Source organism: Hyla sarda, chromosome 6 (assembly GCF_029499605.1).
Source record: "Hyla sarda isolate aHylSar1 chromosome 6, aHylSar1.hap1, whole genome shotgun sequence".
In the NCBI taxonomy this organism is placed as follows: domain Eukaryota; kingdom Metazoa; phylum Chordata; class Amphibia; order Anura; family Hylidae; genus Hyla; species Hyla sarda.
Window position 1 is genome coordinate 277,453,731 of NC_079194.1, and position 72,089 is coordinate 277,525,819.

The 72,089-nt window shown below is 43.7% G+C and overlaps 1 protein-coding gene across 1 annotated transcript; it reads left to right on the top strand.

Moving 5' to 3' along the window:
• The first annotated feature begins 24,388 nt into the window (after positions 1-24,388).
• LOC130277773 (chymotrypsin B-like) lies at positions 24,389-58,882 on the top strand. Its single transcript, XM_056528522.1, has 7 exons — positions 24,389-24,440; positions 26,923-27,026; positions 45,581-45,660; positions 47,221-47,299; positions 47,613-47,793; positions 51,908-52,041; positions 58,696-58,882. Exons 1-7 carry the CDS (start codon positions 24,389-24,391, stop codon positions 58,855-58,857), a joined length of 792 nt encoding a protein of 263 aa, XP_056384497.1. The 3' UTR covers positions 58,858-58,882.
• Positions 58,883-72,089: the final 13,207 nt, after the last annotated feature.

Genomic DNA, 72,089 nt, shown 5'->3' on the forward strand with positions numbered 1-72,089 from the left:
AGACTGTCCAGGAGTTAGCGAATGCTTTAGTCCAGGTTTGGGAGGACATCCCTCAGGAGACCATCCGTCACCTAATCAGGAGCATGCCCAGGTGTTGTAGGGAGGTCATACGGGCATGTGGAGGCCACACACACTACTGAGCCTCATTTTAACTTGTTTTAAGGACATTACATCAAAGTTGGATCAGCCTGTAGTGTGGTTTTCCACTTTGATTTTGAGTGTGACTCCATATCCAGACCTCCATGGGTTGATAAATTTGAATTCCATTGATCATTTTTGTGTTATTTTGTTTTCAGCACATTTAACTATGTAAAGACGAAAGTATTTCATATTAGTTCATTCATTCAGATCTAGGATGTGTTATCTTAGTGTTCACTTTATTTTTTTGAGCAGTGTATATATATCATTAATATGCTCCCAGTCTGAGCACTGAGAGACTACCAGGAACAGGCCATTTGCAGTCTTATTAAATAGGCCTTGGCTGAGGGGGTGGGGCAGAGTGTTGACCAAGAAAAAAAAAATGAGGGGGATAGAACTCACAATGAAACATTAATGAAAAAAAAAAACAGACATGGTCACTACATCTTGCACAGCAAGTCTGTGCTTTTAGCATATATATTCATAACTAGAGTTGAGCGAGCTTTCCTAAAGTTTGTCTCACCGGGCTCACCGAAGTTTCGAAAAGTGTTCAGTTAAAGCAAAGAAGTTGCTGCACAGTGCAATGTGACTCTTTTGTCACAGTTAACCAGCAAATCCGCTGATTTACTGTAACATCCTGCTGGGGAAGAAGTTAATAAGTGCTGCTGAGCAGCACTAGTAAACTCATTTGGGGGGGGGGAGGGGGTGAATACATTATACAGTCATCTATATTGGTGTATAATGTATACAGTGAAGAGAGGGATACTTACTATCTTATCGCTGGTCTGGGCCTCTTTTTGGTGTAGCCCCGCCTCTAGCAATGATGTCACTAGGGAGCAGTAGTAAATCGGGATAATTGTATAGTAAAGTTTTTGTTATGCTTTATTGCTTTAAAAAAAAAACTTCCATATTCCATAATGCAATATTCTTACCCTGTAACTTTTTATTTTTCAAGTTATGGAAGGTGGGAGTGTTTATTTTTGAGCTGCAGCTTTTATTAGTTTTATTTTAAGGGTAGATAGGACTTTTGGAACACGTTTTAATCCATGTTTTCTGTGGTGCAAATTGCCCAGAAATCAGTAATCTTGGCAGGGGGTATTTTTTATTTATTTATGCAAACACAGCCTCAAATGGGCCATCCCTCACTTAAAGGGGTTTTCCCTCACTTAAAGACATCTTATCCTGTCATGTCATCTTAGCCGTCACGCCCCCTAACATAAACATGAAGGGAGGGGGCGTGGTGACATAACAACCACAGCCGCCTTAACCCAGCATTCTGAACATAATGTTTAGAACACCGGGGTGGCGGCACGGAGATTGCGGGGTCCCAGCGATCAGACATCTTATCCCTCTATCCTATGGATAAGGGATACAATGTCTAGGGGAAGAGTATCCCTTTAAGAACTTATTTCTTACCCTGTGAATCGGGGAAAACCCCTTTAAAGGGGTTCTCCGGTGCTTAGACATCTTATCCCTTATCCAAAGGATAGGGGATAAGATGCCTGATCGCGGGAGTCCTGCCGCTGGGGACCCCCATGATCTTGCACGCGGCACCCCGTTTACAATCAGTCCTCGGAGCGTGTTCTCTCCGGGTCTGAATACCGGTGACCACAGGGCCGACGGCGCGTGATGTCACGCCTCCGCCCCCATGTGACATCACGCTCCCCCCCTCAATGCAAGCCTATGGATAGGGGATAAGATGTCTAAGCACCGGAGAACCCCTTTAACCCCCTAAGGTCATGCACCGTAAATGCATGATGCTTCTAAAAGTGTCCCGGGATCTTCTCGTCTCCAGACGTGGTGATTGGGCCTGAATGGCTGCTGTTATCTAACATCAGACATCCCAGCATATTGCCCAGGGGGTACTGAGACCGTGATTCGCTGATGAATTCTGACCGGTCATGTTACTGGTTACTAGTGTTGCTCGCGAATATTCGCAATGCGAATTTTATTCGCGAATATCGCATATTCGCGAATATCGCATATTCGCGAATATCGCATATTCGCGAATATAGCACTATATATTCATAATTACGAATATTCGTTTTTATTTTGTTTTTTTTTATCACAGTACACATCACAGTGATCATCCCTCTCTGCTTCCAGCTTGTGTGGTGTAAAGAAGACTCTAATACTACTGTGTGAAACTGGCGTGCGAATTTTCGCACATGCGAAAATTTGCATATGCTAATTTTCGCATAAGCAAATGTTCGCATATGCGAATTTTCACTTATGTAAATTTTTGTATATGCTAATTTTCGCATACGCAAATGTTTCGCATATGCGAAAATAAAACGCAAATATTACGAATATGCAAATTTAGCAAATATATGACGAATATTCATCCATATATTCGCGAATATTCGCGAATATTCGCAAATTCGAATATGGCCTATGCTGCTCAACACTACTGGTTACCCAGTGACCAGGAAAATAAGGGTGATTGGTGCTGGCCATTATGCGCTATGCTTACAACAGCGCATATCATTAGCTCCCACTTTTCCACATGCAGTGATGTTAATTATTAGGGATGTCACAATAATGATATTGGTTTGGGTATTGGCAACGATACAGGACATTTGCAAGAGTACTCATGCAGATGTAAAACACAGTAGAAAAGGATAAAGTCCGGCTACTACTACTACTCATGCAAATGTCCCTGATACCTGCAGATCACCAGCAATAAGTGCTCTTCATCGTTTCTTCCATGACCCAAAGTGGTGTAGGATCTGAAAGGATGTAATCTCATAGAGCCACCTCTTTCCAGTCTGACCACAGTGCTCTCTACTGAGACTCTGTTCGTGTCAGGAACTGTCAGGAGCAGGAGAGATTTGCTATGGGGATTTGCTCTTACTCTAGACATGGACACGGACAGTGGTGCCAGCAGAGAGCACTGTGGTCAGACTGGAAAAAACTCCACTTCCTCTGTAGTATACAGTAGCCAATAAGTATTTTTCAGATTTTTAAATAGAAAATAATTAACAAATATGTATAGCTTTCTGGCACCAGCTGATTTGAAAATATTTTTTTTCCACTTAAGTATCCTTTTAATTACTTAAATGTACACTGTGGGGTATTAAGAGGACGAAAAATTGTTAATAGACTTATGACAAAGTTTTTTGGCTCACATTATAAACTGAATACACAAAGCTGAAGTGAACCTAAGCAATAGTTTCATGCCTGAGTCAATGTTGTCCTCTGGTCCCTTACTCTGTTGCTTGCACCTCTTTATATATTCAGGCTTTCAAGTTTTGTCATGAAATAAAGTTCCTAGACCAATCTCAAATGTCAGAAATTGGTGTAACTAACCTTGCCAACTTACAGTACTCCCTTCTTTGAAAACTAACAAGGAAGATCCTTTTTAAAACTAGAATTGGAGGAAAGTGTGTCCTTCAATACTGGGGTTCAGTAATTACCCCTTAAAGGTTTAATTATTAGAAAACATGTTTTAGAGTAAGTGAGCTATTTTTTTTTGAGCTTTTGAACATTCCCTTTAATACCTATATCTTGTATTTGGCTTGACACATGTTTTTTCCACTCATTGACTGATGTAACCTTGGCAGTGTTACCTGTGTACTGAATTTTCACCTGCTAGCTTACTAATCGTTCTCACAAATTTCCCACTGCGCCAAATACAAGATAATGACAACCATTGGCACTAGTACCATGAAACATCTACCTCACCGTAACATCCTGGATCATAAATTCTCACCAGGATATATGTATAGCATTTTCCGCCAGCAAGAAAACAAGTGCCACAACCCAGTGCCTGTCATGTCCACAAAGACTATTTATTCCGAGTTTGTACATGCGCGAACCCTAGTAATCCAGCAGTTTATTCTTTCTTTAAAAATATCTGTACTCAGGTAATGCCAATATTATCAACATCAATATCCCATCATTGCTACAAACACCCCACCATAGTTACCCTATCATGAGAAAAACACCAATCGAGACCTATGTATGACAATACCCGGCAGAAAATACGAGCGCCACAACCCGATGCTTGTCATGTCCATGGAAACCTTTTACCCCGAGTTTGCGCATGCGCGAACTCCAGTAACCACATAGCTCATTCATTCAGAAAAGCTTGTGCCCAGAAACATTATAGGCGCATCAGTCATATATAATGTGTACCAGGAACATCTATTCCACCGGCCCCTGCTCATAAATGAACAGGGATAGCCCCGAGGTCTTTTCTACAGGACTCGCGCGTTATCGTCCATATAGCCAAATCGGCTTATGAGACAGATGCACACGGACAGCACGGATTTCACCGTGCAAATAGTACAACAGACAAACCTCTACAAACCCAGTGTTGTAATACAAATAATAACACATGGTCTATGCATTATACTGCACAAGCAATGCAATTTTTTATCACTATGAATGCTGTATGAACTGTCAACTGTCATATGATACTATTTACACTGTACGTCATCAAGGTGCGTTTCCTCCTGAGGGAAGTGATGACATCAGACCAACCCTAATTGATGATGTGGGCGTCTATCTGTTATAAATACCCTGCTATCTCAACTGAATGTACACAAGCCATTTTTTAACATTGAGAAAGGAGCCGTTCAAGCTTCGAAACGCGTCTGTTTTACTTTGGCACTGAAAATAAATGACTTTTTTTTAAGTACCTTGCCACACGCAACTTTATTTTGCACGGATTGCGCCAAGGAACCCCGGCCTTTTTTTTACCCTGTGACATACCCCCATTCAGCAGGAGACGATCTGCTGCTGGAAATCTGGGTGGCTGCACCGTGACATCACTAAGGCTATAATAGGTGGTTGTGTCTGGCACACAACCCCACCAGGTGAGCAGTTTTGCTGTTGTTTTATCAGAAACATTTACTGCTCCTATCACGAGATATTGCCCCATGAGAAGCTCTGCGGTCTTGTTTCAGATTCATTTGCCTACCACTGTGCAGTGCAGGAGCTCATAATATGTGTTTACTGTAACTATTTTTTTTAATAAAAGGGTCAACAGTCGCTAACTCATCGCTGAACTGTAAGGTAGAAATATACTCACTAACATGCAGTATTGATGTCCATGTGAATGATTTACATTAAAACATTTTAAAATTTTAAACACAAATACTTGTTCTGTTTGTCTTTTAACAGGCAAAATGAGGAAACAGCCGTCACGCTTGACCACAGCCGTCACACCTCCTCCCATAGACATGAGTGGAGGGGGTTTGATGTCATGACCACGGCTGCCCAAAACTGGCGCTCTGAACATAAATGCTCAGAACGCCGGGTGCCAGGCTGGAGATTGCATGGGGGGGGTCCAAGAGGCCTGACATCCCTCCCCCCCGCGCGATCAGACATCTTATCCCCAATCGTTTGGATAGGCGATAAGATGTACCTCTTTAACCCCTTAAGGACCAAGGACGTACCGGTACGTCCTTGGTCCTGCTCTCCTGATATAACGCGGGGTTACACAGTAACGCCGCGTCATATCACGGTGAGCCCGGCGTCATAGTGAAGCCGGGACCCGCCTCTAATAGCTATTAACCCTTTAGCCGTGGGCTCAGAGCTGAGCCGCGCGGCTAAAAGCGAAAGTGAAAGTTGCCGGCTAGCTCAGTCGGGCTGTTCGGGATAGCCACGGCTAATCGCGGCATCCCGAACAGCTGACAGGACAGTGGGAGGGCCCCTACCTGCCTCCTCACTGTCCGATCGCCGAATGACTGCTCAGTGCCTGAGATCCAGGCATGAGCAGTCATGCGGCAGAATCATTGATCACTGGTTTCTTATGAGAAACCAGTGATCAATGATGAAGATCAGTGTGTGCAGTGTTATAGGTCCCTATGGGACCTATAACACTGCAAAAAAAAGTGAAAAAAAAAAGTGAATAAAGATCATTTAACTCCTCCCCTATTAAAAGTTTGAATCACCCCCCTTTTCCAATAAAAAACAAACACAGTGTAAATAAAAATAAACATATATGGTATCACCGCGTGCGGAAATGTCCGAATTATAAAAATATATCATTAATTAAACCACTCGGTCAATGGCGTGCGCGCAAAAAAATTCCAAAGTCCAAAATAGTGCATTTTTGGTCACTTTTTATATCATTTAAAAATGATCAATAAGTCCTATCAATGCAAAAATGGTACCGTTAAAAACTTCAGATCACGGCGCAAAAAATGAGCCCTCATACCGCCCCATACACAGAAAAATAAAAAAGTTATAGGGGTCAGAAGATGACAATTTTAAACGTATTAATTTTCCTGCATGTAGTTATGATTTTTTCCAGAAGTCCGACAAAATAAAACCTATATAATTAGGCTATCATTTTAATTGTATTGACCTACAGAATAAATATAAGGTGTCATTTTTACCTAAAAATGTACTACGTAGAAACGGAAGCCCTCAAAAGTTACAAAACAGCGTTTTTTTTTTCAATTTTGTCGCACAATGATTTTTTTTCTGTTTCACCGTAGATTTTTGGCCAAAATGACTGACGTCATTACAAAGTAGAATTGGTGGCGCAAAAAATAAGCCATCATATGGATTTTTAGGTGCAAAATTGAAAGAGTTATGATTTTTTAAAGGCAAGGAGCAAAAAACGAAAATGCAAAAATGGAAAAAACCCCGGTCCTTAAGGGGTTAAGGCTGCTTAGCCTGTTTTGGGCCTGAGCAATAATGTAGTTAAGATGTAAAGATGTCTGTTCTTGTTCCTGTCATGTGATCCTTTGCCTAGCTCAAGCTTGGTACCTGCCTAATCCTGCTGTACATTGATGACTTCCTGTGCCTGACCTGGACTGTTGACCATGCCTGTGCTGTCATCTGAGCTTCTCAGCTCTGCTTTTCTGTGCTGGTGCTATAACACCAACTTAACTCTGCTACATTAAACTCTTCTTTGCTATCCTACTTCCACCAACAGCATCACCTCAGCCCTCCTTCCTATATCCCGAGGTGTTCTGGCCTTCCTTACAGCTGTCAACTGACAGAGACCATTCTAGTAGGAAGCAAGCTAACATCTCTGCTGCAGCTGAAGTCCAGCTTCCGTATCCTGGAGCGGATATAGGGTGAAAACCTAGGGAATACTTAGACTCCACTCCAAAGTTTGGTCCAAAGCTGGTCCATACCTGTTTATTTACAGATAGCCTACGTGGTTCCTAAATTACTAAACTTACTAAACATGAATCCTTACGCCAGAAAAAAAAGCTCTAAAGTCATGAATAGTAGGAGTCTATGCAATCTGCTGCCTATTGCTTGTTTTTATGGGAATCTGTAGGAAGTGGGGACAGGGCCTAGCTACTGCTATGTACAAGAGGGAGGAAGAGAAGGGCTGTGTACATGCAAGCTGTGAACCTGTCTGCCTTCTCCATATGACCTACACTGTCCACTCCAGGCAAATCAAGGCTTCACTTTTACATTAGCAGCAGCAGTTTAGTGTAACTCCATTCTTGTTGTGCTGCTGCTGTTTCTTTCATCTCTGCTCACATTACACCTTACAGTGCATTACAGTGCAGCACATTGATAATTCTTTCTCCCTCCACATGCCATCAATAGTAGTGTACTGTAACGCCTGTTCTGTCCAGCATATATTTGATGTCATATTAGTGAAAAGTAGGTGCAGTGCTGTGATTGGCCAGACAAGTTAGGAAAAGAAAGAACCTGTGTGTATACTTTTGGCAAACAGTCCAGTTCTGCTTCTGTCCCCTGAAAAAGTGAGATTGAAAAACAGATGTGCATCATGAAGGAGGCTTTTATGTGCTATATAACAGGTACATTTAGCACAATAATTAACTAAATAATATAATTTCAGCTGCTTCCCCTACATTCTCCTTTAAAATATTTTGATACAACTTTCACTTCATAGAAGTTGGCAAACAAAATATTGTGTCCTGTCTCAAGTTCACCTAAGAAATTTTGGATGTTACACCAGGTTTCTAGGAAAATGTTCTATGGGTAGATGACACAAAAGTGGAACTTTCTGCACGCATTCAATATTCTCTGCACAGAGAATCTTGGTGATGTCATTATTGATGCCAGTGGGTCTTCTCTATTATATTCCGAAATATTCAGAAACACAATACTCTATATGACAGCTTTGCTCTTAGTTTTTCTGTTTTTGTCACAGGGAACTGATTATTTCAGTTCCTTGTTACTGTCACGATGCCGGCTGGCAGGTAGTGGATCCTCTGTGCCAGAGAGGGATTGGCGTGGACCGTGCTAGTGGATCGGTTCTAAGTCACTACTGGTTTTCACCAGAGCCCGCCGCAAAGCGGGATGGTCTTGCTGCGGCGGTAGTGACCAGGTCGTATCCACTAGCAACGGCTCAACCTCTCTGACTGCTGAAGATAGGCGCGGTACAAGGGAGTAGACAGAAGCAAGGTCGGACGTAGCAGAAGGTCGGGGCAGGCAGCAAGGATCGTAGTCAGGGGCAACGGCAGGAGGTCTGGAACACAGGCTAGGAACACACAAGGAACGCTTTCACTGGCACAATGGCAACAAGATCCGGCAGGGAAGTGCAGGGGAAGTGAGGTGATATAGGGAAGTGCACAGGTGAAGACACTAATTGGAATCACTGCGCCAATCAGCGGCGCAGTGGCCCTTTAAATCGCAAAGACCCGGCGCGCGCGCGCCCTAGGGAGCGGGGCCGCGCGCGCCGGGACAGGACCGAGGGAGAGCGAGTCAGGTACGGGAGCCGGGGTGCGCATCGCGAGCGGGCGCTACCCGCATCGCGAATCGCATCCCGGCTGGAAGCAGAATCGCAGCGCCCCGGGTCAGTGGGTCTGACCGGAGCGCTGCAGCGGAGAGAGTGTAGCGAGCGCTCCGGGGAGGAGCGGGGACCCGGAGCGCTCGGCGTAACAGTACCCCCCCCCCCTTGGGTCTCCCCCTCTTCTTAGGGCCTGAGAACCTGAGGAGCAGACTTTTATCTAGGATGTTGTCCTCAGGTTCCCAGGATCTCTCTTCAGGGCCACAACCCTCCCAGTCCACTAAAAAAAAAGTTTTCCCTCTGACCTTTTTAGAGGCTAAGATCTCTTTGACAGAGAAGATGTCCGAGGAGCCAGAAACAGGAGTGGGAGGAACAGATTTGGGAGAAAAACGGTTGAGGATGAGTGGTTTAAGAAGAGAGACGTGAAAGGCATTAGGGATACGAAGAGAAGGAGGAAGAAGAAGTTTGTAAGAGACAGGATTAATTTGACACAAAATTTTGAAAGGACCAAGATAGCGTGGTCCCAACTTGTAGCTAGGGACACGGAAGCGGACATATTTAGCGGAGAGCCATACCTTGTCTCCAGGGGAAAAAACGGGAGGAGCTCTTCTTTTCTTATCCGCGAACCTCTTCATGCGTGATGAAGCCTGTAAGAGAGAATTTTGGGTCTCTCTCCATATAATGGAAAGGTCACGAGAAATTTCATCCACAGCGGGCAGACCAGAGGGCAAGGGAGTAGGGAGGGGGGGAAGAGGGTGACGGCCGTACACCACGAAAAATGGGGATTTGGAGGAAGATTCAGAGACTCTGAAGTTATACGAGAATTCGGCCCATGGAAGGAGATCTGCCCAGTCATCCTGGCGGGAGGAAACAAAATGTCGCAAATAATCACCCAAGACTTGGTTAATTCTTTCTACTTGTCCATTGGACTGGGGATGATATGCAGAAGAAAAATTTAATTTAATCTTGAGTTGTTTACAGAGAGCCCTCCAGAATTTAGACACGAATTGGACGCCTCTATCCGAGACGATCTGCGTAGGCAACCCGTGAAGACGAAAAATGTGTACAAAAAATTGTTTAGCCAACTGAGGCGCTGAAGGAAGACCAGGAAGAGGGATGAAATGTGCCATTTTGGAGAATCGATCAACGACCACCCAAATAACAGTGTTGCCACGGGAAGGGGGTAAATCAGTAATAAAATCCATACCAATCAGAGACCAAGGCTGTTCGGGGACAGGCAGGGGATGAAGAAAACCAGCGGGCTTCTGGCGAGGAGTCTTATCCCGGGCACAGATAGTGCAGGCTCGCACAAAGTCCACAACATCCGTCTCCAGAGTCGGCCACCAATAGAAGCGGGAGATGAGTTGCACAGATTTCTTGATGCCCACATGACCAGCGAGATGGGAGGAGTGACCCCATTTGAGGATTCCGAGGCGTTGGCGTGGAGAAACAAAGGTCTTTCCTGGAGGAGTTTGCCTGATGGAGGCTGGAGAAGTGGAGATCAGGCAGTCAGGTGGAATGATGTGTTGCGGAGAGAGTTCAACTTCTGAGGCATCCGAGGAACGAGAGAGAGCATCGGCCCTAATGTTCTTATCGGCAGGACGAAAGTGAATCTCAAAATTAAATCGGGCAAAGAACAGAGACCACCGGGCCTGGCGAGGATTCAGCCGTTGGGCAGACTGGAGGTAGGAGAGGTTCTTGTGGTCGGTGTAAATAATAACTGGAAATCTTGATCCCTCCAGCAGATGCCTCCATTCCTCAAGTGCTAATTTAATGGCTAGAAGCTCTCGATCCCCGATGGAGTAGTTCCTCTCCGCCGGAGAGAAGGTCCTAGAAAAAAAACCACAAGTGACAGCATGCCCGGAAGAATTTTTTTGTAAAAGAACAGCTCCAGCTCCCACTGAGGAGGCATCAACCTCCAATAGGAAGGGTTTGGAAGGGTCAGGTCTGGAGAGCACGGGAGCCGAAGAAAAGGCAGACTTGAGTCGTTTAAAGGCGTCTTCCGCTTGAGGAGGCCAAGACTTGGGATCGGCATTTTTTTTGGTTAAAGCCACGATAGGAGCCACAACGGTAGAAAAATGTGGAATAAATTGCCTGTAATAATTGGCGAACCCCAAAAAGCGTTGGATAGCACGGAGTCCGGAGGGGCGTGGCCAATCTAAGACGGCAGAGAGTTTGTCTGGATCCATTTGTAGTCCCTGGCCAGAGACCAAATATCCTAGAAAAGGAAGAGATTGGCATTCAAACAGACATTTCTCAATTTTGGCATAGAGTTGATTGTCACGAAGTCTCTGAAGAACCATACGGACATGCTGGCGGTGTTCTTCTAGATTGGCAGAAAAAATTAGGACATCGTCCAGATATACAACAACACAGGAGTATAACAGATCACGAAAAATCTCATTGACAAAGTCTTGGAAGACAGCAGGGGCGTTGCACAGGCCAAAGGGCATGACCAGATACTCAAAGTGTCCATCTCTGGTGTTAAACGCCGTTTTCCACTCATCCCCCTCTCTGATGCGGATGAGGTTATAGGCGCCTCTTAAGTCCAATTTAGTAAAGATGTGGGCACCTTGGAGGCGATCAAAGAGTTCAGAGATGAGGGGTAGTGGGTAGCGGTTCTTAACCGTGATTTTATTAAGACCGCGGTAGTCAATGCAAGGACGTAGGGAGCCATCTTTTTTGGACACAAAGAAAAATCCGGCTCTGGCAGGAGAGGAGGATTTACGGATAAAGCCCTTTTTTAAATTTTCCTGGACATACTCAGACATGGCAAGAGTCTCTGGGGCCGAGAGAGGATAAATTCTGCCCCGGGGTGGAGTAGTACCCGGGAGGAGGTCGATAGGGCAATCATAAGGCCTGTGAGGAGGTAGAGTCTCAGCTTGTTTTTTGCAGAAAACATCCGCGAAGTCCATATAGGCCTTAGGGAGACCGGTTACTGAGGGAACCACAGAGTCACGGCAAGGGTTACTGGGAACCGGTCTTAGACAGTCCTTGGAACAAGAGGGCCCCCAACTCTTGATCTCCCCAGTGGACCAATCCAGGGTTGGGGAATGAAGTTGAAGACAGGGAAGTCCAAGGAGAATTTCCGAGGTGCAATTGGGGAGGACCAAAAGTTCAATCCTCTCGTGATGAGATCCGATGCTCATTAGAAGGGGCTCCGTGCGGAAGCGTATGGTACAGTCCAATCTTTCATTGTTTACACAATTGATGTAAAGGGGTCTGGCGAGACTGGTCACTGGGATGTTGAACTTGTTGACGAGAGAGGCCAAAATAAAATTTCCTGCAGATCCAGAGTCCAAGAAGGCCACAGTAGAGAAGGAGAAGGCAGAGGCAGACATCCGCACAGGCACAGTAAGACGTGGAGAAGCAGAGTAGACATCAAGGACTGTCTCACCTTTGTGCGGAGTCAGCGGACGTCTTTCCAGGCGGGGAGGACGGATAGGACAATCCCTCAGGAAGTGTTCGGTACTAGCACAGTACAGGCAGAGGTTCTCCATACGGCGTCGTGTCCTCTCTTGAGGTGTCAGGCGAGACCGGTCGACCTGCATAGCCTCCACGGCGGGAGGCACAGGAACAGATTGCAGGGGACCAGAGGAGAGAGGAGCCGAGGAGAAGAAACGCCTCGTGCGAACAGAGTCCATATCTTGGCGGAGCTCCTGACGCCTTTCGGAAAAACGCATGTCAATGCGAGTGGCTAGGTGAATAAGTTCATGTAGATTAGCAGGAATTTCTCGTGCGGCCAGAACATCTTTAATGTTGCTGGATAGGCCTTTTTTAAAGGTCGCGCAGAGGGCCTCATTATTCCAGGATAATTCTGAAGCAAGAGTACGGAATTGTACGGCATACTCGCCAACGGAAGAATTACCCTGGACCAGGTTCAACAGGGCAGTCTCAGCAGAAGAGGCTCGGGCAGGTTCCTCAAAGACACTTCGGATTTCCGAGAAGAAGGAGTGTACAGAGGCAGTGACGGGGTCATTGCGGTCCCAGAGCGGTGTGGCCCATGACAGGGCTTTTCCGGACAGAAGGCTGACTACGAAAGCCACCTTAGACCTTTCAGTGGGAAACAGGTCCGACATCATCTCCAGATGCAGGGAACATTGGGAAAGAAAGCCACGGCAAAACTTAGAGTCCCCATCAAATTTATCCGGCAAGGATAGGCGTAGCCCAGGAGCGGCCACTCGCTGCGGAGGAGGTGCAGGAGCTGGCGGAGGAGATGACTGCTGAAGCTGTGGTAGTAACTGTTGTAGCATAACGGTCAGTTGAGACAGCTGTTGGCCTTGTTGCGCTATCTGTTGTGACTGCTGGGCGACCACCGTGGTGAGGTCAGCGACAACTGGCAGAGGAACTTCAGCGGGATCCATGGCCGGATCTACTGTCACGATGCCGGCTGGCAGGTAGTGGATCCTCTGTGCCAGAGAGGGATTGGCGTGGACCGTGCTAGTGGATCGGTTCTAAGTCACTACTGGTTTTCACCAGAGCCCGCCGCAAAGCGGGATGGTCTTGCTGCGGCGGTAGTGACCAGGTCGTATCCACTAGCAACGGCTCAACCTCTCTGACTGCTGAAGATAGGCGCGGTACAAGGGAGTAGACAGAAGCAAGGTCGGACGTAGCAGAAGGTCGGGGCATGCAGCAAGGATCGTAGTCAGGGGCAACGGCAGGAGGTCTGGAACACAGGCTAGGAACACACAAGGAACGCTTTCACTGGCACAATGGCAACAAGATCCGGCAGGGAAGTGCAGGGGAAGTGAGGTGATATAGGGAAGTGCACAGGTGAAGACACTAATTGGAATCACTGCGCCAATCAGCGGCGCAGTGGCCCTTTAAATCGCAAAGACCCGGCGCGCGCGCGCCCTAGGGAGCGGGGCCGCGCGCGCCGGGACAGGACCGAGGGAGAGCGAGTCAGGTACGGGAGCCGGGGTGCGCATCGCGAGCGGGCGCTACCCGCATCGCGAATCGCATCCCGGCTGGAAGCAGAATCGCAGCGCCCCGGGTCAGTGGGTCTGACCGGAGCGCTGCAGCGGAGAGAGTGTAGCGAGCGCTCCGGGGAGGAGCGGGGACCCGGAGCGCTCGGCGTAACAGTTACACCATAAATTCAGGCTGTGACTCCCTCTAAACTGCCAATGGAACTGAGTGCCAGTGTGCATGGTACTATTAAACTCAGCAAGAAAATTACATGGGCACTGTGAAAATAAAAAAACGTTTTACATGTTGTACATCTAGTCAAAATATTAACCTTTCTAATATACTGCGTAAAAAACTAATGTTTATCACATTTTTAAAGAAATCATGGCTTACAAAAAAGACCAGTAGGGGTCCACATACCATCCAGAACATAATCCTGTCCGGCTGCAGCATCATCTTTGCTCCATCAGAAGCACAGGCAGGGACAAAGTCCAGTAAGTGCTCACTCTGTGCTCCTCTGTGCTCACTCTTGTCCTGTCTATCAGACTCCTGTCTGTAAACAGAGAGGAGGGGGTTACAGAGCAGCCTGCAGTAATTGCATGAAGAGACCAAACACATCACAGCAGACTCAGTAAGAAAGTGAATGCCTGTTGAGTGAGGGCGGGCTCAGTGCTTGCCTGGGACACGCCGCTTTCACAGAAGTGGATGTCAGAATGAGCGAGCAGCAAACATATAAACATATAACATATAAAAAAAAATTATGAAATATGACAGGTACCCTTTAATGCACTTCTGGCTCAGGGATCAGTCCATCAGCCCATTCATGTAGATTGTGTTGGAAGGCAGAAGTTAAAATTTCATTTAAATTATTTGAAGTGTAGAAAGGTTAAACACACTCTCCATTATAGAGGTGTTGTTTAGAAGGGCTAATATATTATTATTGAGCATTATTCACTCATCAAACAGACTTCACAACTTTTTTTGAAGCCTCTCTTTCTTTTTTTTTTAAATGGGCACTGTCAGATACTAAAACTTTTTATATGTTATACATCTTGGCAAAACATTAACCTTTCAAATATACTTCATAAGAAAATTGTATTTCCTTTTTGTAGAAATCATAGCTTATAAAATCATGGCTTTGTCCAAGCTGGAGCACAGGAATGGACAAGTCCAGTAAGTGAAGGTTGGCTAGCATTCCTCTGTGCTCTCTCCTGTATGATAGTACTCCTTTGTGCTCTTTCCTGTCTGATAGTACTCCTCTGTGCTCTCTCTGGTCTGATAGCACTCATATGTGCTCTCTCCTGTCTGATAGGACTCCTCTGTGCTCTTTCCTTTCTGATAGTACTCCTTTCTGCTCTCTTCTGTCTGATAAGACTCCTCTGTGCTCTGTCCTGTATGATAGTACTCCTCTGTGCTCTCTCCTGTCTGATAATACTCCTCTGTGCTCTCTCCTGTCTGATAGTACTCCTCTGTGTTCTCTCCTGTCTGATAGTACATCTCTGTGTTCTCTCCTGTTTGATAGTACTCCTTTCTGCTCTCTTCTGTCTGATAGGACTCCTGTGTTCTCTCCTGTCTGACAGTACTCCTCTGTGCTCTCTCCTGTCTGATAGTACTCCTCTGTGCTCTCTCCAGTCTGATACTATTCATATGTGCTCTCTCCTGTCTGATTGTACTCCTCTGTGTTCTCTCTTGTCTGATAGTACATCTCTGTGCTCTGTCTTGTCTGATAGTACTCATCTGTCTCCAGTCTGCTAATATTCCTCTTTGCTCTCTTCTGTCTGATAGGACTCCTTTGAGCTCTCTCCTGTCTGATAGTACTCCTCTGTGCTCTCGCATGTCTGATAGGACTCCTCTGTTCTCTCTTCTCTCTGATAATACTCCTCTGTGCTCTCTCCTTTCTGATAGGACTCCTTTCTGCTAGCCCACACTCATTTACTGGACTTTGTCCATGTCTGTGCTTCAGCTTGGACAAAGCCATGATTTTATAAGCCATGATTCTATAAAAAGGAAATAACATTTTCTTATGACATATATTAGAAAGGTTAATGTTTTGCAAAGATGAACAACATATAAACAGTCCCCATTTAAATCTCTATTTTTGTATAAAAAGTAAAATTACAAATTTAGAAGTACTGAACAGGAATTAGACGTCATATATTTGCCAATATTGAAATTAATGGTCATGACCCAAACATACATCCCTCGGAAACATTCAAAAGACAATAATTTAAATTTTTCAACCCTTAATAAACCCTTACTTTCCCAAAAAGAAAAATCTATAATTTTATAAAATTCAATAATATTGCTATTATTCCAAATAGGTGTCAATAGAATGATACCCTTTAATAGTAAAATTATTTTAACTTTCTGTCAAACTTTTTATAAATTTTTTTGTAAATTTTTTTTAATGATTTTTGTGAAAATATTTCCTTCTCTAAGTATCTAACATATTATGTGAATAAATCCCAAAACATCAGTTTACACTATCATTCAAACAAATCACTGATGTGCTAAAAATAAACCCCATCTGGGCAGCCAAGTAGTATCTCCTAAAGTTTGGGACACATAGCCCCCTTAATTTTAGGCATGGTGAGGAAAGCCATGTTTTCTACCCCAAATCCACTTGTTGAGGATTTTATCTATCCTCTTAAACCACTATATTGGGGCAGCAGTCAGATGGCATAAAAGAGTTGTGAGAATTATCATTTTGATTAGAGAAATATGGTCCACCATGGATAGCTGGAGTTTCAACCAAATCGCGATTCTCCTTTCGATATCGGCAATAGCTGGCATCAGATTCAAAGTAATGTAGCCATTAATTTGAGGCAAAATTTGAGACAAAATTCTTCTTTATGGATGTCTATGGGTGTCATCAGTTCTTTTTCTAATGGGAGGAGATTTATTCCAGTTAATTTTTAATCCTTAAATCTTATCAAATTTCTTAATCCAAGAGATGAACTCACTATTTTCCTTTTCTGGGTTGTTGACAAACAATAGGATGTCATCAGCATAAAGTAATATTCCATTGGAGGCACCCAGAGGCCCAAAGCTTTCAAAATGGATACATTCTCTTACATACACTGCCAGCGGTTTAATAGAAAATATAATAGGAGAGAGAGGACATCCCTGTTGAGTTCCCTGAGAGGAATAATCAAAGGCGAATGACCAGGGAGTCAGGAGTTTGTCTGGCGCAGAGAGGTTCCTCTCTGCGCCAGACAAACTCCTGACTCCCTGGTCATTCGCCTTTGATTCTTCATCTATCCAGGAGGGCTGCAGTGGACCTGCCTTCATATCTCTTCTGCTCCTAACCTTGTTGTGTGTGGGCGCACAACCAACTTCGGTAAGCGGCTTGGGAATCACCTTCCCCTACCCCCACCTGCAAGATCTACTGATCCCGCACATGAGGCGCCTTCCTTCCTTTCCCTGAGAGGAATAAGTCAATATCCCGTTGATCCCAACTCTTGCTCTAGGTTCTGTGTATAATGTTTGAACAGTTTCAAAAATTGTGGACCAATGTTGAATTTAGCCCAAATCTTCCATAGGAAACCTCATTCCACACTGTCAAATGCCTTAGCAACATCTAATGACAAGCAAAGCCTCCTTTTTACAGTGAGGGGAAATATGACAGGGCAATGCTGCACATGACTATTATTGAGACCTCCATACCTGTACCACTATTTCCACTACTGCCCTCCCTTTTCTGGTGTGCATTATTTTGTGTTTTAATAATTTAAAACACTATAGAAGACAAGAGAGTTACATAATTCCACTTGAGTTAGCATAATAGATTTTATATTAGATCCTTAACTTTCTTAAGGTACTGTAGAGCTGAAAAACCAGATCTGAAGAATCCATCCCTCTTATGAACTGATAGATAAATGTGGAGCTTGGCACATATTGGTGCTTTAAGTGCCATTATCGTTGTTGGATACGGAAGATGCAGTGGTGAGTACAGAAAATGCACTTTCTAGATGGGGTTGCGTTGGAAGCGCAACACCCTTGCCAGCTTGTAGGTATTCTAGATGTGCTGACGATCCATTGGTCGCTAGTGTTGCTGCTGGCAGCCGGTATCCTTTCCATAGTTCCTGACCTGGTACGGGCAAATGTAATCCAAGGTTAAGTGTTCGGAATTATGCTCCCAGAAGGCACCCAAAAAAGTTGAAAACTTTGTCTGCACCGATTGGCAGATGGAAGGCAATTCAAAATTGGGTTGATCAAAAAAAAGATCTTTAATTCAGAGATAGGGAACACATTTTGAGTAGTAAAAATGCACTCTGTCAGGTTTTGGGATTATTAACATCAATTCCCATATACTGTTTTATTTACACATTTAAAAAACAACATGTACTGTATCTCATCAAACTGACACAACTGTACAGCCAAAGTTATTCTCAAGTTCTGGTAAGTATGTAGAATGTTATACACAACCTTAGTTGGAGCAATTTTCACATCCCCAAACCCGGAAGCACCAGACAGCAGGGAGGGGAGCTTGTTTATACCAGCAGCAGCAGGGAAATTGGAAAGGTAAGGGGGCAATATATATATATATATATATATATATATATATATGGGGGCAAGGGAAGGGTGTATTTCCCTAGCTAACCCTGGAGAAACCTCTATCTGTGGCCAAATTAATGAGGTAACAGAAAGGGCAAGTGTGTTTAAAACGAAGTCAGACAGAATATTTGGGGCTCTCCCCAGTAGACAGCAAGGTGGCTGTAGGGGAGGCAGAGGTCCTGGTGAGGAACACACAGCTCGAGCTGTGAGTGTCCCCAAGTGTGGACAAGACACGCAGCAAGACGTTGCAAACGCTTTGTGTGAACAGTGAGTAGAAGGTTGCAGGAGGCATATGTTTTAACTTGCAGGGAAAAGCCCACCAGTTGATAGACAGGACATGCTGGATTGTTTAGTTAGTGACTGGACGGCCAAGGGTTTTGTTTGTTCCTGTGTTATGTTTTTATTTATCCTGCAACCTGTCTAATAAAGCTGGCGAGGGGCTGGACTTGCATAAAGAACTGTTATTTGCTGCTGAATGAAATAGAAACGTGTCCTGTGGCAGTGTCAAGGATGATCCCAGAGCTATCCCCAGGGAGAAATCCTTACACTATATATATTAATTGGAAAGGTAAGGGGGCATTATATATATATATATATATATATATATATATATATATATATATATATATATATATACATATATATATATATATATATATATATATATATATTATTTATTTATTTATAATTTTTTTTTTACTTGCTCCTTCCCTGAGGACATTTTAAAAATAAGTTTATTTTTTTCTTTTTTCCTAAAGGCTGCCTGAGGTGAGACAGCACTGTGGCTAGTGATTAGCTAGAGTATTGACTACCAGCACCCAGAAGAGAGGAGAGCACCAGAGACTGGGAGCAGAATTATCAGAGGCAGAAGAGAAGCGCAGAAGGTATGTACAGGTTTGTTTTTCTAAAGCAGATAGCCTGGGCATCTCTGCTCTACAGCTGGCTCCCCCAGTTACTGTCTGTTTTCACTCGGCCGCAGGCAGAACCTTCATCCAGTTGGCGCTCCAGGCCAGCGCTGGCCCTGCATTTGGATAGCTGAGTACTGGAAGCTATAAGTGAAGCCAAGTTCTGTAGTTTAACAACCACCCACCATTGTTAAACAACAACAAAGATGTGTTCTCAACTGGCAGGCAGGAGGTGCTCAACCCCAAATGCGGTTGTGCATATATGCTGGGGGAGCAGATCCTGCCCTTGTGGTCTGTTGCTAAGAGGGATCCCCAGCTTAAAAATGCATACAATTGGGGATGCCTGCAACAGACTACAAGTGCCACAATGGTATCCTACACCAGATAAACGGTGTGGATGTGTAACAATTAGAATAATACAATACAGGAATTTAGGTGAACTACTGTGGTAGATGTGAACAATGATTCCCCCATCCCATTGTATGTGTGCCCAGCCACACTGGAGGTAACTGGGAACAGGCTGTGAGTAGGGCCTAATGCTGCTGTAATTGCCCACTGGCCCCTGGTTTTGCTTATCACGTACAGGTAGGTTAGTGTTTGGTCCCGTTCCACTTTAGAAACCTTGGCATTGGTGTGCGGGCTCAAGTATGTCCTTCATACAAGGATATACTGGCTAATGTCTCAATGTTAACATCAGTGTTGAGGGTTAACCAATGTCATTGTTCACATCTACCACAGTAGTGCACCTAAATTCCTGTATTGTATTACCCTCCATTGTTACACACACTTTGATAAGGCCCCTTCTGTGCCACTATCCTTTCTTATGTCCCCCTTCTTTGCCTCCAAATTACAAGTAGCCCTCCCATATAAATCGTGCTTAGGCCAGATTCACACAGCAATGTTTCATGGGTATTCAGGAGCAAAGACCATATGTATTTCAAAATACATTAGTAATATCCCTATGAGGGAACTACGAGTCATTTATATGGTGTGTCAGTTTCAGCATTTTCAGTATGAAAAAAAAAAAATAAGTAACATGGCCATGTATTTATCTGTTGGTACCTGGGGTACTATAAATATATCCCAAATGAATGCAATCTTATGATAATAGGCATATAAAATGCATCCACTGGAAGAAACACATAAAACGTATTAAAACTGCAGCATCTGCAGAAGGAATGAGATAAAAACATGGAACCATGATAAAATATAGTGTGATATATCAAGAGTCCTTCACACTAAAAAACTCAAAACATGGTGTATCCTCGAAAGGACCTACTGCAACAATAGTCTCTCCAAGAAGAAAAATATCTCTAGCAATGTAAACTCTGAATTGCAAACCACAATTGTTATATCAGCTATGTCACAACTGTATGAAACACTTAACAAACACTTTATAATAAATACTTCTAATAAATTGCAAAAAATAAACCCCTGATAATCAAATCTACATTTTATGAAATGTTCTCCAAAACTTCCAAAAACATTCAAAAATCTCCCACATTATTTGTCACCCCTATGATTTTTTGTAAAGCTCCTCCCTGTTTCCTCCCAAAATGTTCACACTGGCTTTACCCGATGCTCTGCATTCTTCCTGCGATATGATCTTTCATGTCTACCTGTAGGGCTTGGGGTAGTGTGGATAAAAATTGAGAGGTAAACAAAATAATAGCCTTGTGTGGTATAATTTTAAAACTCTGCAGGGTATATTTTTTTGCACTTTCAGAAACAATATCTTTTAGAAAAACATATTAATTACCACAGTGTCTTTGCCCAACCAGTTTTATTAGGTGTATCCTGGCTTCATCAGGGATGATCTTTGCAGTTGGAGGAGCTCAAAGTAGTTTTCAGAGGCTTGGAGACAGCAGGGAGAAACAGCAATGATCAGTGAGGGTCTCATCGCCTGGATAATCACTGGTTAAAACTTTTGACATGTTTTGTCAGTGCAAAACCTGTTTTAATTGAAATGTAAATATAATATTTAAATATGTTTTTTTTTTGTGGTGTAGTAATTGTGAAAAAGCAACGCATAGAGGTTTTTGTGTCACTTTTGCTTAAATTATGTTTAATATAAAATTCAAGAGTGGCCTTTTTTCTTCACTTTCTAGGACGCCAATCCTGTTGATACACCTCAAAATCGCCACACGTTGCTGTAACATTGATAGAACACTCCTAAGTGTCTTAACAGTGTTATTTAAGAGCTTTTGGGGCTCTTAGACAGTGTTAAGGCTTTTAGCAAAGTTTTTAGGCTATTAGTGAAGCTTAAATTTGGACCAAACTATTTGCCGCAGTCCAGTGAATATGCTGAACTTTAAAAAAAAAGGTTTATAGACCCCTCCTAATAGAGTGCACAGGAAAGGATAGTCAGCAGCCAGAATCTAGGTCAGAGTCAGGAAGGAATATAAGGGACTAAGTCAATAACTATACCGGAACCAAAACCAGGAAGCCAGGGAAGCATGCTAGGGGTCAGGATACCATAGAAACACTAGAGCAGAAAAAAGTGAGTGTAGCACAGGAATAACCATTATAGGCAACTGTGGCCAGCAGTCGCCTGTTTAAACCTGGCTTTGTCAGACAGCACCAAATACTGACACATAGCTTAAATGTCCTGGCGTCCCTTCTCGTTGGGACTAACTTACTAACCCAGGGCTGGTGCAAGGATTTTTGCCCCCCTAGGCAAAATCTAATTTTGCCACCCAGTTGTAATGCTCCCTTGTAATTCTCCCTTAGAGCCTACAGCTGTAATGCTCCTTTAGTGCCCCCATCTAGTAATAATGCCCCTTAGGGCCCCTATACAGTTATGATGCCCCCTTAGCACTCCCATAGAGTTATAATACCCCTTAGTGGCCCATTCACTTGGAATGACTCTTAGTGCCCCTATACAGTTATAATGCCTCTTATTGCCCCTGTTCACTTAGAATATCCCTTAGTGCCCCCATTTTCCTATAATGTCCCTTAGTAACCATGTTCACTTAGAATGTCCCTTAGTGCCTCCATGCAATTATAATCATCCTTGGTAAACCCATTTAGTTATAATGCTCCTTAGTACTCCCATACAGTTATAATGAACCTTATTTACCTCTCAACCAATAATGCCCCTTAGTGACCACTTCACTTTTAATGCCACTTAGTGCCCCCATACTGTTATAATGGTCCCATAGTGCCCCCATATAGATATAATACCCCATAGTGGACCCATTTAGTTATAATGCTCCCTAGTACCCCCATACAATTTTAATGCCCCTTAGTGTCTCCATACAGTTAGAATGCCCCTTATTGTCTCTGTTCACTTAGAATACCCTTTAGTGCCCCGTTCACCTATAATGCCCCTTAGTGACCATGTGGACATATAATGCCCCTTAAAGCACTACATATAGTTGTAATGCCCCTTAGTTCCCAAATGCTTTTAACTCCATACAGTTATAATGCCCCATAGAGATCCCAATTCATTTATAATTCTCCCATTCATTTATAATGCCCCTCGGTGCCCCCATGCAATTATAATGCCCCCTTAGTGCCCCCATACAGCTATAATGCCCCTTAGTGTTCCCAGACAGTAATAATGCCCCCTTAGTGCCAACATACAGTTATAATGCCCCCTTAGAGCCCCCTTACAGTTATAATGTCCCATAGAGCTCCCAATTCATTACTAATTCTCCCATTCAGTTATAATGCTCCTTAACCCCCACAAGATTATAATGCCACTTAGTGACCACGTTCACTTATAATGCCCCTTTGTGCCCCCATACAGTTATAATGCCCACATAGTGGCCCCACACAGTTATAACCCCCCTTAGTGAACCCATTTAGATATAATGCTCCTTAGTATCCCTGTAAAATGATAATGCCCCTTAGTGTCTCCACACAGTTATAATGCCCCTTATTGTCCCTGTCCAATTAGAATGCCCTTTAGTGCCCATTCACCTATAATGCCCCTTAGTGACCATGTTCACTATAATGCCCCTTAGAGCCCCCATACAGTTATAATGCCCCTTAGTGCCCCCATTGTGCTATCCTCATACAGTTATAATGCCCCTTAGTACCCCAATACAATTATAATGCACCCTTAGTGCCCCCATATAGTAACAAACCAGTCTTGCTGGTAGTGAGGCTGGTAGCATTGACAACTGAGCGATGTTATCAGTGTCACATGGAGATGGAGGAGACCAGGACCACTGCTGTACCATGATGGGGTAAGTACATTACAACAGAGCGATAAATAAACTGCTATTGTAGCACAATTTCATTTGCATCATCTATGTGAATAACATGTATGCAGACACTGAATCAGATAATATCTATTATACTGTATGACAAACCTAAGGAAAGGGAACAAGGGGCAATCTTTGTAGATATGTACGGTACTCCCTTGGAAAGCGAACCTTTTAGGATGGTGAAGACTACGATAGTATAGTTACTTATAGATACTATAGTTACTTATTTGAATTTGTAATAAGAATTCAGAGCATTTTATAAATAGCATCTCTTGGTAGTGATTGATTCCGAAAACATGACGGTGTTTATGCATAAAAACCAGTAGGAACTTTGTGAGAGATTTCCCAATACCTGCATACCATATGAATTTCTCCCCAGTGCATCATGCATCACTGTTATCTACAATAAGCTATTATTAGCCTCCTCGTTACAAGCCAAGGACAGCTCTCCGGTGGGTTCTCTCTAACCCTCTGGGCTTGACTGGCAGGTGTCTCCTGATTTGCAGATAGGGGAAGACGTATTAATCAAGTCCATTGGGGGCACAGGTAGCTGGAAGAAATCCGACCTTCTTGACTTTTCACTCCATGCCGGTCTTGTTTTTAAACTGTCTCTGAAATAGTGCAGCGTTGAACACTAAATCATAACTCATTGTAATAAGGGAAACTAAAGAGAACCTGTTAGGTTCTTCATTCTTCCCAAATCACAGCTAAACTTAAAAACCTGACAGGTTCCCTTTAAGGTTTCTTGGACCATGAAATTCCAGATAACAGTCCTAGAGCCAGCAAATATTGGCTATTTTTGTACTAGCAGATGTAAAATTCAGAAAGAGCTCATTGTTAGATAAAAGTCAATGCAAGGACATTTAAGGTTGTAAATTATTTCTATTTGTTCACCTTGCTTTGTACTTTCTAACCAATCACGGAGTCCATCCATATCTTACACCTTGAGTTCTTTACTATATAAGTTTTCCACATGAGTAAAGAAAGTTCTCACCATGGCTTTCCTTTTACTTGTCTCCTGTTTGGCTTTGGCCAGCACAGCTTATGGTAAAGTCAGTTGTTATTCCGTTATTTCATGTAATTATATGGCTGGTAGACATGTGCACAACCCAAAATTTTGTTTAGTTTCTTTTCGGGTTTTTTCTGATTAAAAATTTTTCAGCTCTGTTAAACCTTCGGGATACAGTAATTCATTTTATTCTGTTTTCGGATGCATTCGTATATTTTTTTGATTCTATTAGGAAAGTGTTCGACGGCTTTCGGATAAATTCGTTATTTCGGATGTATTCGTTATACATATCGTTAGTTTTATTTTAGTTTTTGGCCGATTTTGATATTCGTTTTTTATGGTTAATGGAGATGGAGATTCATTTTTTAATAACATTTTGTAGGGTACCATTAAAAAACTAAAATAGATTCAATTTTTTCCTTCACTACAGAATTTTTTTTAACGAAATTTATCTTTTTTATAACAATTTTTTTTATAAATTTTTAAACAGGGATCAATTTATATGGGTGGGCAGGGCACTAAAAATGTAGCCGACAATAATAAAATTGTAGTGTGTGTGTTTTCCACTTTTTTTTCTTTATTTTTTAATTTTTTTTAGGTAATACTACTACTCCCAGCATAGAACACACTGTTCCATGATGGGAGTAGTAGTATCTGTACTAACTGACAGATCGCCAGGGTTCGTTCCTCCTGTATAATGTATAGATGCGGCTGGCTGCTCTCCTATGGTCCACTGCACTGACGTATATATACACCTATTCATATTTCTCGCAGAGAGCTGTGATTGGCCAGATGGTTCCAGTCAATCGCAACTCTCTGTGGGATATATGAATATGTGTATATATACGTCAGTGAAGGGAACCATAGAAGAGTGCCGGCCGCATCTATACATTATACAGGACGATCAAAGCGGATGTCAGTAGTGACATCTGCTGTGATCTTTCCTTAACTGCAGGTACTACTACTCCCAACATGGAGCACACTCTTCTCCATGCTGGGAGCTGTAGTACCTGCATTAATAGACAGATCGCAGCGAGTTTAACACTCGCTGCGATCTGTCTATTAATGCAGGTACTACAGCTCCCAGCATGGAGAAGAGTGTGCTCCATGTTGGGAGTAGTAGTACCTGCAGGTAAGAACAGATCACAGCGGGTATCACTACTGACACCGGCTGCAATCATCCTATTTAGAGCAGAGGCGGCGGTCAGCTTTGATCACCGCATCTGAAGGGTTGATACAGGGCATCACCGCGATTGGACCAACCAAGCGGCATATCGCGGGAGCCAGCGGAGGACGTAAATATACGTCCTTCGTCGTTAAGGAGTTAAATGGTCCCTTACTTCTAAAAGAAAACAAATTTTGTTTTAACAAAAATAACATTTGTTTTTCACAATTTTGTAGGCATGTACACTTCGTTTTGTTAGCAATTCGGACTCATTCGGATGTAAATATGTTGTGCATTCGGATGAGTCCGAATGTACGAAATATAAACTATTCGGACAAAAACTAATTACGTCCGAAACGAATTGCACAAGCCTAATGGCGGGATTTTACATCTGCTCACAAAAATATTATATTTGTATTATTGGTTTTCATATTTTATCAATTAGAAACATCCAGGGTATTTAACAATGGCGCTTGACAAATTTCTTTTGAACCTAGGAACCAACATAAAAAAAAGTTTGGTGTCAGGATTATTTAAAAACGACCAGCAAGATTTTACCATGAGCTGTAGTTCTTATTCATTTTGATTAATTTTTTTTCTGGGAGATGATGTGACCAAAAATCAGCCATTTTGTAATTTGTATCTTTTTGTGTTGATGCCATTGACCGCTTGGAATCAGGAATGGTATGATCTTATAGTCTGGACAATATTGCATATAGCGATATCAAATATGTTTATTTATTTGCTCATTTCATTAATTCATTATATATTTTAGTAATGGAAAAAAAGGGGTGATTTTTTATACATTTTATTGCCCCCCTATTTCCCTAGGGTCTATTATAACCAACTGTTTGATTTCTTACATTGATCAATGTAATGCATTAGAATTACATTTATTTATAAGGTCAGCGTTCTACTACTACAGCCTGCCTGGTCCACTGGATCACAATGTATGTGCACCATAACTGTTTAAATGCCACAAGCACAGATTTTAAAAAGTTAAATGATGGAGATCAGAGTGATCACCAATGTCCATCATTACTGGCAGATGTCAGGAACAGACAGCAGCTGATACCTGCCGCATATAATGTGGGCCCAGATCCAGATGGATCTTCATACCACCTCACCCAACTTATGACATAAATGTATCATGGGTCAGGAAGTCATCTACAAAAAAACACGCCATGTTGACTGCACCATGTTGACCTGGGGCTTTGGATTTGTCGTGCCCTGATTTACATGTCTAGTTACAAATAACATAGCGACTAAAAAGAGATTTCTAGGTTGGAAATATGTTAAATGTTGCTGTATAAACATTTTTCAACATTTTCTAATATCATATTCCTGCTTTTCAGGCTGTGGAACTCCCAGTATCTCCCCTGTTGTCACTGGCTATGCTAGGATAGTCAATGGTGAAGAGGCAGTTCCAGGATCATGGCCCTGGCAAGTCTCTCTTCAGGTAACAACATATATTAATGAATACAATGGCAATTTCAATTCTTTGCAACAAAAAAAAAGTGTTGGTCCTTTTTCCAGTTTCTCTTTCAAAACCAGCAAGAGATTGTAAATATAGTGTGGACAAAGATAGACAGCTAAGTCAGGGAGGGTGCCTAGTCCTGAATTCTGACCTTCTTGACTTTTTACTCCATTTCAATCTTGATTTTTAACAGTCTCTGACATACTGCAGCGCTTAAGACTAAATCATAGCTCATTGTAATGAGGGAACCTAAAGGGAACCTGTCTAGTTCTTCATTCTTCCCAAATCACAGATAAAATTGAAAACCTTTCAGGAGTTGCAAAAGACCTAGTAGTCCCAGTAAAATGTCTGAACGCGGGGAGTCTCACCTCTTTAGAATGGGGCCCTGACTCTCCCTACTGAATAGAGCAGATGTTCCAATAATTGTCAATAGGAGCACCAAATATACCTAACTACAATGCTCAGTATTCAGGCCCTGTTCCAGAGATTGTTGGGGGTTCTAGAGGTCAGACCTTCTGTTATCAGACACTTATACCAGACAGCTGCTGACAAGGCAAGTAAAATCATGGTATGCCACAAAAGTCGCATATATTCTTATATATTCTCATGAAAAGAACATAGTTTTGCTTGTATACTATTGCTGACCATGGATAGAATATTGTGTACAATTTTGAGCACTTGTAAATAAGCAGGACATAGCTGAACATAATAAACTTTTCTAAACTAACTCAGGCTATGTCCCCTAACTACTCCTAAAAAAAAATCTTGCTCCCATAGTGCAATCTCCCAGCAGGAGAAAGTGGGCATTTCCCAGCAGGCATGACATCACTGAAGCCTGCTGGGGGACAACTTCCACCCTCACATCATTGCAGCGCAGTGAGGGATAGAACTCAGGCTCTGTGCATCTTTCAGTAAGGCTCTATGCATGTTTCAGTGAGGCTCTTTGCAGCCTTTAATGAGGCTCTTTGCAGATTTCAGAGAGGCTCTCCTTCAGCTGTCAGTCTGTGCAGCTTTCTGTGAGAATCTGTGGAGCTTTCACTTTATGTACATCTGTCAATCAAGCTCAGTGCAGAGAAACACTTCCCGAATTTGGTCTCCTGCCAGGCCAGGAGGAGATCATACTCACTGTATTAATTGTGACAGGGAACAGAACAGAGCCACATAGTGGCCATTTTTTCTAATACAATTTAAACATATTTATAATGATAATTTTAGTAAGTGAATCGGAAAGTGTCTGCCAATTAGACAAGGAACACTATATTAAACGTTTTACTTGGTGACAGGTACTTTTTAAGCGTGTACAAAAAACGCAGCCAAGGTAAATAAAGTTTATTTTACATGGGCCGATTCTTGGAGAAATAAGCATTTGTAGAAACAATTGTTCCAGATAATTGGCCTTCATAATTGGTTTTCCAGCAATCAGCTGATTGAGAAAACGCTTTATCGTCAGATCATCCAATCTTTTGTATGGCCATTTAATCCCTTCATGACCCGGCAAATTTTGATTTCAGGCTCACATTTTTTTTCCTCTTCACACTCTAACACCCATAACTGTTTTTAGTTTTCCACTGACAAAATTGTAGTAGAGCTTTTTATTTATTTTTTTTTATTTTTTTTTATGGGACAAATAGTCCCATCTTTTTTTTTGTGGGACAAGCAGTACTTTTCATTAGTGTTTGCTCTTTATTTTAACAAACAATGTATTACAAAGCCAGCCAGAAAAAATTATATGTAGGCCAAAATTGTAAAAAATAAGGAATTGCACAATTTTGTTGGGCGATTTCCTAATACGTTGAATCTGACATGTTAATTTTATTCTATGGGTCAGTACGATTTCAATTATATCAAACTTGGATCATTTTTGTTCAGTCGTGTTTCATAAACCACATGTTTGAGGTCTCACCAGAGCGGCTCCATGAAATTATGGTCAGGAGATTGTGATGGCCACTACAGAACTTTTACCTTTTTTCAGCTGTTACCACTGGATGGTCAACTCGGCCTTGTGCTTAGGGCTATTGCTATGCTAGAAAGTCCAAGGGCATCCCATGGACAGGTTTCTTGCAGAGGAATGCAAATTGTCTACCAGTATTATTTGATAACATGATGCATTCATCTTGCTATCAATTTTCACAAGATTCCCTGTGCCTTTAGAGCTTACACCCCCATAACATCAATAAGGTAACCACCATGCCTCACTGTGAGGTTGTTATTCTTTTCGCTACATACCTTCTTGACCTCTCTCTTTAAGGTCGTGATTAGAGATGAGCGAATTTTTGGAAAATTCGATTCAGCCGATTCGCAACATTTCCCGAAAAGATTTGGTTTGGTCTGAATTCATTCGCGATGAATTGCTATAAAAAAAAAGCTATTTCTGGGCTACAGAGAGCCTCAATAGGGGTGTAGAACACTTTCACTTGCCATAAAACGCATAGGGTGTGTGCTGGGTTAGTGAACTAATACTGTTATTCAGTATGACATGCAGATTACAGGGATTGGTATTAGAATCACTGCCACAGAGCATTTGGATGTGGCAGCAAGGTCGGCAGACCATATGGCGTCACAATGGAAGAGATTAAAGAGATGTTTTTATTTAATTGTTATGTAATTTAATTTTAATTTATTAACATTTTTTAAATCCTTTTTTGAGAACCCATTCTGATGAGCATCGAGCTGGCGGAGCTGCCATCTGTTCCATCCCCTGCCTCTCAGCGCCCCCCTGCCCCCGACAGTCTTACTCTCTGTGGAACTGCGAATGTTTAATTTAATCCGTTGTAGTTCATTTTATCACTCCAACCTGTTTCATTGGATCCTTGTGGTAATTCCAGAGGTAAAATATAATGACGAACATAGGGTCTTAGTCTTGAAAAGATTACATAGATTTTTTTTTATTTAAATTTTGAATACATTCACAAGTTTATTGTGCCAGCAGTATCAGGAGATTACAAGGCTGAAAAATGACAGAGCCTGGTAATTGAAATGAGCAAACTTTAAATCCTTTTTGAGGACCCATTGGAAGGCAAGTCTGGTGCCAGCAGCTGTGGTAATTCCAGCTCCAATATATAATTGTATAATTGCTGCAGTGTAAACTATGGAAAAGCTCCTAGTTGTATCTTAAAATTGAGCTGGCAGTCCTCTGCAAGGCCAGCTACCACCTGTCCCAGCCCCTGCCTTTCAGCGCACCCCCATGCTCTGAGTGTCCACTTGAAAAGGGATGGACTGCAGTACCAACAACTTGGACAGGAGCACATTCAGCTTCTGTGCCGTTGGATAACTGGGCGGATATTGCTATAAGTTGCTGCAGTGAAAAAGCTCATACTTTATCATCAAATCAAGCTGGCGGTTCTCCGCGAGGTGAGCTACCACCTGTTCCAGCCCCTGTCTCTCAACGCCCCCCCCCTCCCAACTGTGAAACTGTGAATGTTTCATTTAATCAGTTATGGTTCATTGTTATCGCTTTGAACTAATACTGTATACTAATATTACTTTGAACTAATACAGTATGACCACAAAACCCAATATAATAAGGAGATCACATGGCACAATGACAGAGCCTAGAGGTGGTAGCAGCCTGATGAGACCATAGGGCCTCACAATTGAAAAGATTATAGATATTTTTTTTTAAATTTAAATTGAAGATTTTAAATAGATTAAAATTTTAATTTAATGTGCCAACAGCCTGAGGAGACCGTATGGTGGCAGAATGACACAGCCTGGACGTGGCAGCAGCAGGAGGAGGCCATATAGTGGCAGAATGACCCAGCCTGGAGGTGGCAGCAGCCTGACGAGACCATAGGGCCTCAAAATTGAAAAGATTAAAGATATTTTTTTTTTTTATTTTAATTGAAGATTTCAAATAGATTAACATAAAAAGTTTTATTTAATGTGCCAGCAGCATGAGGAGACCACATGGCCACGGTGTGTCTGGGTCCACAGCCTGCTCCTGCTCCTCCTCTCCTGTTAGAGGACTAGAAAAATCGCCCATTTTGTGAAACCTTGAATGCCCTTCCACTGTCCCCTTTCCCCTCTTCCTCCTCTTCCAGTTCAGCCCCTACAGGGCTCACCTGGCCATGAGATGTAGGCACCACGTCTCCAGTGCCCTGACCAGCCATAGTTTCCAACACATGTTGTAGGAAATGAAGCAGTGGAATGACATTGCTCATCCCGTAATCTTCGCGACTAACTAATAATGTGGCTTCCTCAAAGGGCCTGAGAAAACAGCAGGTGCCACTTATGAGCTGCTACTGGTTGACATTGAAGTTAAATCATAAAGGGGATAAATAATAATAAATCCCTAGGGAGGTGCATAATACTTAACTTTTAATAAATAAAGTTAAAATCAACCCCAAATAATAGTGCTCAAATAACCCAAATTAATGAAAATAGATATTCTAGTGGTGATGTAAATTTCACCCCAGATACAAATATCAAGCATACAGGGTGTCGCTCTGAACGCGTTTCTGCCATCGATAAGATGGCGTCCTCAGGAGAGACAAAAGACAAAGCTTGAAATATCTTAATTAAATAGTGGTACTGTGAGCACACTATAAATAAGCAGATATGGCTAAAAGATCACGGCAAGAGCTGTCTGTATCAGGCCACCTGCAAAGAAAGCACAACAAAAATGGTACCGGTATCAGTCATATGCTCCAGGCATGATATAACAAATGGACAGTTGGTACAGTGCATACACTCACTGTGCAGTGGATGTTTTCCAATGACCTAAAAAGGAAAAGCACATAGAGAAAAGCCCCTATCAATAACTATCCAGCCAGTACCTGAAAGAGAAATGCGCTCTCCGCAATATGCGGCTACTCACAGTTACAGTCTTCCGGTTACGTGATCCCAGTACGGAGCGCTATGACCCGCAATGGCGGGGAGCCTTGCAGTAGTTGTTGGCTACGGCTGCGATGTTAGTAAACATGAAGTCATGTGATTGCGGCTATAGTAAACACAATTGTACACAATGGTATTTTCATACTGGCTAGGTGAAAGAAACAAAATAGAGAAGGATTGCCCTCGCATGTTCTTTCAGCAGCATATCACCGACCTGGGGAAGATCAGTCAGGGGGGATCACAAGAGTAATAGCGACATTTGACCAAGGGTCTACCAAAATGCATGAGATTCTTTCTTGATACTGGGATATACTCAGAATGGACCCTGACATACGTGACAAAATCCCAGAAGCACCTCTACTGACTTTTAGGAGAGGTCGTAATCTAGGCGACATATTGACACAAAGTCATCTTCCACCCAGGTCTCTGGGTAATACCTGGTTAGATCAAAGTCCTAGACAATCGGGGTGTTTTCCATGTGGACACTGTAAGACTTGTACTAACATCAGCAAGTCCCAGACATTTGCTAATGAATCCACTGGAGAGCAGTTTAGATTGAGAGAGTTTATTAATTGTTCTACAGTATCAGTCATTTATTTAACCACCTGTCCATGTGGCAAAAAATATGTGGGCAAGACTAGGAGACCAGGGTCCTAGAACATCTAGGGGACATCAGACATCGGAGGGATAAGCCCCTTGCTAGACACATGAATGAAGCCCATCAGGGTCGGAAGGGATAACCTTAAATTCATGGGTATAGAAAAAGTTTGGTCATCACCAAGAGGAGGGGATTTGGACCGTGTACTTTTGCAAAGGGAGTTCAGGTGGTTATACAAGCTGGGCACCTGTACCCCATCTGGTCTGAATGATCAGGTTAATTATGCCTGCTTTTTGTAGATGGCTCTTTGGGTACCCCCCTGTTCTTGGTGACTATAGGTAGATAGTGGAGGCTTTAGTAAGCCTAAATCTAGTGTCACCAATATTTTAGGGACCTGTTAGGCAAGTAGGAGGTTTGGGAGCAGGCCCGCCCTTATTAGGGCGGTATTCCCTGCCTAGGACTAGGGTTATAGAAATAGTGCAGGGGAAGGGAGGTTCACTAGGCCCCTGCCTTTTCCCCGTCACCTTCCCTTTTCAGTTTATCCCCAGGGGGGGTACCCAATAAAATTCATAGATACTACATTTAAGCATTGAGTATTAGGAGTCCTGCCTTCTTTGCGGAGACCATCTCCCTTGAGCATCTAGTCTAGATGCATACTCTTGGATTACATGCAATACATTTTAGTGTACATGTTTTTAGGTATTATCCTCTTTGGACTAAATTCTAATATACATATATTTCTTGTATGCCAACAATGAACTATGGCAAGAGTGCCCATTGATTTAGGGCACCTTGACTTTCAATATATGTATATACCTTATGGTCCGATTTGTACTTAGGCTGTTATTTCCATGTACCTGCCTAATCAGAAATATTGTGGAGTTATTCCTAGAATATAATCTTTCAATATGCATCTCTTTATTTAGGATTGATATCTACCTCCTATTCCGGCAATCCTTCTCTATTTTGTTTCTTTCACCTAGCCAGTATGTAAATACCAGGGTACAATAGTGTTTACTATAGCCGCAATCACATGACTTCATGTTTACTAACATCGCGGCTGTCACCTGACCGCGCACTGCTATACCATCGCCGGCCCCTTGTGACGTCATTTAGGGGCGCGGCGGAAGTGACGCACAGTTCGGCCAGCGTATAAGACGTCACACGCTGGAATCCCAGGTACGGAAGCGCATTAGTAGCCGGCAACTTCTGCAAGGCTTCCCGCCATTGCGGGTCATAGCGCTCCGTCCTGGAATCAGGTAACCGGCAGCCTGAACTGTGAGTAGCCGCATATTGCGGAGAGTGCATTTCTCTTTCAGGTACTGGAAGGATAGTTATTGATAGGGGCTTTTCTCTATGTGCTTTTCCTTTTCAGGTCATTGGAAAACATCAGTGAGTGTATGCACCGTACCAACTTTCCATTTGTTATATCATGCCTGGAGCATATGACTGATACCGGTACCATATTTTGTTGTGCTTTCTTTGCAGGTGGCCTGATACAGACAGCTCTTGCCGTGATATGCCATATCTTTTTATTTATAGGGTGCTCACAGTACCACTATTTAATTAAGGTATTTCAAGCTTTGTCTTTTGTCTCTCCTGAGGACGCCATCTTATCGATGGCAGAAACGCGTTGAGAGCGACACCCTGTATGCTTGATATTTGTATCTGGGGTGAAATTAACATCACCACTAGAATATCTGTTTTCATTATTTTGGGTTATTTGAGCACTATTATTTGGTGTTGATTTTAACTTTATTTATTAAAAGTTAAGTATTATGCACCTCCTTAGGGATTTATTATTATTTATCCCCTTTATGATTTAACTATTGCTGGGAGTCTTACTTTGCCCCTTGCAGGCAAAATATACAATTAGCAAGCTCTATGACATTGAAGTTACACAGGGGAGTCCCCCTATCTGCTTGGATCATCAATAAATCGGTGATGGCTTTTCTCTGTTCCTATAGTCAGTCCAACATATGGAGGGTGGAAATCCAATGTGTGGAAATGTCGCAAATCAGACTATGTTGTGGGATGCCGTTCTGACACTGCAGCTCATGGAGGGTATGCTTTGCGGTGTATGAGTTGCTGAAGTGAATGCAAAGTTTCCTTACCCTTGTTAGGATGTCTTGCAGATGAGGGGAACACTTCAGGAGCCGCTTGACAACCAGATTGAACACGTGTGCCATGCAGGGTACATGGCTCAGGCTTCCTTGATGCAGTGCAGACAAGATGTTCTTCCCATTGTTGGTCATCATGGTTCCCATTTCCAGTTTTCATGGAGTAAGCCATGATTCGATTTCTTGATAAATGACTTTTAGCAGTTCCTCCCCTGTGTGACTCTGTTCGCCAAGGGAAACCATGTGAAGAGCAGCATTACACTGCCATGCCCTGCACACATGGTATGCTGGAGGGTCTGGAGGGGCACTGAGACTTGTCCGTGCAGTGGAGGATGAGTAAACAGTGGAGGATGAGGAGGAGGAGTTGCACACTGTCGCAGGACCAACGCCCTGAGAGCATTCAGGCGGAAGCGGGGTGACCTGTCCAAGTTGCTGTTGTGGCTGTGCAAAAACCACATTCCCCCAGTGGGCCATAAAGGTCATGTACTGTCCCTGACCGTAGTTACAGCTCCACACGTCAGCACCACTTGCACTTTGGTATACACTGACAAGCGCAAGGATTGGCCCACCTTCTGTTACACGAAATTGTGTAGGGCTGGTATTGCCTTTTTTGCAAAGAAATGACAGCTTGGCACTCTCCACCTTGGCTCGGCACAAGCCAACAGTTCTCTGAAAGGTGTAGAGTCCACCACTTGAAAAGGGACTGCAGCACCAGCAACTTGGCACCAGCTTCTGCGCCATTGGATGAGTGAGCACATACTGTCATCTCTTGGACATGGCTTTGCTGATGGATTGCTGGTGGAATGACTGACTCAAAGTAGGAGGAGCCGCTTTATGGTGACGCTGCATATATTGACGCAGGGCCATGGTGCCAACATTGGGACTCTGGCCACGCTTCACCTTCCACCCACACATCTTGCATGTGGCCATGTTAACATCCTCCGGATGCTTGATGTCCTCCTCAGATTTCACAACAGTGTAGGAGCCTGAATGCTCGCAACACCACCTCCCACGCCACTCTACTCATCACTACTTGCCCGCCTAGCGGAGGAAGCGGCGGATGTCTTCTCCACTTGTTGGCCGGGCAGTAGCTGCTGACTGTCCTCTAGTAGATCATCCTCACTAAATAGTGGAGCTGAACCCACAGCATACGATTCTTCTGTGGAGGAGGGAACAGCATAGGACAGAGGCAATTGGAGGTCAGGGACTGCTCCCGGGCCATGCCAACTGAGTGTTGTGTCTGAGGAACCCACTGCCTGTTGACTGGGGGTGTCAGATGTCACTTGTGATGAAGTGGATGACCGAGCTAACCAATCATTGACGGCAGATCAGATGGGTTGCTTGTCAAGACACGACCGCTAGCTGATACCGGGAGCTCAGGCCTCTCGCTGTGACTCCTGCTGCCACTCACCCCTAGTCTGCTGAGACCTCTGCCTGATGAATTTAGGCCTCTGCCACTTCTCTGTGCACGTCCTGGCACTTTTCTTCCTGACATACTTATACACCAGCTAAGTGCGTATATGTTACACGTATAAATATATAAGCATATGTTCCACTACTCTTAAAACAGTATTTGACTACAGAAAGAAGTGTGTATCTTTGGCTGGCCTTTCACAGTAACTAGGCCCAAATTAGTTTAACAGGAAAATATAAAAGGACAGCACATAGGTGTACGTACAGTTTACACCTATGAGAGGAGGACTATGTGATCCACTACACTTAAAATTGTATTGGACTACAGAAACAAGTGTGTAGCTTGGCTGTCCTTTCACAGTAACTAGGCCCAAATTGGTGTACGCACAGTTTACACTTATGAGAGGTGGACAATACGCTCTGCTTAAAGGGGTACTCTGGTGGAAAACATTTTTTTTTTTTTTTAAATCAACTGGTGCCAGAAAGTTAAACAGATTTGTAAATCACTTCTATTTTAAAAAAATCTTAATCCTTCCAGTACTTTTTAGGGGCTGTATACTAAAGAGAAATCCAAAAAAGAAATGCATTTCCTCTGATGTCCTGACCACAGTGCTCTCTGCTGACCTCTGCTGTCCATTTTAGGAACTGTCCAGAGCAGCATAATTTGCTATGGGGATTTTCCCCTGCTCTGGACAGTTCCTAAAATGGACAGCAGAGGTCGACAGAGAGCACTGTGGTCATGACATCAGAGGAAATGCATTTCTTTTTTGGATTTCTCTTTAGTATACAGCCCCTAAAAAGCACATGAAGGATTAAGATTATTTTTTTTTTAATAGAAGTGATTTACAAATCTGCTTAACTTTCTGATTTACAAATCTGCTTAAAAAAAAGGTTTCCATGGGAAACAGCTGTACCTTTAAAACTGTATTAGGCTACAAAATGTGTAGCTTTGGCTGGCCTTTCACAGTAAGTAGCCCCAAATTAGTTTGACAGGGAAAAAAAAACGTACGCCAGGGTTAAACTTATGAGAGGACAATTCGCTCCGCTACGCAACCTGTATTAGGCACTAAAATCAGGTGACTATGGCTTTTCATGCTTACCCTAACTGGCCCATAGTAGCTTTAGAGTTGTAGTACATACTAGTGCTTTAGCTGAGTCGCTTTGTAGTACAGGCCAGTACAGTATTATTATGCACTAATAGTAGGTGACAATGGCTTTAAGTGCTCAGCCTAACTGGCTCCTATTAGCTTTAGAGTTGTTGTACGCCCCACTGCAGCTGTACAGAGTCGCTGTGTAGTACAGCCCAGTACAGTATTATTATGCACCAATAGCAGGTGACAATGGCTTTTAGTGCTCAGCCTAACTACACCCCACTGCAGCAGTACAGAGTCGCTGTGTAGTACACCCAAAAGTGTACTTTCTCTCTCTCTTCCCTCCCTGCCAGTGCTTTTCTGCAGTGATTTGGGATTGTGGTGAATTGTTGCTGTAAAGCTGTTTTTCTGTGCAACACACATACACACAGCTCTATCTCTCTATACAATAAGACGCTCTCTCTGAAATTAAACTCTGGAATGGCTGGCCGCAAGATGTTTGACGATTATATAGGGCTGGCTGACTGATGATAGGCTGCATGATGCATATGATTGAGGGTCATCCCACCCACCCGCCTTCCCAGAGTTCCTTGCCAGATGTCCTTACATGTGGATTCATCTTTTTAGATGCCCTGGAGCCTGGCCAGCACCAAATGGAGTTTAATGAAGCGATTTGATTCATCGAATTGCGATGATATTCGGATTCATTACGAATCAAATTTTTCCTGAAATTCATAACGAATTGGATTTGTCAGATTTGCTCATCCCTAGTCGTGATCATAAAGCTCTAATTTGATCTAGTCACTCCAAATTACAGTGTGGGGTGTCAAGGTGTTGTCAGGCATAGTAACTTAACTTATTTGTAATGTTGGCGCAGCAAAGGCTTCTTCTGGCCTTGCAGCCCATTTTGCAGTATCATCATGTTGTGCTCCTTGAAACAATCTTTTTCCAGAACAGACTGTATTTCTCCAGAGGTTACATGTGGGTTTTTCTTTGTATCCTGAACAATTCTTCTGGCACTTGTGGCTGAAATCTTTCTTGGCCTACCTAAGCAGTGAGCCTTTGGAATTCTCGGCCACATAATATTGTGATAGGCGATTTATTGAACAAGTTCAAGAAGGGCCTAGTGTTACTGTTAATAGCATGATGGATTCTCTACTGCTGAGTCTAAGGAACCCCTGGTCTTCACACTTAAGGGTATGTTCACACGGTGGAATTTCCAAAATTCCGCAGAAATTCCATTAAGCAAAGGTTGCCAAACATAATTGCAGAAATAACACAACACATAATTCTGCCAAAATTCAAGCCTCATTGGCTTCAATGGGATTCCGACGCAAAATTCTGCAAAGTATAAGACTAGTGTTATATTTTTGCAGAATGCAGAAAACAGAATTTCAGTGAAGGAATGCTGCTGCGGATATTCCGCTGTCTTAATGGGACTGCTGAATCCTAAATATGAGCGAATTGAATCAAAAGAAGGCAAATTTGTTCCTAATTTCATGAAAAATTCTATTCGGACCGAATCCGAACTTCGACTCGATTCAAAATAACTAATTTCTTCATTAGCGACACCCGCTGCGATCATCCTGAATAATGTATAGATGCGAGCGGCTTTCTCCTGAGCTAACATCTCTGCAATAGATAGGACGATTGCAGCGGGTATCAGGAGTGACACCCGCTGTGATCTTTCCTCAACTGCAGATACTACTGCTCCCAACATGGAGCACACTCTGCTCCATGCTGGGAGCTGTAGTACCTGCATTAATAGACAGATCTACACCTGTTGCGAATGGTCTATTAATGCAGGTACTACAGCTCCTAGCATGGAGCAGAGTGTGCTCCATGTTGGGAGCAGTAGTACCTGCAAGTAAGGAAAGATCACAGCGGGTGTCACTCCTGAAACCCGCTGCGATCGTCCTGTATAGATGCGGGCAGCCGGCCGCTCTTCTCTGGCCGCACTGTAGTATGAGTATATGCATGTATATAAACCTATTATTCATATTTACCACAGAGAGCTGTGATTGGCTGGAACCATCTGGCCAATCACAGCTCTCTGGGGGAAATATGAATAAGTCATGTGAATTATATTCACATCACTGGCCATCCGGAGTATAATGCAGAGATACGAGTGCAGGAGAAAGCCGCTACAGTGACACCCAGGGCGATCTGTCTATTAGTACAGGTACTGCAGCTCCCATCATGGAACAGTCTGTGCCATGCTGGGAGTAGTAGTACTACTGAAAAAATAAAAAAAATAGAGAAAAAAAGTGAAACACACACACTTTATTAAACACATTACTAATACAAATTTAAAAAAGTAAAATTATTAAAAATATATTAGTTTTACATTTAAACGGCCCCATTCTACATTTTTATTATTGTCAGCTATGTTTTTAGGTCCCTGCCCGCTCACATAAATCGATCCCTTTTAAAAAATTTACATTAACATTTTATTTTGTCCTTCAATTTTCGGGTGCGGGCAGGAGTGGATTTCCTAATTTTTTTGTTCCAATTTTTGTTCTGAATCATAATTTGATGTTTCACTTTACTTTTTTAGCCCCATTTATTTAATTTTTTCTGGCATTTAGATGAGCTGCCATGAATAATTGTGGACATCAGTAATATGTATAATACAGTAGGCAAAAAAAAGTTTCCCTAATTTACCAAAAATCCATACATTTACAGAGGTCTTCTATCAGAAATGAAAGATACTTCAAATTGTAATTTGCGGAGGCAGATGGCCGGGACAATAATGTATGTATGTAATTAATGTACCATATATTCTCGAGTATAAGCCGTCCCGAATATAAGCCGAGGCCCCTAATTTCACCCCAAAAACCCAGGAAAAGTTAATGACTCGACTGTAAGCCTAGGGTGGGAAATACATCATCCAGACTCCCGTCATTAACACGCCCTTCATTATCACCCCTGTCATTATCCCCCCTGTCATTATCCCCCTGTCATTATCACCCTCGTCCAGGGGCGTACCTAGAGCATTTGGCACCCGGGGCGGACCCTTTTTTTGGCACCCCCCCCCCCCACACACACATGCACCCCCCTTAATTATATCCCCTCCCTCCCCTCTCCCCAGGGGCGGACTGACAACACTCGGGGCCCCGGACCAAAAAAAAGAGCCTTTGGCTGTCCGGGCATGCTGGCAGTTGTAGTTTTGAAACAGCTGGAGGCACCCGGGTTGGGGAACACTGGGTTAGGCCCTAAGATAGTGTTAGTCAACCCGGGCGCCTCCAGCTGTTGCAATACTACAACTCACAGCATGCCCGGACAGTCAAAGGGGTTGAAGGGGGAGGTAGAAGTGGGGCAGGCAGGTGGGGGGGTTACCTATATGGTGGTAGGTGATGGAAGGGAGGCCATGCAGGTGGGGTGGGGAGGGGGGGTTACCTGTACGGCCACAGTAGCGGGAGGCCTGGCGCTGCAACATTCTGTTTGCGGGCGGACACAGAGCGCGGGCAAAGTGTAAAAAAAATTTAAAAACTTTTACTTTGCGGCGGCGGGTCAGTCCTGCCCTGGCACCCCCCTTGAGAGTGGCACCCTGTGCGGGCCGCCCCCCACGCCCCCCTAGGTACGCCACTGCCCTCGTCATTATCACCTCGTCATCATCCCCCTCGTCATCATCACCACCTGTCAATCCCTTCTCAGTGGTCTTCAACCTGCGGACCTCCAGATGTTGCAAAACTACAACTCGTATTTTTAAACATCTGGAGGTCCGCAGGTTGAAGACCACTGTGGCCTTTGTTATCATCCAGACCCCCATTTGTTTTCTACTCACCTCCCCTCGGTGGGAAGGAAGGGTGAGCTAGTCGTCCATATTCGACCACCTATGCTGCAGGGACCGTCCGGTGGGGAGGGTTAGCAGTTCCGGGCTGTCCGTCTTCTTCGGGAGGCCCTCTTCTCCGCTCCGGGCCGCCCCCGGACTAGTGACGTTGCCTTGATGACGACGTGCAGGGAAGTCCGTGCGCAGCAGACGTCCGTGACGTCCCTGCGCGGTGGCGCCAATGCAGCATCACTAGTTCGGGGCTGGCCTGGAGTGGAGAAGAGGGACACCCGGTGAAGATGGACAGCCCGGAATGACTAACCCTCCCCATCGGACAGTCCCAGCAGCATAGGTGGTTGAATATGGATGGCCCGGACCAGCTCACCCTTCCTTCCCACCGAGGGGAAGTGAGTAGAAAACAAAAGGGGGGTCTGGATGATGACGAAGGCTGCAGTGGTCTTCAACCTGCGGACCTCCAGATGTTTCAAAACTAAAACTCCCAGCATGCCCGGACAGCCGATGGCTGTCCGGGCATGCTGGGAGTTGTAGTTTTGCAACATCTGGAGGTCTGCAGGTTGAAGACAACTGAGAAGGGATTGACAGGCAGAGATGGACGGCCGGGACCATCCCCTCACAGCTAAAGCCAGAAAAAAATTTTGTTCACACGAGTATTAGCTGAGGGGGGCGTTTTCAGCACGAAAAATCGTGCTGAAAAACTCGGCTTATACTCGAGTATATACGGTAATTGTGAAGGACAATGTCATTGTAATTATACAATATGAGCTGGTTTTAAATGACAAATTACTGCAAAACTCTTCTTGTAATTCCAATGTCTCTGCATATGCAGAAAGACATGGATGGGAGCTATAATTTCAGTAGGATGGAAAGGACTTTTTTGTTGCTGTAAGCTGTAGAATGGAATATGTAACCATGAATGTGGGATGTGGGATTACCTTTTTATATATGTTAAAAATCTTTTATTTTTTATGTAGGGGATAATGGGAGTTGTAATTCTTGAATTCCAGTTGTCCCTGCTTGTAAACACAGTGGAGTCACTGGGACCATATGGATGGAAGAAAGAAAGTTTTAAATATACAGTAGCTGCTCTAATTGGAGCAAATTAAGGTTAATTGAACAATGAGACCACAGCCAATTAACGTCAAATAGGTAATAGTACATCAAAGGAATGTAAGTCAAGTGGTTTGACCTTAATTGGCTGTGGTTTCATTATTTAATTAAAGTCTTCCCGTCCTATTTCCTGTTCTTCATTCATCTGTCTGCTGTGTGAGCGAAAATAAATAAGTAATATAAATATACAGTATATATATATATATATATATATATATAAATATCAAAAACAAAAAGAGACATAGCCAGCACAACTACCTAATACCATATATATATATATATATATATATATATATATATATATATATATATATATATATATATATATACACACTGTACCGGCCCCAGTGACTCCCTGCCGGTCTCCACTGCAACCACTGTGATTGCAATGGGACAACTAAAATTCAAGAATTAGAACGCCCATCCCCTGCATAAAAATGTCAAGATTTTTCACATATATAAAAAGGTAATCCCACACCCATGGTTACATATTCCCTTCTACAGCTTACAGCAATAAAAAAGTATTTTCCATCCTACTGAAATTGTAGCTCCCATCCGTGTTTTTCTGCATATGCAGAGACATTGGAATTACAAGAAGAGTTTTGCAGTAATTTGTCATTTATATCCAGCTCATATTATATAATTACAATGACATTGTCCTTCACAATTACATTAAATACATTCATACATACATTATTGTCCTGGCCATCTGCCTCTGCAAATTACAATTTGAAGTATCTTCAATTTTAGATTCTGATTCTGTAAATTAGGGAAACTCAGCCTTTTTTGCCTACTGTATTATACATTCTACTGATGTCCCTGTCCTCGGCTCATCTCTGACCCCGGCAATTATTCATGGCAGCACATACACGAAAAAAATAAAATAAAATAAATGGGGCTAAGAAAGTTAAGTGAAAATAAAAAAAATGATGACTTAGAACAAATACTAGAAAATATTTTAATATTGAGCACTGAATTTTCTGGTCCCTGCCCGCTCCCAAAAATTGAAAGACAAACAAAATAAATGTTAATGTTAATTTTTAAACAGGAATCAATTTGTGTGGGCGGGCAGGGACCTAAAAATGTAGCCTACAATAATAAAAATATAGAAAGGGGCCATTAAAATGTAAAAATAATATATTTTTAATAATACATTTTTATATTTTTTTATTATTCATGTATTTTAATATTGTGTTTAATAAAGTATGTGTTTCACTTTTTTCTCAATTTTTTTAATTTTTTTTAGGTAGTACTACTACTCCCAGCATGGAACAGACTGTTCCTTGATGGGAGCTGTAGTACCTGTACTAATAGACAGATCACCCCAGGTCACTCCTGACACTCGATGCGATTTTCCTATCTATTGCAGAGATGGAGCGATTTTCTCCTGCGCTTGCATCTCTGCACTATACTCCGGCAGGCCATATTTCCCACAGAGAGCTTTGATTGGCCAGATGGTTCCAGTCAATCACAGCTCTCTGTGGGAAATATGAATAATAGGTATATATATATGGCATATACGCATGCTACAGTGGGACCAGAGAAGAGCGGCCGGCCGCATCTATACATTATACAGGACGATCGCAGCGGGTGTCAGGAGTGACACGCTCAGTGAACTTTCCTTACCTGCAGGTACTACTGCTCCCAACATGGAGCACACTCTTCTCCATGCTAGGAGCTGTAGTACCTGCATTAATAGACAGATCGCAACAGGTGTCATAAGTGAGTTCTATGCTCATAACAGGTGTCATAAGTGAGTGTGCTCCATGTTGGGAGCAGTAGTACCTGCAGTTGAGGACAGATCACAGCGGGTGTCACTCCTGACACCCGATGCGGTCGTTCTATCTATTGCAGAGATACAAGAAAGCAGCCCGTAACTATACATTATACAGGATGATTGCAGCGGGTGTCAGGAGTGACACCCAGGGACGATCTGTCTATTAGAACAGGTACTACCACTCCCATCATGGAACAGTCTGTTCCATGCTGGGAATAGTAGTACTACACACACACACACAGACTTTATTACACATATCATTAACCAGTTAAGGACCAAGGACGTTCTGGAACATCCCCGAACCCTGGGCTTTAAGGACCCAGGATGTTCCAGAACGTCCCGGTGTTTCTCCAGTCTCTGATCGGATCGGAACGGCATTCCTGCTGAAATCAGTCCCGGGACCCCCCCATGTTGGCGATCGCATGTCAATTCAGACATGCGATTTTCTCCTATTCCGGGCTGATCGGGTCTCTGGTGACCCGATCACCCGGAAAATTGTGATGATCCGGCCTGTCAGTGAAAGCCCAGATCATCCTGAAGGGTAGGAGTGAAGTCGCAATGCTGTGATTTCCTCCTATCCCCTGCCATTGGTCAGAATTGATTCTGACCAATGGCAGAGCAGGACAGTGGGTTGCCATGGCAACCCCCCATTCTGGCCACCCCTGGATGTCGAGGGGATCGTGGGAAGAAGATGGAGGTCGGTACCTGCAGCAGGAGAAGATGCCTGGAGACCCCGATCGTTGCTGGAGACTGCTGGATCCTGGGTCAGGTAGGGAAACTCCTGTGGGGGAGGGGGGAATTGAAAGTGAAAGTAAAGTAATCTTTACTGTAGCAACCAATAGGAAGGCCGAACTGCAACTCCCAGCATGCCCAGACAGCCAAAGGCTGTCTGGGCATGCTAGGAGTTGTAGTTTTGCAACATCTGGAGGGTCACAGTTTGGAGACCACTGTTACAGTGGTGCCCAAATGGTAGTCCTCCAGATGTTGCCAAAAATCCAACTCTCAGCATGCCTAGACTGCCTAGGCATGCTGGGAGTTGTAGTTCTGTAACATCTGTCCCTTCAGATTTAGCAATTTTCATGAAATTTTTGAAAATTGCTGCTTTACTTTGATGCCCTCTAATTTTTTCAAAAAGCAAAAATATGTCCATTTTATGATGCCAACATAAAGTGGATATATTGTTTTTGTGAATAAAAATTAAATTTATTGGGAATATCCATTTTCCTTACAAGCAGAGAGCTTCAAAGTTAGAAAAATGCAAAATTTTCTAAATTTTCATGAAATTTTGGGATTTTTCCCCCAAAAAAGGATGCAAGTAACGCCGAAAATTTACAACCAAAATAAAGTAGAATATGTCACGAAAAAACAATCTCAGAATCAGAATGGTAACTAAAAGCATCCCAGAGTTATTAATGTTTAAAGTGATAGTGGTCAGATCACAGGTCAAAAAAATGCTCTGGTCCTAAGGTATAAAATGGCCTGGTCCTTAAGGGGTTAAAATACATTACTAATAAAAATTTGCCGCAAATTTATGCGGATCAAATCGAGTATTGGGGAACTGAATCCCCTTGAAATCAAGGCAGCAAATTATGGTAGAATTTTTCTGTGGAATTCTTTTGAGGATTGAGGAATTCCACACATTATTTCCATTGTGTGAACATAGACTAACTCTTGGACAACAGCTAAAGAAGATTGCACCTTGATCACGAAGCAGCAGGCGACAGCTGAGGTTATTTCCTCCCATAATCTTGTTGCATAGATTTTACCTGTAATATTTACTAAATTATCGCTTTCTATGTTATAGGACAATACTGGATGGCATTATTGTGGGGGTTCTCTGATTAGCAACAACTGGGTGGTAACAGCCGCTCACTGCACTGTTGGGTAATTATGTTTGTTCATAAAGTGTTATATGATAAACCTAATGGACATAAATATTTTTTTAACCACATGTATGTATGTATGTATGTATGTATTATATGTGTGTATGTGTGTATGTATGTATGTGTGTATGTATATATGTATGTAACTATGAAGTTTTAAAGTCACAAGTACCATTAGACTATACCCCTGATGAGGGGTATTGTAAACAAAGGTATGATAAAGCAGAATATAATAATATCATTTTCTTTCATCGTGTTCACTCAACTTAATTCAAAGTCACTTCATTTTAAAGGGGTGCTTTACTGGGAAACATTTTTTTTAAATCAACTGGTGTCAGAAAGTTAAACAGATTTCTACTAACATGTCAGATTTGCCAGAAGTCCCTTACACTTGCATGGAACTTCCAGGAAGTGATCTTTAGATCACAATACTTTAAGAGCAGATCACGGGATCAGAAGCAGCTGTGAAATTTAAGCACATATCTTGACAGTGGTATAATTTAAAGGGGTACTCCGCCCCTAGACATGTTATCTCCTATCCAAAGGATAGAGGCTAACATGTCTGATCATGGGGATCCGACTGCCAGGACTCCAGTGATCTCCGGGACAGCGAGGCAGTGTTCATGAACACTGAAGCCTGGGGCTTCCCTGATTGTGGCCTCATGTCATGCCCCCTCCATTCATGACTATAGGAGGGGTGTGATAGCTAAGTATACAGCCATCACGCCTCCTCCCATAGACATGATTGGAGGGGGTGTGGCAACTGTTGTCACCAGTCATCCGGCATGGAGCAGACTTTTCTCCATGCACTGGATCACTGGGGTGCTGCAGTGCAGATCGCAGTTGTTCCCAGTGGCCAGACCCCCTTTGGATAGGGCCTAACATGTTTAGCGGTGGAGTACCCCTTTAAGGTCATCTGAAGGGATCTGACTCTGGCTCAGTACTAGTCATAAGCTATCCCAATGCTACCTAGGTATAAACATGTTGACTAGTTAAAGGAGTAGTCCAGTGGTGACTCAGTGGTTTACAACTTATCCCCTATCTTAAGGATAGGGGATAAGTTGCAGATCGCGGGGGGTCCGACCCCTGGGGCCCCCCGCGATCTCCTATACGGAGCCCCGACAGCCCGCGGGAAGGGGGCGTGTCGACCTCCGCACGAAGCGGCGGCCGACACGCCCCCTCAATACAACTCTATGGCAGAGCCGAAGCGCTGCCTTCGGCAATCTCCGGCTCTGCCATTGAGATGTATTGAGGGGGCTTGTCGGCCGCCGCCTCGTGCGGGGGTCGACACCCGCTATCTCGGCGGAGAGCCGGGGCCCCGTACAGAGAGATCACGGGGGGCCCCAGCGGTTGGACCCCCCGCGATCTCAAACTTATCCCCTATCCTTAGGATAGGGGATAAGTTTTTCACCACTGGACTACCCCTTTAACAAAGTATTTGGGTGCTTGGCAAAGGGACACAGAATTGGACAATGGGACTATACTTTAAAGGTGTTCTATTATCATATGATAAACGAGTTTGAAAAATTATAAGGACGATGTTTTTAACTCTTTTCTGTAGTTTAACTGACCGTGTTGTTCTCGGAGAACATGACAGAAGTTCATCTGCTGAAGCAATCCAATCTCTAGCTGTTGCACAAGTGAGTTCAGATTTTGTTTTTAGAGTTACAGAGATGATAATTTAATACAATTTATAAAGATTCCTGTATGATTTAGACCAAAATCATGTTTTATGTTTACCAAAAGGTACCACTGGCATCTGATGGCTCACTAATGAATTAGTATTCTAAATGAATACAGTATTGAAATTGCAAACATAAGTTTGATCTAAGATTTCGCTATGAACTTTTATTTTTTGATTGCATTTTTCGAATTACAGTAAAACTTGAGAATTGGGAACTATGGTAACTAATAAAGCAGATACAAATCCTAAATAAATGTTTTCTTTTCAAGGTTTTTACTCATCCAGGTTGGGATTCCAACACCATTAACAATGACATTGCCCTGGTTAAACTCGCCACGCCAGCCGTTTTTGGGTCCAATGTAGCCCCAGTGTGCTTAGCTAACCCTGGTGAAGTATACGATGATGGGCGCACCTGCGTTACAAGTGGATGGGGAAAGACAAGATGGCTAGGTGAGACAATGGAGTCATGTCATTAGAATTAGTGAAGATTGAAATCAGTCCAACAGACCCCCCCTTCTGCCTCATACACATGCACACACATATGTATGCACACATGTTCCAGCGACAAGTCAAACGTTTTAATCGGCAGGGTCTCAGTGTTCAGACCTCAGCCAATCTGGAGAACAAGCCGGGAGAAGTTCGTGCTCGTCGCGTTCTCTCCCGGCTCCATGTCAAGTGATCGAGACAAACTCTCCATGTAAGTCTTTGAGAGTGTTTCACATCAAGTGATCGAGACAAACTCTCCATGTAAGTCTATGAGAGTGTTTAATGTCAAGTGATCAAGACAAACTCTCCATGTAAGTCTATGAGAGTGTTTCAATCACGTGACAGATGCGGGAGGGGGGAGGCAGGAAGAGGAATGCACAGCATCCCAGACTTCTCCCTGCCCATTTTCCTGATCTGTGGAGGTCTGAACACCCCACAGATCAAAACGTTAATAATTACAGGTACACTTTAAAGGAGTTATGCTACTAGGCCATCAACATAAAATCACTTGGGGTCCAAAAAACAGGACCCTAGCCAGGGGACGTCCACAGGTTGACTAGAAAGGGGGCTTGAGCCCCTGCCCTTTTGATGTTACTCCTAAAAGTGCCCTGGGCAGTGCTGGGCAGTCTGGCATCATTATGTTGACATTTATATAAATAATTATAGGAAGTGCCCTTTTTTTCAGTTCAACCCTTGCCCCCCAAAATGTCTGTGCACGTCCCTGCCCTAGCCGATCAGCTAGGTCGATGTGTTCACGCTACCAGGACATGCAGCAGTAAACATTGAAGCAGTGTGCAAAAACACAATTCAAATTATTAATTTTACATCTTAACCCCTTCCCGCAGAATGTCATATATAAACGCCGGGTTGTGCAGTGCGTTCGCGCATCCCGGCGTTTATAAATGACATTCAGTTAACCCGGCGATGCGCAGCATCGCATGGGTTAACTGGCAGAAATCCCGCTGTTTCCAGCAGGGGACAACTTCTGCTTCACCCCCCAGGACCATCCATTGATGGTTCTGGTCAGAGATCACTGTGATTGGTCCGTGTGGACCAATCACAGTGATCTGGGGTGAAAGTTCAGATCCCCGCACTGCCCGCCCCTGGAAGTCGGGCAGAACGGGGGACGATGGCTGCAGGGGCTCGCGGGGACCTGCGGCGTAGAGGGGGAACATGAGGGGACCGGCGGCCTTACCTGCAGCAGCGGCGGGACCGAGGAACAGCGGCAGGACCGGCCACGTGGACGAGCAGCGACGGGACCGGCAGGTAAGTATATGGTCCTCAGAGGCAGCAGTGAAGATCTTCACTGCTGCTTCTAGGAGTCTGAAAACTACAACTCCCAGCATGCCTAGACAGCCTTTGGCTGTGTGGGCATGCTGGGAGTTGTAGTTTTGCAACATCTGGAGGGCCCCAGTTTGGAGACCATTGTATAATGGTCTTCAATCTGTGCTTTTCCAGCTGTTGCAAAACTACAACTCCCAGCATGCACTGACTGTCCAGGCATGCTGGGAGTTTTAGTTCAGCAACATCTGGCCCTTCAGATGTTGCCGAATTACAACTCCCAGCATGCCCTTCAGCTGTCTGGGCATGCTGGGAGTTGTAGTTTTGCAACAACTGGAGACACACTGGTTGGGAAACATTGTTTCTAACTCAGTGTTTCCTAACCTGTGTGGCTCCAGCTGTTGCAAAACTATAACTCCCAGCATGCACTAACAGACCATGCATGCTGGGAGTTGTGGTTTTGCAACAGCTGGTGCACCCCCCCCCCCCCCCCCCTGTGAATGTACAGGGTACATTCACATGGGCGTGGCTTTCACAGTGGGTTTCTCGCATCTTGAGATGCAGCAAATTTTGGGCTGGGAAACTCGCTGTAATCCCCCGCCCATGTGACTGTACCCTAAAAACACTACACTACACTGCACTAACACAAAATAAAATAAAAAGTTAAAAACACTACACATACACATACCCCTACACAGCCCCCCTCCCCCAATAAGAACGTCCGGTACACCACTGTTTCCAAAGCAGAGCCTCCAGCTGTTGATAAACAACAACTCCCAGTATTGCCGGACAGCCGTTGACTGTCCACGCATGCTGGGAGTTTTGCAACAGCTGGAGGCACCCTGTTCGGGAATCACTGGCTTAGAATACCGCTATGTCCACCCCTATGCAAATCCCTAATTTAGGGCTCAAATGCACATGGCGCTCTCACTTTGGAGCCCTGTCGTATTTCAAGGCAACAGTTTAGGGCCACATATGGGGTATCGCCGTACTCGGGAGAAATTGCCTTACAAGGTTTGGGGGGCTTTTTCTTCTTTAACCCTTCATGAAAAGGAAATGTTGGGGTCTACACCAGAATGTTAGTGTAAAAAAATTTAATTTTTTACACTAACATGCTGATGTTGCCCTATACTTTACATTTTCACAAGAGGTAAAAGGGAAAAAAGCCCCCCAAAACGCAATTTCTCCCGACTACAGAGATACCCCATATGTGAGCGCAAAGTGCTCTGGGGGCGCACAACAAGGCCCAGAAGGGAGAGCGCACCATGTACATTTGAGGTGATTTGCACAGGGGTGGCTGATTGTTACAGTGGTTTTGACAAACGCAAAAAAAACAAAACCCCACATGTGACCCCATTTCGGAAACGACACCCCTCACGGAATGTAATGAGGGGTGCAGTGAGAATTTACCCCCCACAGGTGTCTGACGGATCTTTGGAACAGTGGTCCGTGAAAATGAAAACTTGTACAGCCCACTGTTCCAAAGATCTGTCAGACAACAGTGGGGGGCAAATGCTCACTGTACCTCTTGTTACGTTCCTCAAGGGGTCTAATTTCCAAAATGGTATGCCATGTGTTTTTTTTTTGCTGTTCTGGCACCATAGATGCTTCTTAAATGCAACATGCCCCCCAAAAACCATTTCAGAAAAACATACTCTCCAAAATCCCCTTATCGCTCCTTCGCTTCTGAGCCCTCTACTGCGTCCGCCGAACACTTTACATAGACATATGAGGTATGTGCTTACTCAAGAGAAATTGGGCTACAAATATAAGTATACATTTTCTCCTTTTACCCCTTGTAAAAATTCAAAAATTGGGTCTACAATTTTCTCCTTCACTTTGCAAACACCTAAAGGGTTAAAATGATGACTGAATGTCATTTTGAATACTTTGGGGGGGTGCAGTTTTTATAATGGGGTCTTTTGTGGGGTATTTTTAATATGAAGACCCTTCAAATCCACTTCAAACCTGAACTGGTCCCTGAAAAATAGTGAGTTTGAAAATTTTGTGAAAAATTGGAAAATTGCTGCTGAACTTTGAAGCCCTCTGGTGTCTTCCAAAAGTAAAAACACGTCAATTTTATGATGCAAACATAAAGTAGACATATTGTATATGTGAATAAAACATTATTTTATTTGTAATATACATTTTCCTTACAAGCAGAGAGCTTCAAAGTTAGAAAAATGCAAAATTTTCAAATTTTTCATCAAATTTTAGGATTTTTCACAAGGAAAGGATGCAAGTTACCACAAAAAATTACCACCATGTTAAAGTAGAATATGTCACGAAAAAACAATCTCGGAATCAGAATGATAACTAAAAGCATTCCAGAGTTATTAATGTTTAAAGTGACAGTGGTCAGATGTGCAAAAAACGCTCTGGTCCTTAAGGCCAAAATGGGCTTGGTCCTGAAGGGGTTAAAGGGGTTATATGGAAGGAGTGGGATTTTTGTATCTATGCCCATTGTGTAGTATATATTAAAAAAACAAACTTTTCTCAAGTCGGGCACCTCCTTGGTTATGTGATCCTCTTCCTGCTTTTGGGGGTCAACACGTCATGCTGCAGCTCAGCTCATCGCTCTGCTGCCTTGGCCAGTGATATGCTGAGCCGCAATGTGGTGTATTGGGCCCCGGTCTTTTTCCTGGAGCCCAGCCAAATATCACACTGCCGCTTTTGAAGACAATTTTTCAGCCATTCCACTGTGTTAATGTGACCCTGTTTTCTTATGCAATATTTACTTAAAATACAAAGCAAAATATAACTTGTTGACATACTCAATACTTTTTATTCTCAACAGCATTTAACACCCCCAGCAAACTGCAGCAGACTGCCCTACCTGTACTGTCCAATGAAAACTGTAAAACCTACTGGGGCAGTAACATCAGTGATGTCATGGTCTGTGCTGGAGCTGCTGGGTCATCTTCTTGCATGGTTTGTATTATACAAATGACTCTTTATAATGTTAATTATTGTGAACATTTTGCAGTTAGGATAAGAAGGTGAAGGTTTTCACTGTAGTTTTAGAGAGAATGTTGTGCAATGATTAGTTTAAATAATTTATGTTTTGATCAAAAATATTTTTTTTTAAATACAAATCTGTATACACTGCTCAAAAAAACTAAATGGAACGCCTAAACAACACAATGTAACTCCAAGTCAATCACACTTCTGTGAAATCACACTGTCCACTCAGGAAGCAACACTGATTGACAATCAATTTCACATGCTGTTGTGCAAATGGAACAAACAACAGGTGGAAATGATAGGAAATTAGAAAGAAACCCCCAATAAAGGAGTGGTTCTGCAGGTGGTGACCGCAGACCGCTACTCAGTTCCTGTGCTTTCTGGCTGATTATTTGGTCACTTTTGAATGCTGGATGTGCTTTCACTCTAGTGGTAGCATGAGACGAAGTCTGCAACACCACACAAGTGGCTCAGACAGTGCAGCTCATCAAGGATGGCATATCAAAGCGAGCTGTGACAAGAAGGTTTGCTGTTTCTGTCAGCTTAGTGTCCAGAGCATGGAGGCACTACTAGGAGACAGGCCAGTACATCAGGAGACGTGGAGGAGGCCAAAGGAGGGCAACAACCCAGCAGCAGGACCGCTACCTCCTCTTTTGTGTAAGGAGGAGCAGGAGGAGCACTGCCAGAGCCCTGCAAAATGACCTCCAGCAGGCCACAAATGTGCATGCGTCCCCTAAAACAGTCAGAAACAGACTCAATGAGGGTGGTATGAGGGCCCGACGTCCACAGGTTGGGGTCGCGCTTACAGCCCAACACCGTGCAGTACGTTTGGCATTTGCCAGAGAACACCAAGATTGGAGAATTCGCAACTAGCGCCCTGTGCTCTTCACAGATGAAAGCAGGTTCACACTGAGCACATGTGACAGAGTCTGGAGACGCTGTGGAGAATGTTCTGCTGCCTGCAACATCCTCCAGCATGACTGGTTTGGGGGTGGGTCAGTAATGGTGTAGGGTGGCATTTCTTCGGGGGGGCCGCACAGCCTTCCATGTGCTTGCCAGAGGTAGCCTGACTGCTCTTAGGTACTGAGATGAGATCCTCAGATCCCTTGTGACACCATATGCTGGTTCAGTTGGCCCTGGGTTCCTCCTAATGCAAGACAATGCTAGACCTCATGTGGCTGGAGAGTGTCTGCAGTTCCTGCAAGAGAAAGGCATTGATGCTATGGACTGGCCAGCCCGTTCCCCAGAGCTGAATCCAATTGAGCACATCTGGGACATCATGTCTTGCACCACAGACTGTCCAGGAGTTGGCAGATGCTTTAGTCCGCCACCTCATCAGGAGCATGCCCAGGCATTGTAGGGAGGTCATACAGGCACGTGGAGGCCACACACACTACTGAGCCTCATTTTTACTTGTTTTAAGGACATTACATCAAAATTGAATCAGCCTGTAGTATGGTTTTCCACTATGATTTTGAGTGTGACTCCATATCTAGACCTCCATGGGTTGCTAAATTTGATTTCCATTGATCATTTTTGTGTAATTTTGTTGTCAGCACATTCAACTATCTAAAGACGAAAGTATTTCATACGATTAGTTCATTCATTCAGATCTAGGATGTGTTATCTTAGTGTTCCCTTTATTTTATTTTTTTGCAGTTTATATACACAGTGGTCCCTCAACATACAATGGTAATCCGTTCCAAATGGACCATCGTTTGTTGAAACCATGGTATGTTGAGGGATCCGTGCAATGTAAAGTATAGGACAGTGTTCTACAACCTGCGGACCTCCAGATGTTTCAAAACTACAACACCCAGCATGCCAGGTCCACAGGTTGAAGACCACTGGTATTGGAGGTTATACTCACGTGTCCCCGCCGCTCCGGACCGTCACCGCTGCCCTGGATGTCGCCTTCCATCGCTGTTGCCGCATCCCCGGGGTGTCCCCGACACTCCGGCAAGGCCTCTGCTTCGCCGGCATCCTTGCTCTACGTCGCCGTCATCACGTCGCTACTATTGGATGACGGGACGGCGTGCACAGCGACGTGATGATGACGATGGAGAGCGCCGACGATGCAGGGGATCCCGAAGAGGACGTGCCGGAGCCCCGAGGACCGGTAAGTGATCGCCAACGGACCACACGGGGCTCCATAAACGGCTATCCGGTGGCTGCTGAAGAAGTCTGCGCTGCCGGATAGCCGTTTATGCTATGGCCCCGACATACAAAAGCATCGTATGTTGATGCTGCCTTCAACATGCGATGGCCTCTGAGAGGCCATTGTATGTTGAAATTATCGTATATATATATATATATATATATATATATATATATATATATATAGAAATCACTGTATATATATATATATATATATATATATATAACTCAATGTGTGTGTGTGTATGTGTGTATGTTCCAGCATCACTTCAAAACGGCTAAAGATATTAACATGAATCTTGGCACACATGTTACTGATATGTCAGCAACAGACATAGGATAGGTAATTTAACCCTTACCCACCCCCTATTTGCGAGAGTCAGTGTTTTTATTTAAAGTCCCATACAAGTCTTTGGAAAATTTATGTTACTGCATATATGTTACTAATACTCGGTCACATGTTACTTATATGCCCACTAAAAATATAGGATAGTTAATTTAACCCTAACCTATCCTCATTTGCGAGGGTCAGGGTTTTTGTTTGAAGTCCAATGCAAATCTATGGGAAATGTATGTTCCAGCATAACTTCCATATGGCTGGAAATATTTCGATAATTCTTGGTCATGTTACTGATATGTCAAATAAAAATATATAATAGTTAAATTAACCTATCCCCTTATGTGAAGGATGGGGTTTTTGTTTCAAGTCCCATGCAAGTATATATAGGACTTCTGGTGCCTTAATCCACAAGCTCCGCTCTGCATCTCCAGATGAATGTGTCAGTCCAGCTGGCAAGCTACACCCTCCCTGCATTCCATGCCCCACCTTGCCAAGACACGCCCACCCTTTAAGCTACACCCCTTTTATTTTCAGCTACAACATCTTTACCACAACGCAGTCCCACCTGAGGACGTGATATGAAGATTAGATATGAGGACGGGATATGGGGACAGGATATGGGGACAGTATATGAGGTCGGGATGAGGACAGGATATGAGGATGGATATGAGGACAGGATATGAGGTCAGGATATGAGGTCAGGATATGGGGTCGGGATATGAGGATGGGATATGAGGACGGGATAGAGGGACGGGATATGGGGACGGGATATGAGGACGGGATATGAGGTCGGGATATGGGGATGGGATATGAAGACAGGATATGAGGTCAAGATATGAAGAAGAAATATGAGGACAGAATAAGAGGAGGGGATTTGGGGTCAGAATTTAGGAACGGGATGTGAGGACAAAAGCTTCTTCCTTTGTTGCTTTTCCTCCCCCACAAGGATAAGGTAGGAAAAACCGGGCAGCGCCAGGTACTCAGCTAGTATTTAATATTTTTGACTATAGGACACAATTTTCATGTTTTGCATTTTTATTCATGAAATGTTTTGGCCACTTTTTATTTCTGGGGTGTGATATATCCAAAAATATGCAATTTTGGATTTTGGAATTGTTTTGCACTATTCAATGCATTGTTAATAGTTTGGACAATTCCGCACATGAGCCAAATGTGTTCAATTTTTTTATTTAAAAAATTAGAAAAAAGGATGATTTAAACTTTCATTAAGGTTTGGGCTTTTTTTTAATATTTTTAATAACTTTTTTTAATGTCCCTTTTACTTTTAAAGTCACTTTAGGGTATTTAAAAAGCATTGCTCATTTGCATAGTAAAGTCTGTCTGAGGTAGACTCGAGTAGAAGATCACTGATTGGCAAGCACAGCGGCCTTTAGAAGTCCTCAAAGAGTCATGGAAAGTCATCAACTTCCCCCTACCATCCCCGCTGTCACATTGCAGGGGTGCCAATTGGAGAGCTGCTATAGTTATTCCTGTCAGAAACCTTGTAATTGCAACATTTAAGAGGTTAATATCTGACAATAACCATCTGTCTGGTAGTAGCTGTCACGCATTGTCTATGATGTGATCACAGCTCCTGCGCTCACTTCATATCCTTTCCACATGTACAGTGCTGTTAATAAAATTTTCCCATTCTGAACCCTATAACACTTTTATTTTTCCGTATACAAGGCCCATATGAGGGACCATTTTTGTGCCATGATCTGTTCTTAGCAGTATCATTTTTGTTTAGATGGGAATTTTTGATCACTTTTGATTAATTTTTTATGGTACATGATGTGACCCAAAAATAGCAATTCTAGACTTTGGTATTTTTTTTTTTACATTTACGCCATTCACTCACCTTTCCTAATCTCACCACTAAGTACTCACTGACATCAACCCCCAACAAGTTATGTAATGTATGTACACAGTGACCCTACCAGCAGAATAGTGAGTACCACTCTGGAGTATAATACAGGATATAACTCAGAATCAGTACAGGATAAGTAATGTAATGTCTGTACACAGTGACCCCACCAGCAGAATAGTGAGTACATCTCTGGAGTATAATACAGGATATAACTCAGGATCAGTACAGGATAAGTAATGTAATGTATGTACACCGTGACCTCACCAGCAGAATAGTGAGTGCAGCTCTGGAATATAATACAGGATATAACTCAGGATCAGTACAGGATAAGTAATATATGCACACAGTGACCCCAACAGCAGAATAGTGAGTGCAGTTCTGGAGTATCATACAGGATATAACTCAGGATAAGTACATGGTAAGTAATGTAATGTATGTACACAGTGACCCCACCAGCCTGCAGATGTTGCAAAACTACAACTTCCAGCATGCATTAACAGCCATTGACAGGTTTTAATAAAGGAAGGAGAAGATCGGAGGCTGAGATCGCGCTGTTGCAGACAATTTCCTGGATACTAGTTGGTGTCTTAAATTCTTTTAATCACACAACGCGTTTCTGGATATTAATAATCCTTTCTTCAGGCGTGATCAGGATTATTAAGATTATCCAGAAACGCGTTGTGTGAATAAAAGAATTTAAGACACCTACTAGTATCCAGGAAATTGTCTGCAACAGCGCGATCTCAGCCTCCGATCTTCTCCTTCCTTTATTGTCTCTTACACGCCGGTGGATCCAGCGTGGGAAGCCGCAGCAGTTGCTATAATAAGCGTACATCAGCTTTGTGCCTGGAATATGCACAACCCCACCAGGTGAGTGCGTTCCTCACTCACCTAAATAATCTGACCTGGTCTGGAAGATCCCACACAGAAGATCCCACTGTTGTTTTTTGTCTTATTGACAGGTTTTGGCTGTCCAGGCATGCTGGGAGTTGTAGTTTTGCAACACTTAGACAGACCCTGGTTGGGAAACACTGATCTACACAGTGTGGGATATTTTTCAAAACCTGTCCAGAGGAAAATTGGTTGAATTGCTCATAGCAACCAATCAGATTGCTTCTTTCATTTTAACAAGGCATCTGTAAAATGAAAGAAGCGAGCTGATTGGTTGCTATGGACAACTCAGCAACTTTTTCTTTAGACAGGTTTTGATAAATCTTCTCCAGTGACCCAACCAGCAGAATAGTGAGTGCAGCTCTGGAGCTCGCTATATACTGTATATAAGTTTCTTCCAACCAGGGTGCTTCTAGCATGCTGGGAGTTGTAGTTTTGCAACAGCTGGAGGCACCCTGGTTAGAAAGCACTGCTGTATACAGTGACTTCTCACCAATAGATTGCAGGAAGAACTCACCACACTACTCTCCTGGCTGGTCAAAAAAAACTTTAGCTCCGCCCCCCAAGTCACATGATTGTGAACGCAGGTCCTCAAACACATCACCCCCTCCAGCATTCAGAAGATACAAAGCAGATCCTGATAGGGCAGTCACTGACATTACGTTCTGTGTGGAGATACCTGTTTTTAGTGACTGCTTACCAGGACCTGCATGATGCTGAGGGAGCGGGGCCTCCTTTTTTTCCTGATCATGTGGGGCCTGGAGCAGGAGGTCCAAAAGCTCCATTGATAATCTGGCCCTGCGCACAGATTCCATATGCGGATTCTGCCTCAAATTAAAGTCCAATAGACTTCTATGGGATTCCGCACTCCCATTCACACTTCTGAATTTCCACATGCAGACTCCGCACAGATTCCACACCAATTCCGCACAAGCCAGAACCCACACAAATGAATGCAGAAGCGGAATTGGAGCGGATGCGCAGAAATTCTGCCTTGTGAATAGACCCTTATGTTCAGCTATTGTGTGAGCAGGGAGAGGTAAAACAGAGAAAGCTGACATAGACAGAAGCAGTGTGCTGAGGATCTAGGCCTGAAGAAACATCAGCATAACTAGCTACAGTGGGGGAGATTTATCAAAACCTATGTAGAGGAAAAGTCAACTCGTTGCCTATAGCAACCAATCAAATAGCTTCTTTCATTTTTCACAGGCCTCTTTAAAAATGAAAGAAGAGATCTGACTGGTTGCTATGGGCAACTGGTCAACTTTTGATTCTAAAGTATTTATTCTGTAGTTCAAAGATTTCACATTGAATCTTGACCAAAGCAATAATTTCAATAATTGTATCTTTATTTCCCATACAGGGTGATTCTGGCGGACCCCTTGTGTGTGACAGAAATGGGGCTTGGACACTGGTTGGAATTGTGTCATGGGGAAGCAGCACATGCTCAACCTCAACCCCAGCTGTTTATGCCCGTGTCACTGAGCTCCGTGGATGGGTGGACCAGATTGTTGCTTCAAATTAATGAACCAAAGCTAAGGAATTTCTTCAAAAACAATAAAACACTTTTTTTTTCTACATTCTGTGATCATTTCAACGTTATTCTGTATTAAAAAAAATAAAAATAAATATATATATATATATATATATATATATATATATATATATATATATATATATATATCATGGTTTCCAAAAATGATTAGATGTAGAGAGGTAGGCGGCCAACATTAGTGGGGTACCAAATTAGCCAATAAATATGTGATGACAGATACCTTTGTTCCAAAAATGTAAATATTATTTTAGAAGTTACGCCTTTCTAAGCTGACCAGAAAAAATTATACTAGCAAGCTACTCTACAGTGCTACAGTAGGACCATAAGTTTGTACTCCAGTGAGATATTGTGACACCTAATTAATGGGTGAATGGGTGAACGAAAACAAAAAACAGGGAACACTCCCTTGTGTAGATTCTTAGTAAAGGTGTGCATCCAGTCACCACACTAAATGTAGGATACTAACCTTTAGGAGTTGTGCTATAAATAGGCTTAACTCTACTGCTGGCATAAGCAGTGGAGAAGCCACTGCCCTCCGACCCAAATCGGCAATGGGAAGAATAGGAAACATTGGGTCCACAGAGGCGCTGCTGAATGGACAGGAAATAGACTACCACAGCGATGCACATGACAAAAAAAAACAACTTTATTGCAAATGGTAACGGGACCCTTACTCACACCAGCCTATGTAAATTGTGTATACATAATTGTGTATAATCTGGCATGGAAATTCTGCAGCGTGAACAATGCCGCAGAATCCCATTGAAATCAATGGAACTCTGCTGCAGCGGAATGTCCGTGCGGAACATATCCATGTGAACATACCCTTAGGTTGCTGCTGTGAAGGATCTGTGCTTTGGTTACTGTCCATCTTTGCCTCTTGGAATTCTACAGCAGCAGGCATGGTTTCTTCAGCTACCTAGAAAGTTAATATAACAAAAAAAAAACTGATTCTCTCTCAGCGGGTGTTAAACAAATATGAGTAGTAGGTTAATCGATGCCTTATGAATAGTTCACACATTTCGCAATACAAAACTGTAATACATATTTTACAGCATTATTAAAACTTGCCCTTTTATATTTCTGTCATAGACTTTGCCGGGGCTAAGTGATCCATGACCTAAAAAATATAAAGGTTTTAGCATGGTGTGTCCCCAGAGTCCCCACAAGTGCCGTGACCTAATTGTACAAGTACAAGTGTGTAAAATACTGGAAAACTGGTCTTTGAGTAGGCCACAGGAGATGCTAAAAGGACCAGGAATCCTTCAGACATGTTTTTATAATCTAACCTTAGCAAACTGACTAAAGATATGCACGCTGTAAGGAGAATACAAAGCAAGTCTTTCCATTATTATAGTTACAAGAGACCAACTGGGGTATTTCTAGGATGCTCAATAAAGATGAGGGAGCCGAGGCTGGTGAACCCAGTCTCACACAGAACTTTAAAGTAAATACAGCTCGCAGAACTTTTGAACTTTGCCAGGCTTGCGCTAACTTGGCATGGGCGCTATCATTTGCAGAATAAATAAGGAACACATGGCGTTTTGGTGCCTCAATGAATGAATGACGTACTAGGAACACTGAAATGACCTCATTGCTTGCATTATGTGACATACAGCTCCCAGGCCAACCAGGAGACAGCATAGGGGTGGGTTTAAGAGGCTGATAAAGCCTTATGTACTGCAATGTGACCACCATCTTGGAGAAAATATAGAGAACAGTGCACAGGAACTACTGATCCCCGAAAGCCTTTATCTGATACAAAGTAAGCTGAGCAAAGCATTGAGCAGTGTGCTTACCTCAGACAGTGACCTCCTGTCACCTCCCTGCATTACTGTGTCCAGTTGGTGCACTACAGATTTCAGCAGTGTCAGTGCAGAACAATCCTATAAAAGCTAATTACAATACAAAGCAAGCTGAGCAATGGGCTGACCTCAGACAGCGACCTTCTGTCACCTGCATTACTGTGTCCTGTTGATGCGCTACAGATCCCAGCAGTGACACATTACAATACAAAGCAAGCTGATCAAAGAATTGGGCAGTAGACTTCAGACAGTGACCTCCTGTCACCTCCCTGCTTTGACGCCTGTCAAACATAACAGGCCTGCTGGTCTGATCATCTTAGGTTACATCGATGCTGCTGCATCTGGAAGCTTGAGAAAAAACCTTCCAGAGGGGGGACACAGTCAGGTGGTGGTATACCTGTCCGGTATTCCTTACCAGAGGCATTGCATTGTAAACTTCCTGTGCCAGATGCCCCTGATTAGTCAATACTAGAGATGAGCGAACTTTTGAAAGATTCGATTTGGCCGATTTGCCAAATTTTCTGAAAAAATGTTGTTCGGTCCGAATTTATTTGCGACAAATCTGTATTAAAAACAGCTATTTCTGGCCTATAGAGAGCCTCAATAGGGGTGTAGAACACTTTGCTTTGTTCTAACACGCATAGGGAGTACTGAATAATTCTGTTATTCAGTATGACATGCAGATTACAGGCAACACTATTAGAATCACTGCTGCAGAGCGTCTGGATGTGGCAGACTTTATATGTAACTAGTTGAGTACCTGGCATTGCCCGGTTTTTCCTTCCTAATCCTTGTTGGGGAGGAAAATAAACAAAGGAGGAAACTTTTGACTTCTTATCCCATCCTCATATGTTGTCATATCCCAACCCCATATCCCGTCCTCATATCCCGACCTCCTCTCCCGACCTCCTGTCTTGACCCACTCTCCCGACCTCCTATCCCGTCCTCCTATCCTGTTCTCCTATCTCGACCTCATATCCCAACCCCATATCCCGTCCTCATTTCCCGACCTTCTATCCCGACCTCCTTTCCTGACCTCCTATCTCGACCTCCTATCCCGACCTTCTTTCCCGTCCTCATATCCCGTCCTCCTATCTCGACCTCCTATCTCGACCTCCTATCTCAAAGTCCTATCTCGACCTCCTATTCCGACCTCCTATCCCGACCTCCTTTCATTACCTCCTATTTCGACCTCCTATCTTGACCTCCTCTCCCGACCTCCTATCTTGACCTTCTCTCCCGACCTCCTATCCCATCCTCCTATCCTGTTCTCCTATCTCGACCTCATATCCCAACCCCATATCCCGTCCTCATATCCCGACCTTCTATCCCGACCTCCTTTCCCGACCTCCTATCTCGACCTCCTATCCCGACCTCCTAACCTGTCCTCCTATCTCGACCTCCTATCCCGACCTTCTATCCCGTCCTCATATCCCGTCCTCCTATCTCGACCTCCTATCTCGACCTCCTATCTCAAAGTCCTATCTCGACCTCCTATTCCGACCTCCTATCCCGACCTCCTTTCCTGTCCTCCTAATTCGACCTCCTATCTTGACCTCCTATCTCGACCTCCTATCCTGACCTCCTATCCCGACCTCCTATCCCGCCCTCCTATCCAGTCCTCCTGTTCCGTCCTCCTATCCTGACCTCCTATCTCGACTTCCTATCGCGACCTCCTATCCCGACCTCCTATCCCGTCCTCCTTTCCCTTCCTCATATTTCGACCTCCTATCTCGACCTTCTATCCCAACCTCCTATCACGACCTCCTATGCCATCCTCCTATCCCGTCTTCTTATCTCGATCTTCAATCTCGACCTCCTATGTCGACCTACTATATCGACCTCCTATCCCGACCTCCTATCCCCTCCTCCTATCCCGTCCTCCTCTCCCGACCTCCTATCCCGACCTCATATCCAGACCTCCTATCTCGACCTCCTATCTCTACCTCCTATCCCGACCCGTAATATGTGTACCAGGTATTGAAATATCTCCAACCGTACGGAAGTTATGTGGGAACATACATTTCCCATTAATTTGCAGTGAACTTTGAACAAAAACCCCGACCCTCACAAATGGGGATAGTTAAGGGTTTAATTAACTGTCCTATATTTTAAGTGGACATATAAGTAACATGTGACTGAGTTTTATCAAAATATCTCCAGCCGTTTGGAAGTTATGCAGTAACATATATTTCCCATAGACTTGTATGGGACTTTAAATAAAAACCCCGCCCCTAGCAAATGGGGGGTGAGTAAGGGTTAAATTACCTATCCTATGTTTCTTGTTGACATATAAGTAACATGTGTGCCAAGTTTCATGTTAATATTTTTAGCCGTTTGGACGTGATGCTGGAACATACACACATACATACATACACACACACACATTGAGTTTTATATATATAGATTTTTATTTCATTTAATTTGAATTTATGTTAAGATGTGGTTGCAGTGAAAAAGCTTGTACTTGTATCTTAAAATCGAATTGGCGGTCCTCCGCCAGGCGAGATACCACCCGTTCCAGCCCCTGCCTCTCAACCCCCCCCCCCCCCCCCCGACTGTGAAAGTACAAATGTTTCATTTAATCAGTTATGGTTCATTGTTATTGCTCCAAGCTGTTTCATTGAATTCTTGTGTTAATTCCACAGTTAATATGACGGCGAAGACCATAGGGCCTCAGTCTTGAAAAGATTACATACATTTTTTTAAATTTAAGATTTATATTAGATTCCCGGTGTTTACTTTGAACTAATACTGTATGACCACAAAACTCAAACTAACAAGGAGTCACCTGGCGGCACAATGACAGAGCCTAGAGATGGCAGCAGCATGAGGAGACCATAATCTGGCAGAATGACACAGCCTGGAATTGGCAGCAGAAAGAGAAGACCCTACAGTGGCTGAATGACACAGCATGCTGCTCGCAGAAGCATGAGGAGACCATAGGGCCTCACAATCCCTAAGATTAAAAGATGAATTTTAAAATGTAAATTGAAGATTTATGGTAGCTAGTGCTACCATGAAAATTTGTAGGTAATGTTCCAGGCCCAGCAGCATCATTAAATCATATGGTGGCTGAATGACACAGCCTACAGCTCGCGGCAGCATGAGGAGATCATAGAGCCTCACAATCCCTAAGATCTAGAGATGAATTTTAAAATTTAAATTGAAGATTTATGGTAGCTAGTGCTACCATGAAAATTTGTAGGTAATGTCCCAGGCTCAGCAGCACCAGTAAACCATACAGTGGCTGAATGACACAGCCTGCAGCTCGCAGCAGCATGAGGATGCCATAGGGCCTCACAATCCCTAAAATTAAGATTCATTTTAAAATTTAAATTGAATGAATCACATTCAGGATGCAGCCTATAAGCAGCCAATCACCCAAGTGATGTCACAGCCCTATATAATCGCCAGCCATATTCCAGCTCGTCACTTCATCCTTTCACTGCAGAGAGGACAGCGCTGTGTGTTTCACAGACAAGCTTTTTATAGCAGCGTTTCACCTCATAGTCACGTCAGTGTTCTGGTGGACAGAGAGCAGTGCTTTTTTCGCAGAAAATAATTTTTACTGCAGTCACTTTCTACAGCAGTGTATTACAGAGATTGGCAGAGAGCTGTGTGTTGCCTCATACATTTGAACAAGCTGCCTCAACTTCATAAACCTTAGCAGAGGAGGCAGGAATAATTTTTACTACAGCCATTAATCTCCCAGTCACATTCTACAGCAGTGTATTAAAGAGAGGGGCAGAGAGCTGTGTGTTGCCTTATACGTTTGAACAAGCTGGCTCAGCTTGAAAAACAGCAGAGGATGGAGGAATAATTTTTCAGCGCAACTCTGTGTCTTCATTCCACGACAAATGGTCTGCTGGTTATACTAATCTGTAGATAGTATGATACCCAGCAGCCCATTCCTTTGGGAGAGTGACATTTTGGGTTTAGTACACAGCGACAGTGTGCTGCAGCACTGTTGTGTATTGCTGGTGTTTTTCTGCCCTCATAGGTGCATACCACATACATACATCTAAGCAGTATACTATTTTGCAATTTATAATCTGTCAAGGGCCTAGATACTGTAAAAGACCAGGCAAAAGTAATCACCGGCTGGTGTTTTACTCCAATACTTTTTTAACCCCTTAAGGACCGGGGGGTTTTCTGTTTTTGCATTTTCGTTTTTTGCTCCTTGCCTTTAAAAAATCATAACTCTTTAAATTTTACACCTAAAAATCCATATGATTGCTTATTTTTTGCGCCACCAATTCTACTTTGTAATGACGTCAGTCATTTTGCCCAAAAATCTACGGTGAAACGGAAAAAAAAATCATTGTGAGACTAAATTGAAAGAAAAACGCAGTTTGTAACTTTTGGGGGCTTCCGTTTCTACGTAGTACATTTTTCGGTAAAAATGACACCTTATCTTTATTCTGTAGGTTCATACCATTAAAATTATACCCTACTTATATAGGTTTGATTTTGTCGTACTTCTGGAAAAAATCATAACTACATGCAGGAAAATTAATACATTTAAAATTGTCATCTGACCCTATAACTTTTTTATTTTTCCGCGTATGGGGCAGCATGAGGGCTAATTTTTTTGCGCCGTGATCTGAAGTTTTTAGCGGTACCATTTTTGCATTGATAGGACTTATTGATAAATCCACTATTTTGGACTTTTTTGCGCGTACGCCATTGACCGTGCGGTTTAATTAACAATATATTTTTATAATTCGGACATTTCCGCACGCGACGATACCATATATGTTTATTTTTATTTACACTGTGTTTTTTTTTATGGGAAAAGGGGGGTGATTCAAACTTTTAATAGGGGAGGGGTTAAATGATCTTTATTCACTTTTTTTTCACTTTTTTTTGCAGTGTTATAGCTCCCATAGGGACCTATAACACTGCACACACCGATCTTTCACATTGATCACTGGTTTCTCATAGGAAACCAGTGATCGATGATTCTGCCGCTTGACTGCTCATGCCTGGATCTCAGGCACTGAGCACTCATTCGGCAATCGGACAGTGAGGAGGCAGATAGGGACCCTCCAGCTGTCCTGTAAGCTGTTCGGGATGCTGCAATTTTGCAGCGGCTATCCCGAACAGCCCACTGAGCTAACCTTCATGGTTTCACTTTCGCTTTAGACGCGGCATTCAACTTTGAACACCGTGTCTAAAGGGTTAATAGCGCGTGGCACCGCGATCAATGCCACGCGCTATTAGCCACGGGTCCCGGACGTTGTTAGAGGCCGTGGCCCCGCGTTATAGATCGGGAGCGGACACATGACGTTCCAGTACGTCATGTGTCCTTAAGGGGTTAAGCGTACTGTAGCACATTTTTCAGCCCTCTTTGTTCCACAACAAATACTCTGCTGGCTATGCTAGTCTGTAGACAGAATAATACACACCCAGAAGTCCATTCCTAATAGTCTGTGAGAGAGTGAAATTTAGGTTTAGTTTAGCACTGTTGTGTACTGCTGGTGTTGTGCAAAAATAAGTTTTTAAGTGTACTGTAGTGCATTTTTGTGCCCACACATGTGCATACCACATACCTACACCTAAGTAGTGTACTATTTTGTATGTGTTAATCTGTCAAGGACCTAGATACTGTGAAAGGACAGGCAAAAGTACTCACCAGCTGGTGTTGTACCCAAATACTTTTTTAAGCGTACTGTAGAGCATTTTTCTGCCCTCATAAGTGCATACCACATACCTACATCTAAATAGTGTACTATTTTGTACCTGTTAATCTGTCAAGGGCCTAGATACTGTGAAAGACCAGGCAAAAGTAATCACCGGCTGGTGTTTTACTCCAATACTTCTTAAAGCATACTGTAGCGCATTTCTGTGCCCTCATTAGTGCATACCACATATTTACATCTAAGTAGTGTACTATTTTGTGCCTGTTAATCTGTCAAGGGCCTAGATACTGCGAAAGGACAAGCAAAATTACTCACCAGCTGGTGTTGTACCCAAATACTTTTTTAAGTGTACTGTAGCACATTCTTCTGCCCTCATAAGTGCAAACCACATATGTACATCTAAGTAGTTTACTATTTTGTACCTGTTAATCTGTCAAGGGCCTAGATACCGTGAAAGGACAGGCAAAATTACTCACTGGCTGATGTTGTACACAAATACCTTTTTAAGCGTACTGTAGCACATTTTTCTGCCCTCATAAGTGCATACCACATACCTTTATCTAAATTGTGTACTATTTTGAACCTGTTAATCTGTGAAGGGCCTAGATACTCTGAAAGGACAGCCAAGGGAACACCTACTGCTGTTCTAGACAAATACTGTTTTAAGCGTAGTGAAGCGTATTGTACTCCCCTCATATACGCACTATGTATGTCAGGCAGAGAAGTGCCAGGACGTGCACAGAGGAGTGGCAGAGTCCTAAATTAATCAGGCAGAGGTCACAGCAGATTAGGGGCGAGTGGCAGCAGGAGTCACAGCGAGAGGCCTGAGTTCTCAGTATCAGTCGTGTCTCGACCAGCAACCCATCTGCCATCATCGATTGGTTAACATGGTCATCCACTTCATCACAAGTGACATCTGATACCCCCAGTCAACAGTCGGTGGGTTCCGCAGACACAACACTCAGTTGGCATGGCCCGGGAGCAGTCCCTGTCCTCCCATTGGCTCTGTATAATGCTGTTCCCTCCCCTAAAGAAGTATCTGATTCTGTGGGTTCAGCTCCACTATTCAGTGAGGACGATCTAATAGAGGACAGTCAGCAGCTGCTGCCCAGCCAAGAAGTGGAGGAGACATCCGCTGCTTCCTCCGCTAGGCGGCCAAGTAGTGATGAAGGAGTGATGAAGTAGGCGGCCAAGTAGTGATGAAGGAGAGTGACGTGGGAGGCGGTATTGCCAGCGTTCAGGGTCCTTAAGCAGACACTGTTGAGGAACCTGAGGAGGACATCATTGTTTTTTTTTTTTTTTCAAATCTCTTTATTAAACTTTTTTTTTTAAAACAAGGGGTACAGAAAAGAAAAGTGGAGTTATAGGACACGTAGGGTTTCTCTTGTACATAAACATGTCCAAGCACAATCTATAATAGAGATAGGACCTATAAGCCCTACATAGTGGTACACCATATACAGTAAGGTAATAGTATGTTGGTATATTAACAACAGCTTATAACAGCTTCCTAGGTATAATAGAGGGGAGTAAAACAGTGCTTTGGTTTAAAGCCGCCAAAACCTGGAGCAAAGAAAGAAGAGAGGAGGAAGAGGGAGGAAATGGGGGAACAAGGATAAGAGGAAATCGGAGGCGAGTATGGAGTGAGTGCGGAGAAGGGTGGGGAAGGAAAGATGGGAGGAACAAAGAAACAGGGGATGAGATAAAAAGAGGGGTGGTATAAAACAAACAAGATAAACTACATACAAACCAGACAGTTTGTGGCAACTATAACAGCATATGTATATTGCAGAATTGTCTAAAGTATTACAACAAAACTTTTAAGGACTTAAGCACCTCAGGGGAGATGTCCACAAGGGAAGGTGTTCATGTGACAGAGGAATACCATGTCAGGAGAATCTTGATGATTGGGAGAGTGATGAATCGAAATAGTCAGCCAAGGCTATAAATGAGATACAGCTAAAGGCGCGATCTAGGAGTTTTCATGTGGTTGGGGAGATAGATAACCAGTGAGTGAGGAGCGGAACTGCTTCCATGGGGACCAAGTTTTCAAAAAGGCATCATGTCTCCTCAGCTCCCAGCTAACCAGCTCTTCCATGCGGTATATATAATCAATTTTTGCATACCAAGAATTCAATGTGGGGGATTCCGTTTGACGCCAAAGGGTAGGAATCAAGAGTTTAGCGGCTATTAAAAGCATGGTAGCTAAGTCTGCCTTCTTAGGGGTAAAAGCAGGGTGCGGGGCCCAAAGGAGGAGAAGAGGTGCAAAAAAGGGGAATTTCACTTTGGCAATTGATTCTATAGTCCTTAAAACACCCTCCCAGAAGTGCTTAAGCCTAGGGCAGAACAACCAGATATGCGATAAGGAGCCAGTTTTTTCATTACAACGCCAGCAAAGGTTACTGTTAACGAGTTTAAGGCGATAAAGCCACTCTGGTGTGCGATACCACCTAGTCAGGAGCTTGAAGGAGTTTTCTTGAATTCTAACGCATCTAGAGAAACCATGTGAGCGTGAGAGAATAGTTTTAACTTCATCTCTAGAAAAAGTAATATTTAGCTCAGTGCTCCAAGCAAGCAGATAACTAGGTGTCGCAGGTGAAGAAGAGATCAGTAAATCTGCATACAAATTAGACATAATACCTTTGGGAAGCTTAGGAAGAAGGTAGTATTTATCAAGCCAAGAAAGAGGGGGTAGCGAGGGGAGGAGTTTACAAAATTGCCTAGTTGTTTGTCGTAAGTGTAGGCGTGATAGAAAATTAAGTTCCTTGCGGGCAATTGTTACGCCGAGCGCTCCGGGTCCCCGCTCCTCCTCGGAGCGCTCGCAACATCCTCGCTACGGCAGCGCCCCGGTCAGATCCACTGACCGGGTGCGCTGCGATACCGCCTCCAGCCGGGATGCGATTCGCGATGCGGGTGGCGCCCGCTCGCGATGCGCACCCCGGCTTCCGTACCTGACTCGCTCTTCCTCGGTCCTGTCCCGGCGCGCACGGCCCCGCTCCCTAGGGCGCGCGCGCGCCGGGTCTCTGCGATTTAAAGGGCCACTGCGCCACTGATTGGCGCAGTGGTTCCAATTAGTGTCTTCACCTGTGCACTCCCTATGTATACCTCACTTCCCCTGCACTCCCTCGCCGGATCTTGTTGCCCTTGTGCCTAGTGAAAGCGTTCCCTTGTGTGTTTCTAGCCTGTGTTCCAGACCTCCTGCCGTTGCCCCTGACTACGATCCTTGCTGCCTGCCCCGACCTTCTGCTACGTCCGACCTTGCTTTTGTCTACTCCCTTGTACCGCGCCTATCTTCAGCAGTCAGAGAGGTTGAGCCGTTGCTAGTGGATACGACCTGGTTACTACCGCCGCAGCAAGACCATCCCGCTTTGCGGCGGGCTCTGGTGAACACCAGTAGTACCTTAGAACCGGTCCACTAGCACGGTCCACGCCAATCCCTCTCTGGCACAGAGGATCCACCTCCTGCCAGCCGGCATCGTGACAGTAGATCCGGCCATGGATCCCGCTGAAGTTCCTTTGCCAGTTGTCGCCGACCTCACCACGGTGGTCGCCCAGCAGTCACAACAGATAGCGCAACAAGGCCATCAGCTGTCTCAACTGACCGTGATGCTACAGCAGCTACTACCACAGCTTCAGCAATCATCTCCTCCGCCAGCTCCTGCACCTCCTCCGCAGCGAGTGGCCGCTTCCAGCCTACGACTATCCTTGCCGGATAAATTTGATGGGGACTTTAAGTTTTGTCGTGGCTTTCTTTCACAATGTTCCCTGCACTTGGAGATGATGTCGGACCAGTTTCCTACTGAAAGGTCTAAGGTGGCTTTCGTAGTCAGTCTTCTGTCTGGAAAAGCTCTGTCATGGGCCACACCGCTCTGGGACCGCAATGACCCCGTCACTGCCTCCGTACACTCCTTCTTCTCGGAAATTCGAAGTGTCTTTGAGGAACCTGCCCGAGCCTCTTCTGCTGAGACTGCCCTGCTGAACCTGGTCCAGGGTAATTCTTCCGTTGGCGAGTACGCCATACAATTCCGTACTCTTGCTTCCGAATTATCCTGGAATGATGAGGCCCTCTGCGCGACCTTTAAAAAAGGCCTATCCAGCAACATTAAAGATGTTCTGGCCGCACGAGAAATTCCTGCTAACCTACATGAACTCATTCATGTAGCCACTCGCATTGACATGCGTTTTTCCGAAAGGCGTCAGGAGCTCCGCCAGGATATGGACTTTGTTCGCACGAGGCGTTTTTTCTCCCCGGCTCCTCTCTCCTCTGGTCCTCTGCAATCCGTTCCTGTGTCTCCCGCCGTGGAGGCTATGCAAGTTGACCGGTCTCGCCTGACACCTCAAGAGAGGACATGACGCCGCATGGAGAATCTCTGCCTGTACTGTGCCGGTACCGAACACTTCCTGAAGGATTGTCCTATCCGTCCTCCCCGCCTGGAAAGACGTACGCTGACTCCGCACAAAGGTGAAACAGTCCTTGATGTCAACTCTGCTTCTCCACGTCTTACTGTGCCTGTGCGGATATCTGCCTCTACCTTCTTCTTCTCCACTAAGGCCTTCTTGGATTCCGGATCTGCAGGAAACTTTATTTTGGCCTCTCTCATCAACAGGTTCAACATCCCAGTGACCAGTCTCGCCAGACCCCTCTACATCAATTGCGTTAACAATGAAAGATTGGACTGTGCCGTGCGTTACCGCACGGAACCCCTCCTAATGTGCATCGGACCTCATCACGAAAAAATTGAGTTTTTGGTCCTCCCCAATTGCACTTCCGAAATTCTCCTTGGACTACCATGGCTTCAACGCCATTCCCCTACCCTTGATTGGATCACAGGGGAGATCAAGAGCTGGGGTACCTCTTGTTTCAAAGACTGCCTTAAACCGGTTCCCAGTACTCCCTGCCGTGACCCTGTGGTTCCCCCTGTAACCGGTCTCCCTAAGGCCTATATGGACTATGCTGACGTATTTTGCAAAAAACAAGCTGAGACTTTACCTCCTCACAGGCCTTATGACTGTCCTATTGACCTCCTTCCGGGCACTACTCCACCACGGGGCAGAATTTATCCTCTGTCCGCCCCAGAGACTCTTGCTATGTCTGAATACATCCAGGAAAATTTAAAAAAGGGGTTTATCCGCAAATCCTCCTCTCCTGCCGGAGCTGGATTTTTCTTTGTGTCCAAGAAAGATGGCTCCCTACGTCCTTGCATTGACTACCGCGGACTTAATAAAATCACGGTAAAGAACCGCTACCCCCTACCTCTTATCTCTGAACTCTTTGATCGCCTCCAAGGTGCCCACATCTTTACCAAACTGGACTTAAGAGGTGCTTATAATCTCATCCGCATCAGGGAGGGGGACGAATGGAAAACGGCATTTAACACTAGAGATGGACACTTTGAGTATCTGGTCATGCCCTTTGGCCTGTGCAACGCCCCTGCCGTCTTCCAATACTTTGTTAATGAGATTTTTCATGATCTCTTATATTCCTGTGTTGTTGTGTATCTGGACGATATTCTGATTTTTTCTGCCAACTTAGAAGAACACCGCCAGCATGTCCGCATGGTTCTTCAGAGACTTCGAGACAATCAACTTTATGCCAAAATGGAGAAATATCTGTTTGAATGTCAATCTCTTCCTTTCCTAGGATACTTGGTCTCTGGCCAGGGACTACTAATGGATCCAGATAAACTCTCTGCCGTCTTAGATTGGCCACGCCCCTCCGGACTCCGTGCTATCCAACGTTTTTTGGGGTTCG

Excerpts from the sequence above, each read along its gene's own strand:
- LOC130277773 (XM_056528522.1), top strand. The coding sequence starts at position 24,389 with ATGGCTTTCCTTTTACTTGTCTCCTGTTTGGCTTTGGCCAGCACAGCT. Across the intron at positions 27,027-45,580 it reads CCTGGCAAGTCTCTCTTCAG|GACAATACTGGATGGCATTA; the intron begins GTAACAACATAT and ends TCTATGTTATAG. Across the intron at positions 45,661-47,220 it reads GCCGCTCACTGCACTGTTGG|TTTAACTGACCGTGTTGTTC; the intron begins GTAATTATGTTT and ends TCTTTTCTGTAG.